Source organism: Engystomops pustulosus, chromosome 2 (assembly GCF_040894005.1).
Source record: "Engystomops pustulosus chromosome 2, aEngPut4.maternal, whole genome shotgun sequence".
In the NCBI taxonomy this organism is placed as follows: domain Eukaryota; kingdom Metazoa; phylum Chordata; class Amphibia; order Anura; family Leptodactylidae; genus Engystomops; species Engystomops pustulosus.
The window spans coordinates 226,557,873-226,629,961 of NC_092412.1; the positions used below are offsets into that span (position 1 = coordinate 226,557,873).

The 72,089-nt window shown below is 41.9% G+C and overlaps 2 protein-coding genes across 2 annotated transcripts; both read right to left on the reverse strand.

Annotated features, from left to right (window-relative positions):
- Positions 1 to 12,008: 12,008 nt before the first annotated feature.
- On the reverse strand, positions 12,009 to 13,489 carry BHLHA9 (basic helix-loop-helix family member a9). The gene has a single exon (XM_072133186.1). It carries the CDS (start codon positions 13,281 to 13,283, stop codon positions 12,525 to 12,527), a length of 759 nt encoding a protein of 252 aa, XP_071989287.1. The 5' UTR covers positions 13,284 to 13,489; the 3' UTR covers positions 12,009 to 12,524.
- Positions 13,490 to 47,266: 33,777 nt separating this feature from the next.
- LOC140119392 (uncharacterized) lies at positions 47,267 to 61,696 on the reverse strand. Its single transcript, XM_072138369.1, has 4 exons — positions 61,323 to 61,696; positions 58,714 to 58,818; positions 57,866 to 57,935; positions 47,267 to 50,624 (listed from the first exon to the last, which is right to left on the reverse strand). The coding sequence occupies exons 1-4, from the start codon at positions 61,623 to 61,625 to the stop codon at positions 50,338 to 50,340; spliced, it is 765 nt and encodes a 254-aa protein (XP_071994470.1). The 5' UTR covers positions 61,626 to 61,696; the 3' UTR covers positions 47,267 to 50,337.
- Between the last annotated feature and the right edge of the window lie 10,393 nt (positions 61,697 to 72,089).

The following is a 72,089-nucleotide window of genomic DNA, read 5'->3' on the forward strand; positions in this document are numbered from 1 at the left end:
ATGGGTGCACGCTGTGCGCCCTCCTACGCTAATCTCTTTTTGGGATGGTGGGAGGACGCACAGGTGTACCCATCGGACGCTTTCCAACAACACATACTGGGATGGTATAGATTCATAGACGACGTGCTACTATTCTGGAGAGGACCCATTGAATGTTGTCATGAATTTATAAAAGAACTAAACAATAATGGATTGAACATCTTTCTCACCTCCCATGTCTCACAGAACTCCGCTGAATTCTTGGACTTGAGGATCAACATTCGGAACAATCATATTCATACAGATCTGTTTAGGAAGGACACTGCCACAAATTCCCTCCTACACTACAACAGCTTCCATCCACAGCATTTAAGGAATGGCATACCCGTAGGCCAATTTATACGGGTAAGAAGGAATTGCACTATGGAAGAGGACTTCCGTAGAAACGCCTTGGAACTGACCGCACGGTTTAAAAACAGGGGTTACCCTAAAAGGATCATTTCCCGGGCCTACCTAAGGGCATCTCGGAGCAAAAGGGAGGACCATCTAAAACCACACATAAAATCTACGGAATTTAAAGGAGGGATAATCACCACATATAACAATCAATGGGGAGCCATCAAGAGCATTTTGGAGAACAATTGGAACATCTTAAAAGCAGAAACACGCTTGAAGACTCACATCACTGATAAGCCCCGGTTGATTGCAAAGAGAGCGATGAATTTGAAAGATAATTTGACGAGGAGCCACTTCCAGAAAAAAAGAAAACCATTGAATCGTGGAACCAAAATTATTGGCTCCTTTGCATGTGGAGAATGCACAGTTTGCCCCCTCCTGAGACCCATGAAACAAATAACCAACTTTAATAACAACAAAACTTTCACTCTACGCAATTTTATAAACTGTAAGAGTCAAAATGTGGTCTATGGCCTAATCTGTCCTTGTGAAAAAATATATGTGGGACAAACAACACAACAACTAAGAAAAAGAATACAACAGCACCTCTCAAGTATCAGAAATGCCACAAAACATTTTAGCCAAGGAAAAATCCTTTCCACAGTAGCCACCCATTTTAGACGATTCCACAAGGGACAGACAAATGGAATTCGAATTGTTGGCATAGACAAAGTCCAGCCGAATATTCGGGGAGGTGACGTTACACTGGAACTCTTACGCCGGGAGGCTCGTTGGATCTACAATCTGGGTTGCACCGCACCCATGGGCATTAATGAGGATCTCCTTTTTACAGGCTTTTACAAACAACGTTAGTACATGAAGTGGTGAGTAACTTTACTTCCATACTCTTCACACCCATATTAAGTACCTTTCTACCTTAACGGGTTTACTTCAATATTTCTCTTTTATTTATTTTATTTCTTCATTTCATTTTTATTCTACCCATTCACCTTTGTACTTCCTCTTTCTTTTTCTTTCTTGCACATTTTTTCGTTATCACAATTGGGGTATTATCATTGTCAGGTTTTATTGTATTTTACCCCCTTTTTAGGTACCGGACCCCTCAGGTCCCTTAACACTACTATCTCACACTGAGATGTTTGACACGTGATGTAAACACATCGCACTGGGATGTGCCTTATTCCTTTTTCACTATTATTTCTTCCAAATCTATCGACTACACTTTGACTGAACACGTAACTGGTAAGTATAAAGTAATCTGGATTATAAATATTGGTAATTTTGGAGATCAAGGTATTAATATTTGTTTTTTTACAGAGTACTGAATAGCACTGCATATATATGCTCGAATAATATATCAATCTACACCTATCATGAACCCATATCTTGTAACTTATGGGAGATCCACACGTTGCTCCACTTTCAGGATATTGTCCACCTCGGTTGAATGCAACAGAATGGGAATCCAACTTCAAACAGCCTTGGTGGAAAACTCCTAGCACTTTCAGGAACACCTCCAGATGACCCCCCTTCTTTCAATATTTTGCCCCCAAATGTATCTTGGCTCTCTCTCCACCCTTTGATGAACTTTTTTCATTGTTCCGCACTGGTCTGATTGACACTGGACTTTCTGTCTAGACCTGGACTATTATGAGCTCACGTGCCGCTATTTTCATATTATGGAATGATAATATTTGTATATGAACTAATTATTGTGATCAGTTGTATCCAACAACTAAGTTTTTTAAATTCTGGCCCCTCCTTACCCTCCGTGGTGTCCACCCCACTTAGCCTGCCTCATACCATCTTAGTACTTTAAGTAATTGCATATATATATAAAAAACAAATCTCTCACTAGCCCACAGTGACAGATTGGGAACATAATGATTATTGTACTTCTTTTAAGACGCTTACTTACCTTGGAGTCTTTGCAAAAACAATTTACTTATTTATCACTCATTGTATACTCATTATAAACTTTCTTGGCGGGCGCATGCGCATAACTGAGATGAATACTCTTACTTGGACTCATAGTTTGCAGGGTTAGCACTTACGCATGCGCCGAAATTAGAGGTGTGAATCGCCAACATTGTGGCGCTCTGCGCATGCGCATATCCGGCTTTGATATCTCGCGATGTTAGACTGAGGTCATGTGATCGCGATCATGTGACCGTGCGTCATTTTTCTTTTCTTTTCTCCCTGCGACTCACGCCGATTAGAAGATCCAGGTGTGTGCATCCGCCCTTAGGGCGGGTTGAGCGACTGATGATTGGTTAGGTGGACACCCGGTGAGGTATTTAGGAGCCAGACTCATATTGATTTGGTATTGGACCCCTGAGGAAGTCGCTGTTTGCGACGGAACGCGTGGGGATTGTTTCCTTACATTGCTGCACTTCTTACTAGCCCTTATATCCCATGGGACCTTCCCTTATATGTGGTAACTATACCCTGAGCATAGTGTCAGATTCTCATTGGTTGTGCCATCTTTTCCATGTGCTTATTCACGGATAGTATTTAGGACCTTCTCTTGCACTGTAGCTCATTTTTTGATAGGGATTGTGGCAATATTCATTATTATTTTTACTGCCATGCATGCAATGTTTTGTATCCACTTACCATAGTCTGATACAATGGTCGCTCTAATATGTACGGATGTACTTTTTAGATGTTTTTAAACTAGGTGTTGTTTGATACTTTGTCATAAGATTTAAGAAATAAAAATTTTTGTAACTTTTGGCCCCTATATACACTCTTTCTTCTTCTTTTCTTCGTTTAAAGTTTTTTAACTTGTCATTCTAGAACTAAAATTTATTTTAAACTTTTTTGCTTTTTTAAGTATAGCATTATACTTTTATGTTTTGTTTTATGTACTATGATAGCAGTTTGGCAGGTTAATGTTTAATATTTGTCATTTAATGTGGGGAAATGCAAGCAGTAAAACATTTTTATCTCATTCATTATTACTAGTATGTTAACCTAGGATAGTCACTGCTTTCAGCAGCTTTGTGTTGACAGTGAAGGTGTCATTTGAGATCATTTTTTATATTGTGTGAGGAGGGATGTGATGAATATTTTTGTAATATACTTCATTAACAAATTCTGCTCAAATGTAATCTCCCTCTGTTTGGTTCAACAGCTCTGGGAAGCGAGGATTAGCCCCTTAACTTTCAACTTGATCTTTAATAACACTACTCAGAGCAAACTGTAGTCAGAAAGAGTTACCACTCACAGCTGTGTAACATACAGGAGAGTAGAGAAACCCATCTTCAGATTTGCTATAACAACATAGAAGTAACATTATAACTAAGGCACACATTGCAGCCTGTTTCTTTATAAACCGAGCAGTATTTTTTAATTAAATATATTAGAGAAATGTAAACTACACTCCCCCTACCCCCAAACATTATAAAGAAATCATCTGAAATGATTGAATTGTGAAATGAATCACCAGATTACTGGTGATAGGGTGTTTGATTAAACTGCTTGTTCGGCAGTGACGGCAAACCTATGGCACAGTTCCAGAGGTGGCCCTCGGAGCCCTTTCTGTGGGCACCCAGGCTGTCACCCCAGTTCATCGGAAAGGACGTGAATCTTCCTGAAGTTCCAGACAATTTAAGATGAGAACAGCATTGAATCTTGTGGAAGAACAGAGAGTAGTAAGTTACTGTTTAAATTGTCATGTTGGCACTTGATGGTAAATAATTGGGTTTTGATTGTAGCTTGGGCACCCAGTCTATAAAAGTTTTGGCATCACTGGTCTAGGGGATAGGGGAACAGTTTTTAAGATATATTCTTGCCGCTTTATTAACAAAATATGAACGGTGCCTCCCTGGGCTTTAGTTTATGCACCCCACCCCCACCCCGCTGAAAGCCTCCTCCTGCAGCAGGCTGGGGAACTGGGAGACGGCCCGCTCTCTCCATGCCCCGGCTCTGACGTCACCGGCCGGATCCTAGCTCCCCAGGCGGCAGTAGGAGGAGGTTTGCAGCATAAATTAAAGTCTGGGGGAGCTGAGAGGCGCTTGGGTGCAGTCAGCCTGAGCGCCTCCAAAGCTTTTACAAGAAAACTTCTTAAAAACAGTCCCCTGTGGAGTAAACATAAAAACAGGTGCATAGGCAGGTGTGAAGTTGCAAATAGCGCCCTCTCCAGGTCAGGAGCTGTTGGGGAGATTGATCACCTCTCTAGGAAGGTTCTGAAACCTAGACATTGTGTAATTGCAGCTGTAGATTCTGCCTGTAAAGCCAACAGTAAACTGGTGTGTGTAATTAGCTAATAATCTGCCTGCTATGTTAGCTGGAGTGTTATTGGAGAGGCGCTACCACCTGATCAGGGGGAATATAAAAACCACTGCTGGGTGGAAGCACATGGTCTCAGGTCTTTCTAGGAGTGAGAGTGAAGAGAGAGACAGTGTAAGGAGCACACCTTCAGTGCTGCCACAGATACTAATCCCAGGAACTGATAGTTCCTCCACTTAGGGCGAGTCTGGAGACTCTAACCCAGAGCTGCAGCTTCCACAACTTGAACACAGCTCCACTTCAACTATCCCAGCCTGCATCTAATATCAGGCTGGTGCACCATTCCTGCGGATCACTCTCCATGAACACTCCAGTAACCAGAATCCGATGTTTGATAGTTTTGGGCCGTTGCCTGTTGTTCAATTAAGAACTGTAAGTTGATTTGCACAATGTTGCCTCCTTCTGATCCCTGGATACGGCTGCTTACCACCATGGGCTTCCCCATCCATTATCCAGGGACTCATCCTACAGACAACTCAGGGGTTGCCTCAGGGAGAACCAGTACATCAGCCTCTCCCTCCATATTTCTTGCACACACCACCTGCTGGAGACCTGCCAGGCTGTAGGACAGCCCTCCGGTCCTCCATACCAAGCACTGTGGCATAAACGTGCCTAGGCCGCAACCATCAGCCACTCCAGTATTCTGGGCCCCGGCTGCCTGCAGGCCCCAAGAAAAGGCAAGGCCCCAGTGGGGGATGTTGCAAAGACATGTTGGCAATAATCAAAAATAACAATTATAACCTATGCAATGCCTGCGTCAAATACATTGCCGCTTTAATGTTACAAAGTGTTTAAATTAAAGTTTGGTTCAGCAAATCTTACTTACTGACCTGTTCCTATACAACGGACCTTTCATACAGAAGTCACTGCCCCAAAGACCAATGGTTAGTGCCAGGTTGACGCAACTGAATGTCACAGTACAGGGATAATACACACTGTGATGTCAGGAATTAGGGATTATAGATACAGAGATATATACTTTTTTTTGGATTGTGCCTCTTCAGTCTTGGAACAATTTCTAGGGACGTCTTTATTAAACAACCCCTTTAATGCACATTCAAAAACGTAAGAACATTTATGTCACATTACAAATTATGTCATCAAGTTAAGTTTTTTTCCTAGAATCATCTTCAGCAGTTTTGCAGTTTTTCATAGTTCAGAGATTTAATGACTCAGCAGCGAAAAGAGAAAGCTACATATTCTGAAAATTCGATGTAAAGTGCATTTTCCCTGTGATTGAACGCATGCTTAATGCTTCTGACATTTGCATTGACAGAAAATATGTAGCGTAGTTGTTAAAGTGAAGGAGCAAAGAGATGGTCGGGAATAAAGATAAATACAATTTTCTAACAAAAACCTGTGTCAGGTAACTGCACGGTGATGACTGAACACTTTGTAAGTAATGCTGCTCTGCGCCGCTAAGAGGAATGAGCTGTCATGGCCGTCATAAGACTATCTGATAATGACTATCAGTTTTACATTCATGTTTTGTACATTTAGGAAATCTTAAAATGACTCCGTCTAAATCTTGGAGTTGTACAGGTGTCTATTTACCCTAAAAATCAGTCCCAAGAAAAGGGTGGTCAGTACTGCCCAGCTTAGCCTATCCTGCTCTATAACATGCTGTTTGTAGCTTGGACTGACCAAAGACATGAAAGCCTTACTGACAGCATTGGGGGTAAGCTTATGATCACTGGAGGTTCTACCACTTTAATAATAATAATTAATTATATAATAAATAATTATATCGCACACAGATTACGCAGCGCTGCACAGAGCTCACCAAGTCGCTCCCTGTCCCCAATGGGGCTCATAATCTAATCAACCTACCAGTATGTTTTGGAGTGTGGGAGGAGAAAAGAGGACCTGGAGGAAACCCACGCAAAAATGGAGAGAATGTACAAACTCTTTGCAGATGCTGACCCTTGGACTTGAACCCGGGACCCCAGCGCTGCAAGGCTGTAATGCTAACCACTGAGGCACCATGCTGCACTTCTTTTTGTCCATGAGTGATTAAAAGAATCAGGTGTTGGTACCCAAGAGCGCTTCATGGCCAGGAGAATGGAGGATCTCCGGTCACCTGCAATCCATCCTATGAAGGTGAAGTTTACTGGTGTGACTGCCACTAGAATCACTTCTATGGAGTTGATGGGACCATCATTTCTGGTAGTTCTATAGATGTGCCTGCCAGATTCAGATTCAGGGGAACTTTCCCTCCCCCTGTTCTCTTGATCAATGCCGGACCTAGCGGATGTGGAGAGAGGTTAACCCCTTATTGCATTATGATATACATGTACATCATAATGGTGTTAAGGATGCATAATGAGGGCTCACAGACTGAGCTCTCTGCATACATGGTGGTTGCTGGCTGAATTATCCTGGCAACGACCATTAGCCGGCAGGTAAATGCCGGCGAAACCATCGTGGATGGGATCAGCACTAACCTTGAGTTCATCGGGGAGCAAAGATCCACTCCCATGGCAGAAGGGGCATAACTTTAGGGGGTGCAGAGGTTGCAATTGCACCAGGGCCCAAGAGGTTTAGGGGGCCCTTATGGTGTCACTTTCCCATATGAGAAGACTATTATTATAAACCATACATTATAGTCGGGGGCCTTGCACAGACTTTGCACTGGGGCCCATTAGCTTCTAGTTACACCACTGCATGGCAGCCTGGAGTTTGTATGAGACTCCAGGACCTGCCATTCGGCAGGACCTATAACAGTGTGCCAGAGGCGCACTGCTATAGATCCATAGAATATTATTCATATACTGCAACTCTCTATTATTGCAGTATATGGTAGAAACCATATCAGACCCCTTAGGGTACTTAAAAGTAGTAAAAACAAATAAATAAAAAGGACCTAAAAGGTCCTTAAAAACCTAAATAAACAAATAAAATCATAAACATGTTTGGTTACGCCAATATTCACAATCTATCAAAATCCAAAAAACAAAACTGTTATTCCCGGCGGTGAACTCTGGAATGGAAAATAGCACCCAAATATCCGAAACACCACTTTTTCACCATTTTGCAACACAAGTAATCAAAAGGTCCCCTAAATTGTAGAAATTTAAACGTTATCACGTCCCTAATACAGCTGTGAACATGGAAAAATAAAAAATTAGATGGTCATTAAGGAGGTTGTACCAATTTTAATTGTTATCCACAAGATCTGCTGGGATCAGAAGAATGGGTGTCCTGTTCTCAGTTACTGATGCAATGGAAAGTGGAGCGAGCTTCATGCCACTCAATACTTTGGGAGTGTGATAAATTAACGACCACGGCGCTCACCACAGCTCAGCACAGCAATACATTGTCTATGAAAGAGATAGTTGAGCGTGGTCGACCTACCGCTTCTCCCATTAGTGGGAGTGTGACCTCTACTGATCAGACTGTTATCCAGCAGGACCCCCACTGGTCAGATTGTAATACCATATCCTGTAGATAGGGTAGTACAGCCGAACTTGATGAAACACTTTCAAGTGTATTGGGCGGCACAACCTCTTTTAAGTTTTTCTTAAAGGTGACAATAATAGTTTAAGACAGGATGTAGAATATGAATATCACAAGTTATATACAAACACCTTGAGCTGTTAGTATGGGAGACACTAGACGCATTCCTCTGATGTGCTACCTCTGGTCTGAGCTTGGCCCCATTCCTCTCATTCCAGAGCTGCTCAGGAATAGTGTCTCCACTGTCGGCTCTTAAGGGAGGGTCCGATGTTGTGTTTTTTGAATTTTTTTTTGCTTTAAGCCAATTATTGGTCGTTACTTCTTGGAATGAGACACCCTCTGGCCAGACACTGACTAGTCAGAAAGTCATTTCTAGCGGTGAAAGGGTTATCTGACATGTAGAGGACTTCTTCATAGCGATGCTGCCCTCCAGGTACACATGCTCACCTTCATATCCTAGCAGTGACTTATCTCCATAAGGTGTGAGCCAAAAAGGTTCTTCCTCATTGTCTGAGACTGATGACTAATGACCTGCACCAATGAGTGACAAATCCTGTCTCAGTTTCTGTATGTGTTAGCTACATGACCTTTCCATTTATGTTTTTCATTCTTACTTACCATCTACTAACAAGTCATTGTTTATCTACTGGAGCTCTAACGTGATAGTTTTTTGACTTTTTTATGTTTGGTGTATTGTATTACATATATACATGTAAATAAAAGTATTAGGCTCTCTAAACACAACGCCTGACTCATGTGTCCCCTGACATCTTACCAGGGCACAGGTATAGCAGCCGCTGTGAGGCATCAACCAAAGGAGCTTGTATCAGTTCGGGTATAGCAGCAGTTCACTCAAAAAATATATTTGTGTGATTTCTAACTAGTACTGTAACATTACTGAGTAGATTATCCCTGTACTGTGACATTTTGCGGTTTATGATCTTTGTGCTGTACCCTCGCTGTATGCAATATCCTTGTACAGTGACATACAGCTTATTGTGATACAAGTGAGTGTATTATTCCTTTATGAAATGTTGTTAATTATGGAATTACTATGTCTTTTATCCCTGTGTGTATTATCCCAGTACTGTGACATCACTGTGTGTATTATACCTGTACTGTGACATCACTGTGTGTATTATCCATGTACTGTGACATCACAGTGTGTATTATCCCTGTACTGTGACATCACTGTGTGTATTATCCCTGTGCTGTGACATCACTGTGTGTATTATCCCTGTGCTGTGACATCACTGTGTGCAATATCCCTGTACTGTGACATCACTATGTGTATTATCCCAGTACTGTGACATCACTGTGTGTATTATCCATGTACTGTGACATCACTGTGTGTATTATCCCTGCACTGTGACATCACTGTGTGTATTATCCCTGTGCTGTGACATCACTGTGTGTATTATCCCTGTACTGTGACATCACTGTGTATATTACCCCTGTACTATGACATCACTGTATGTATTATCCCTGGACTATGACATCACTGTATGTATATTACCCCTGTACTGTGACATCACTGTATGTATTATCCCTGTACTGTGACATCACTGTGTGTATTATCCTTGTACTGTGACATCACTGTGTGTATTATCCCTGTACTGTGACATCCCTGTGTGTATTATTCCTGTACTGTGACATCACTTTGTCTATTATCCCTGTACTGTGACATCACTGTGTGTATTATTCCTGTACTGTGACATCACTTTGTCTATTATCCCTGTACTGTGACATCACTGTGTGTATTATGCCTGTACTGTGACATCACTTTGTCTATTATCCCTGTACTGTGACATCACTGTGTGTATTATTCCTGTACTGTGACATCACTTTGTCTATTATCCCTGTACTGTGACATCACTGTGTGTATTATGCCTGTACTGTGACATCACTGTGTGTATTATCTCTGTACTGTGACATCACCGTGTGTATTATCCCTGTACTGTGACATCACTGTGTGTATTATCACTATGTACTATCCTTGTACTGTGACATTAATGTATGCCTTATCCATGTACTGTGACATTATTGTTTACTATCACTATACTGTGACATCCGTGTGTTCATTATTATTTATGTAGTGTATGACACGGTTCACCACCATTAGTGGTGTCCACTGTATTTGTAATTTATACACTTCTGAGGTTTTCATATCAGTATTAATGTGTCTGTTTTTTTCCATAACAGAAGAGAGTAATAGACACCACTAATAGGATGTGAACTTAGCCTTAGTCTTTGAACTTACAACTCTGCTTCAATTACCGTATATACTCGTGTATAAGCCAAGTTTTTCAGCACAAAAAAATTTGCTGAAAACCTTACCTTGGCTTGTACACAACCCCGATGTTAAGCACATTAAAAAAATAAACTTAATACTCACCTTCCGGCGATACTCACCCCAGATCCCCGGCGGCAGCTCCCAATCCCCGGCGGCGCCTTCTGTCTTCATTGTTCTCTAGCCAGCGGAGTCGCGTCCATGTGATCTCCCCACCAGCACACACAATGCTGCGGTGGTGTTGCCACTGATGACGTCATCAGCGGCGACACTGCCGCATCATAGTGTGTGTCGGCGGGGAGCCGCCGCCGAGAATCGGGGGTGAGTATTGCCGGAAGATGAGTATTAAGTTTATTTTTTTTAATGTGCTTAACATACAGGGGGGTGGCTGTATATTATATGGGTCTGGTTGGCTGTATACTATATGGGGCTGGCTATATACTACTTGGAACTGGCTGTATACTACTTGGAGCTGGCTGTATACTACATGGGGCTGGCTGTATACTACTTGGGGCTGGCTGTGTACTACTTGGGGCTGGTTGTATACTACTTGGGGCTGTCAGTATTTTACATAGGGCTGGCTGGCTGTATACTACATGGGGGCTGGCTGTATACTACATGGGGCTGGCTGTATACTACTTGGGGCTGGTTGTATACTACTTGGGGCTGGTTGTATACTACTTGGGGCTGTCAGTATTTTACATAGGGCTGGCTGGCTGTATACTACATGGGGGCTGGCTGGCTGTATACTGGCTGTTTTCGCCATTTTTCTGTCTGACTTTGCACTGAAAAGAACGTTTAAACTGCTTAAACATGTATATAATATGTCTGCGCTAGATTTGTGTCGTGGCTGCTCTGTGTCCAACAACACAGAAAAAATATACACGTAAAGGGGCTGTTACTGCTTAGTCGGACCATGTGCCAAATTTCTGTCTGACATGCGCCGCATTTCTGCAGCATGAACATAGTGCACCCAAAAAAAAATGGCGTACACTTCCGGGCAGTGCAGGGTGCGCCAGATTAATGAAGACTGCACACTCCACAGGCAAACTGATAAATGTGGGGCCAGTGTGTGTGTGTCATATTAGGGACATATTATTTGCAGCCACTTCCACCCTAATTACGCAAACCATGCAAACACTTAAAGAATATAAAACCTTTATTTCACATATCAAAATATATTCACATTTCGGTTTCCTGGTGTTGCACATGTCCCTGCACACAGAATATACATAAAAGCCGCTAGGAAATGTATTGCACATTGAACAGTGATACAATGTAGAATAGTGACAGCATATACTGTATTTGTGACTTCCACTAATAATTGAGGATAGACTTCATTAACCACAATGTATCATTAGTATTGTGTTATTGTGTGATTCAAAAAGTCAGAAATTATATATGAGGCAGTAATGTTTTTCAAGCTCTACTGGACAGCAATACATATGATGGACTGTATTAGACATTCAGAAAATTATACCTCCAGATGGCTGTAGGTAAACAATATTTAGTAAAAATGATTTTAATAGGAAACACAGAGATAGATGTAGATAATTCTGGACTGCTGGTAAACCTATAGCACTCTCTAATAAATGTATCTAAATATAGAACTAATATTGCCCTTAGAAGTGAACACATATGAAAATATGAGCTCAAAATTTCCATACATGGTTGATAAAGCCCCCCATGTTCCTGAGATTTTCTGCGTAAAATTGCAACAATTCTCTTCATATTCTGAAAGCATTGATTTTACTCAGTTCTGGTTTAGCATTTTTGTAAATCTATTAACGATTTGTCTAACATTATTTGCTATCTGATCTGATTGCAGTTCATTGTTGGTCAAACAAAGAAATTCTTCATGAATTCTTCCGAATCCCATTAGCAGCCATATAATAATCTCATTACAAATCAAATACATCATATGTTAACCAGTGTAATAGACAAGACAAAGGAATAATTGTACAAGTTCACGTTACCATTTGTCTTGCATAAATAATATATTGTATGTCAGTCTATTTCCCAGAGATCCTAGTGTTTGTGGAGGACAACATTTGCATGTGTCTCTAGAATAGTCCATGAGAACAGCAGTCTAGTGCATGGAGAGAGAATGCTGATAGCCTGATCCTTGTAAGTAACCAAATTGCCATGGAAATGGTCCAGAGGAATGTTCTGAAAGATTGTCCATCTGATGGGGGAAGCATGTGCCCCTTACTCCGATGCTGTAGCCACCATGGGCATAGTAAGAGTAGGGGGAGCTTGGCATAGAGTTCTCCTCCGCCGGGCTTCCATATTGGCACTGTAAATAAGTAGCCTCAGGTGATTGTCTAGTGTAGTAAGGAGAGTGGAGATGGGCAGCCTCCCCATAGCTGAGTTCAGAGTGTACATCTTGATGAGACGGAGGTGGTGTTACATAGGCCTGAGGACTTCCGCCATTGACCTCTGGCTGTCTGTGCCTTTCATGTTGAAGGTGGCACTCTGGGTGGTTGCAGGCCCATTTTTGCTCAGAACTTGAATGCAGGAGCATGGACAAAGTTGATATCCTATTGATTGCTCTCTTCAAGGTTGAGATCTTGGATAACCTTTTTCCGCTCAAGTCATGTTTAAGGGCCAGCCGTAATGCATTGAACGCCTGATTGTAGTCCAAGATCCTCTTTCTTTCTCTGACATTGGCTGCTACTCGCCTTGCCTTTGACCTTACCGGCCTGGTCCTCTTCTTTGGCTTGGCGTCTTCTACTTCACTTTCACTTTCTTGCCTTTGTAATTTCTGCAGAGTCTGATCATCTCCATCATTTGTTCCATCTTCTATCTCTTGCTCCTCATCGGAGAAGTCTGACTCAATAAGGCTCATTGCCGCTATCCTCACTTTCCAAGTCCAGCCCAGAGATGAGATTAGTTTATCTTAGATTTCTCTCGTCTTTGCTCTGCTTTTAAAGATTTGGTGTTAACTTCAGTCCTTCCACTCCCTCTCGAAGTCACTCCCTAGAAGGGCGGTCTGCTTTTTAAAAGTAACGTGCCTTCTTTTTTTATGATACCTCGTAAGTCTCTAAGAGGTAACTAGTATCTCAGTTTTATTACCTGCCTGCAGGTAGACAGGGCTTGGTTTGATAGCTTTGTCAAAAAAGATCATAGAAAACATGCAAATGCCTGTAGTAAGTACTCTGACATACTGATCTGCCAAATTACACAGCATACACGCTGTAGTTCTCCTTTTACAACAAATTACAGGTCTTTCCTCTAAATCTATTCTAGCTGATCACCTTCAAACTTGTACTGCCAGAGGGGCCAATAATACAGGGATATAGTGCAATTCACACCTTTTTGATAGAAAGAATATTTACAAGATATTAAGCGCAGAAATAATTTACATAAGAATCCATAATTTTATGGTCATACCAAATTTTATATAAAAAAGACTATAAAGGGATCACACTGCATTCTTTTTAGTGTACATGAAGTTAACCTCCAAATCTAGTTGACATCTCAAGAACAAATAGCCAAGGACACTGTGATGTATGGACCTTATTCCTTATTGTGAAAAGACAGTAGGGCAGATTTACTGTACTTGTCCTGTAGTCAGTGTATGAATACAGATAAGGATCACATTGATGCTGGAGTCTCCTCCTGATACTTCTCTCATATAATGGGAAAAAAATATCATGGTATAGATCATTATACATCAAAAGAACAGATACATTTAATACAATTAATCACAATGCTCTAATTGTTAAGAAATAGTTGATCTCCGTTTAACAAAAAATTCTCATTCGCATAAGCAACATAATTTCCATAATACAAATACTTAATTTGAATCTTGTACTAATGTATAATTCCCTTAATTGGAAAAGGAAACTAAAATTGGCCCTAAAAATATAGTATTCTTTTATTTTTCTTTTGTGTAAAATGTCTCAGCAAAACAATAAAAGTAAAAACAAAAAAGATGAGTAGAACATTTTCAGCAAATTGCTATAAAAAGTTATAATAAAGTACAGTACAATATCAATATGGGCTGGCGCCCAACAGTGTGATCCAGCGCACCACCAAGAGACTGGTTGTGCAAGGAAATCACGCTAAATAAAATAAAAAGGTAACAATACAAATTAAAAGATGAGCAAGATACATATACCTAGCACAGTTACACAGGGTTAACTCTTATACTGTTTTCACATCCCTACTTGTGAGAATAGAAGGTGGCAGTGAGTAAATAGTGGAAGGAAGTTCTTTAAAGTAATTGGGGCAGATTTACTTACCTGGTCCTGTCGCGATCCAGCGGCGCATTCTCCGTCAAGGATTCGGGTCTTCCGGCGATTCACTAAGGTAGTGCGCCCGATATCCAGCAGGTGTTGCTGCTGCGCTGAAGTCCATCGGAGTTCGCTGGAGTTCACCGTCCTATCTTGGGTGCAGGTAAGCGTGTGTCCAATTTTTTCCGAATCCGTCGGGTTTTCCCCCATTGTCTCACCAAGAAGACCATTGTAGGACATGAAGAGGGGCCTTTCATGCTTTCCCCGATTAAAGGGGTTTTCCCACGAAGACAAGTTAGATCTTATCCACGGAATAGGCCCTAACATGCTGATCAGTGGGGTCTCAGTGCTAAGATCCCCGCAGATCGTGAAAATGACTGGTCAGACGGCGCTTGGACCCCTCATTTTCGCGGTCTGTGGGGTCTCAGTTCTGAGACCCCCACTGATCAGCAAGATAGGCCCGATCCTGTGCATAGGGCCTAACTTGTCTTCATGGGAAAACCCCTTAAAGATGCAGTGATGCCATTGTAAAAGATAATTGAAGATCAGAACAGCTCTCTCCCTGGGGAACTCAAGAGAACTTTTAACCACCACATGGAGGGGTTCAACAATAGGCCCTCAACATAATCTCAGTAGTTCCCATCTCAACACAGAGGGAAAAGACCTATCCTATTTTATGATATTTGCCCCTAATTCTGCAGTCGAGATCACCTTCTCTCTATTGTCAACGAGTCAAGCTGAAGGAAATCAGAGGAGAATGAAGTCAAGCGCTGCATTGATTTATATAGTATTAGTATTTGCAAGTGGGTATCATTTAAGTTCCCACTCACACAACCATATTGGAGGCCATGATCTAGTCACACAAATTGCAGCCAGATCACTACCCCCTTAGAGGTCCATTACACCAGGTCACAGTGTGGTATGAACACCTTGGGGCTCATTTATTAAGGATCCTTTGGATGCATTTTTGTCAGGTTTCCCGATGATTTCCATTTTGCGGTGAATTGCCCGTGGATTTTGGTGCGCACAATCGGATTTTGGCACATTTCGGCGCCGGTTTGCACGCAACAGAAATCGGGATGCGGGCCGTCGGACAACCCGACGGATTCAGACAATGAGCGGGAATTAACATTTAGAAATGTGTTGCAAGACTCGCACTTACAAGCACCGGGAAGAAGCAGGTGAACTCCGGTGGACCTTGGCGCAGGATGCAGGAACTCAGGCGCACGATCTTAGTGAATCACGGCAGACCCAAATCCTCGTCGGACAACGCAGCGCAGGATCGCGACAGGACCGGGTAAGTAAATCTTCACCCTTGTCTCAACGCTTGAAGACCAAGGCGAGGGGCTGCTCCACAACAGGTCTTATTTTTGGCCAGATTTGAGGCGCAGCCACTCAGCTTCCTATGGAGAAAGGGGATGGGTGAGCAGCCATGTGCTTCACGGAAGTTCAAGCCCAGGTCATATACATGAGGCCTTAGTTTCATTACAATATAAGATTTTTGGTATTACTAGAAAAAAAAGTATTACCTATCTTAACTAATCAAATATTTAAAACACTTAATCCAATGAATCTATACTTTATTACGACATTAAAAAAGTTACAAAAAAAGAATGAACACAAGAAAAGAACATTGGAAATCTACCATCAAAATTCATCATCATAAACTGACTAACATAGATCCAGGCACTGTGACTGTGGTAACCATCTTATATTTGTTATTCATGGCCTCCTTCCTTCTAAAATCAACGTTTCAAATTATGCTAATGAGCGTAAGAGGCTACCCTGGCCCCTGTGGGATCTGACTTTAAAGAGGACCTGTCACCCAAATTTTCGGCACTAGGAGCTGCTTACTACAGTAAGCAGCTCCTAGTGCTTGAACAAACGCCGCAGTGTTAGAGTGATAGCGTTACTGGAAACCTCTGGTAATGCTATCTAACACTGCAGCGGGGTACAATGCAATCATCGCTGCCTCTTCCCCGGACCGCCGCGCTCACTCCATAGGCCGGCAGTGACTGCCGCACACCAGGCCGCCCCTAGCCACGCCCCAACCCCGCCCCCTCATGAATACGTCGGACAGCTTTGCGAGCTGTCTGACAATTACACTATACCCTGCCACAGAGGTTTCCGGTAACGCTATCATTGTAACACTGCGGCGTTTGTTCAAGCACTAGGAGCTGCTCCTAGTGGCGAAAATTTGGGTGACAAATTTGGGCTCTTTAAAGCCTTTTACGCTGATTCACCACCGCCCCCTGCTCCCTCGGCACTGAGAAAACAGCAGGAAGTGCTCACTGCACAAGTGCTGAGGAAAAGCCTTACTTTCTCTTGAAAATGTGTAAATTATGTGTCCTAAAAAATTCTATTCAAAGGAAAATTGAAATAATTCTGGTATTATTGCATCCATTATGATCCCATCTATTAAATTACAACACGATTTAACCAGTATGGTTAAAAAATAAGTTAAGTGAGAACTACTTGTCCACACAAATCTAGGCCTACATTCTAGTAATTCGGGAGAGTTCAGTAATAAAGGCTATAGTGGGACGAGCACTTAAAGGGGTTGTCCACTTTCAGTGAATAATTGATATGGTTTGTATAATGAAAAGTTCTACAATTTTCAAATACAATTTCTGTATCAAGTCCTTATGGTTTTCTAGATCTCTGCTTGCTGTCATTCTATAGAAAGCTTCATAGTTTACTTCCTGTGGATAGAAATCTACACAATATCAATTATTTAGTGAAAGTGGACAACCCCTGTGAATCTTCAAACAAGATGTAAAAAAAAAAACTCCTTGCTTTTCTACAAGAACGAGAACATCTCCTGTGGCAGTGTCTATGACTTGTTATTCCCATGTGGATTGGTGCATTGCCATCATTAATCTTCATTGGTGTCTTCCATTGACATATACAGGAAGAGACAGATGCAGACTGATAGACTGGTATTGATTAATGTAGCATCCATGCACAAAGAAAAGGAAGGAAAAATAGTGAATCTCATTTCTCAAAATCCTACAAACTAAACAAGCAATTGTACAATATCTTTTATAAAAGCTTCTTCATAATATCCCCTTACTACTTCCTCTACCATAAGCAAGAGCTCCAAAGACCGGACGTTAGTCTAGAAGACAGATCGACAGATAGATAGATAGATAGATAGATAGATAGATAGATAGATAGGAGATAGATAGATAGATAGATAGATAGATAGATAGATGGATAGATAGATAGATAGATAGATAGATAGATAGAAGAGGAAAGTCCAAGCAGCACAGACCATAGGATAGAGTGGGTGCAAGCGTCCCGGGACTGGGCGTGGGTCCCTCAGCAATATATTCGAGAAAATGGGGCAGCACTCCAAATTGTGATGAAAATTGTGTAGGTCCTTTATTCCATAATCAGCAACAAAACAGCGACGTTTCGGCTCCAAGGAGCCTTGGAGCCTTGAAAAAGACTCCTTGGAGCCGAAACGTCGCTGTTTTGTTGCTGATTATGGAATAAAGAACCTACACAATTTTCATCACAATTTGGAGTGCTGCCCCATTTTCACGAATAGATAGATAGATAGATAGATAGATAGATAGATAGATAGATAGATAGATATTAGAGACAGACAGATAGATTGATTGATAGATAGATGATGGATAGATAGATAGATAGATAGATAGATAGATAGATAGATAGATAGATAGATAGATAGATATTAGAGACAGACAGATAGATCGATTGATAGATAGATGATGGATAGACAGATGATAGATAGATAGATAAATATAAGATAGATGCATAGATAGATATGTAGATATATATATTTATATAGATAGAAAGAAGGATATATAGATATGCCGATCCCAGCGTGTTTATGCAGGATCTCTTTGGAACAACGTGGGTGATGTAAATATGATAAATATGTCACCTGTGGTATTTTAACTATTTATTGGCTGCACATATTCACTTTTGTATAAAATACGATTGTAAATGGAATTTGTCATCACTATATGGATCAGTAAATATGAGTTATGGAACTTCATACAGATAGTCACTGTTATTCACTGAAATATATGGAATTATGAGATATATTGATTTTTATAAAGGCACTTTCTACATATAAGATTGTATGTAACAAAGAGTAAATGCTTGACAAAGGCTTCAGTTGAAGCTGAAACGTTGCGGTGTGGTATGAATAAATCCACTTGATTTTTCACTTTTGAACCTGTGGTGCTGCTTTTTTCTTGAATATAGATATGCAGATAGATACAGATGGATGGATGAATGGATAGATAAATATGAGATAGACAGATATACAGATATGTAGGTATATATTTATATAGATAGATGGATAGATAGGCAGTTAGTTAGATACATGGATGGATGGATGAATGGATAGATGATAGATAGATAGATAGATAGATAGATAGATAGATATAGATATAAATAGATATAGATATAGATATAAATATGCAGTTAGTTAGATACATGGATGGATAAATATGAGATAGATGCATAGACAGATATGTAGATTTATATTTATATAGATAGATGGATTTTTTTAGATATAGAATGATAATAATCCCTCTATCACTTCACCAGTGCATATTTTATACCCAATTTTCATCATCCTTGTAGCAACTTTTTCATAAAATCCCCTTGCTTCTTCCATTACTATAAGCATGAGCTCCAAATACTTGCATTGTCACTAGAATTTAGTCTAGAAATACAGATCTATTAATACATATACCGTATTTTTCTCTGAAATCAATGGTGCATCTTATAGTCCAGTGCGCCTTATATCTGAACCGCACTTACAGACAACAGCTGCCTTGAACTGTGCACAGGTCTGCCACCTGCTGGTCATTCATCCTTATAATCTGGTGCTCCTTATTTCCTAGACATTTTACCATGCATTTATTATTGGTGCGCCTTAAGGTCCGAAAAATACGGTACATAGATAGACAAACAGATGGATAGATAGACAGATATATACATAGATGGATATCCATCACTATCACTTTACTAGATAAATTAAATCAGAGAAATATAGAAAGATGGATTAATATGTAAATTAGATAGATTTTTGGAGACTTTTTTTAGACCGATATTCCTCACTCTATCCCTTCACCGTTACATGTGATAAACCCAAAATTTGATGTATTGGCTTTCACTTACTTATAGGTGTTATTATGAAATAAGCGATTACTGATCTTGACAAATTGCCTTTCCATTCTCTCTATCCCAAAAGCAAAGAAATCAAAGCCACATTTAATTTATTAACACAATCAGATTATCTAAAATATAGTTTTATCAACAGGCACAATTAGTGATAGGACAATTGTCTATTACAGTCCCTTTTCTCCGGCCTTTGAAGAAGAAAATAATTTCAGCGTCTGAGCTGTAACAGCCCAATAAATCAGGGGACGGCTGCCTGAGGGATGAGAATGGGTTGAACTTCACATCAAAGCATCGAAAAAAAAGGGAGAAAGAGCTCTTTAAAGAATAACTCCCCATAATCACCTGTGATTGTTTCTGTTTTAGATCATTAAGCAGTGATCACTTCTCTTTTTTTTCGCTTGGTGCCCAGGGGGAGCAGTATATCTCCCAATAATACAGAACACGTGATGTCTGAGAGGACTCGGTAAGCACTGGTACCATAAGGTCTCCACAATAAGAATATAGCAATTCCCAATGAAGACTTTACTAATTAAGAAGACATACACTAATGATTTCTTCCCCTCATGGTCTCATACACTTGGTGGAGGAGGTCTCTAGTGTGCTATACCTCGCTGGGATCAATAGCAGGGTGCAATTACCGACTACTCTGCTCATTGCACAAAAAATCTGATTAAGCTCTGTTCACACCTGTACTGTGGCTTCCTTTTCATAACTGATCAGCCTCTATTCCTGATAGCTGAGGACCCCTGCCAGGGGCTGAAATCTACAACTGTCCACAGAAGGGGGAGGCAAATCTCCCAGTTGGCCTCTGAGCCAAATTAGGCCAACAGTGCCATTTTGCTGCCCGAGTGCTGTATAGCTAAGTGCACTCACTGCACTTAGGCAGCATATACAAGTGCTTCTAAATAAATTAGAATATCAGCAAAAAGTTTTTTTTTCCTTTCAGTAATTCAATCCAAAAAGTAAAACTCATACTATATAGATTCATTACATAGAGAACTTTTCAAGACTTTATTTATGTTCATGTGGAAGATTATGGCTTACAGCCAAGGAAAACCCAAAAGTCATCATCTCAAACAAGGAGAATATTATTATAATAAATAATATTATATTTATATGATTTTTTATTATATTATTATTATATTTTTTTATTATTATTATTTTTTTTTTAAAACAGAAATGTTGCCCAAATCTTTTTGCATGAATGACTGCACCAATGCTGCGATTGGCTGATGGCAATACAGAGGTGTTATGGATGCCCAGATTCTGTGATAGCAGTCTTCAGCTCATCTGCATTGTTGAGTTAGGTATCTCTCATCTTCCTAGTGTGTCTCACATAGAGAAGCCATCCTTTATGGCGTTAAGGTCAGGCGAGTGTGCTGGCTAATCAAACAAAGTGATACTGTGGTTATTAAACCAGGTATTAGTACTTTTGTTAGTGTGGACAGGTACCAAGTCCTTTTGGAAAATGAAAATTCCATCTCAAGTTGGTCGGCAAAGGGAAGCGGGAAATGCGCTATAATTTTTCCGCTATCCAGATGCGCTGTCTTTGGTCTTGATAAAACAGAGTGGACCTACATGAGCAGATAACATGGTTCCCATACAATCACTGATTGTGAAAACTTCACACTAGAGCTCAAGCAGCTTGGATTGTGCCTCTCCACTCTTCCTCCAGACTTTGGGAAATTGACTTCCAAATGAAAAGCAAAATTTACTTTCATCTGAAAACAACTTCTGGCCACTGAGCAACAGTCTAGTTCTTTCTCTCCTTGGCCCAGGTAAGTCTAAGGTAGGGCTTAACTTTCTGAGCGGTGGGGGTCTCAGTGATGAGACCCCTACAGATCACAAAAGCAAGGGGTCCCACGTACCTCTGTCAGACCCCACGTCGCTCCATGAGAGTAATGACCGTTCTGCTCCATACATCTCAATGGAGTTGACGGAAATTGCTGAGCGCCGCACTCACTGATCTCTGTCAGCTCCATAGAGATGAATGGAGCAGAACAGTCATACGTGGCTGCCTGCTCTATTACTATCACGGAGCGACAAGGGGTCCGGAGGTACTGGTCCGTGCCCAATGTGCACTGAAATCCTCAGTGGCAAAATAGTGTAGTTGAAGGTAGATTTAGAAGGAGATTGCTCAGTATTGCAGGCACCAATATTCAAAACAAAGGGCTGACATCACCAGATTCGGACTAAGTGAACAGGTGAATTCATGAGTTGCCCCCAAGCTCCTGTATGAGTGGTACGGATATTCCCAGCTGTTATTTCTTGCTCTCTGTCCATCACATAGTTTGTCAGAGTCACGGTCGGTGTGATGCTAAATTCAGAACAGGCGATGTATGATAACGCATCTCTTTGCATCTGGTCAAAGGTGCAGACAGGGCCGGCGCTATGGGTAGGCAAAGGTGGCAATTGCCCAGGGCCCCCTGAAAGAGGAGAATCTCTTCTTTCAAATGAATCTTGAATTTTGTTTCTAGGTGCCCTGGATCCAGAGATATTCAGGTTTAAAGTGAGAATGTCAGGTGCCATTTTTATATATAAAAATCACTCCCAACGGCAGTTCAACAGTTATTATCTCCATTTTCTTAAAACTTAGAAACACAAATTTTGATTCATATAAAAGAGGAGACTCTCTTCTTTCATAGGAAAAAAGAAGTGAGGTTCTATGTGTCACAGAGCCAGAGATACAGCCCTCTGAAGTGTCCCCCCCTCCAGATTCTTAGCCATCAGGCTGCAGGGAGCATTTGCTGCACACAGGAGCTGCTGCACCTCACAGATAATGGAAATATTCACTTTATATGTTACTACATTTTGAGAAGGGATAATATCAACTAATATTAATGTTTTTAACCCTTCTCTATGCAGAACTATCTAAGAACACACTTTCTCTCTTATTCCCTTTGATTTTGTGATAGTTTTTTGTTGTTCAGAAAATTGACTGATAAGATGAACATTCAAACCCAGAACACGTCCATAAAGTTATATGTAACACCAAAAACACTCATATGTTCTGGAATAAAGTTTTTATTTCACACCATCCTCCATTATTACACCTATGTTATGATGTTTTCACTCTCAGTCTTATGATCCGCGGAGGGTTCTGTTATTGTGCAGCTAATACAATGGCGCACATCTAAAAGTGACTTTATTATCTCATTAGCTTGGCTTATGGATACTGTATATAGTTATTTATTTGGGTGACCATTGTGTAAGGAACATACAATGATGGATTTGTGTGAATTTTCTAGCTGAAAAGAAGATATCTAGTTATTACAGTTTTAGTGATATTATGTGGATTTATTTTTGTGAACATATGAATATGGGACATTTGTGAACTCTACACATGTCTATCTATTACATTTAGGAGATGTGAAGGTAAATAGTTTCTGTTGGAGCACATTTTTTGCCATCGAAGTAAAATTTTAAGTATTTTTTTGTAAAATGTTTCATTTCGAATCAAAGTTGCATGAAGGCGCCTATGTCTATAAACTCTTTGATGCTATTTTGAAAATGGGGCACGTGTCTGCTTTCAGAAAATATCGGTCCCTCTTCCCAATGGGCCTCAAAAGTCTAATCAGCCTACCAGTAATTTTTTGGAGTGTGGGAGGAAACCGGAGGACCCAGAGGAAACCCACGCAGATGTTGACCAGCGCTGCAAGGCTGTAGTGCTAACCACTGAGCCACCGTGCTACCCATCAATCTCCTTATCATCTCTCTATCTCCTATAAAATTCTCCAAAATTACAGTTTGTTTTACCATACTAAAGGGAGCCTCTTGATGACTGTGACTGGTCATAAAATACTTTTATTTTGGGGCCCCACTTTTAGTTTTGCCCAGGGCCCCACTTTGTCTAGAACCGGCCCTGGGTGCAGAGGCCTGTGATACCCACTGGTTACTTGGGGCATCAATGCGACAGCTGGCTACTGGGGATACTACTGTGACTACTGGCTGCATCACTGTGACTACTGGGGAAAGCAATGTTCCTAATGACTACTGGGGATATTACTGTAACTACTGGGGCAAGCACTGGCTACTAGATGCAGACTCTGTCACTATTCGCTACTGGGGGCAGGCTCTGTGACTTCCCGGCTACCTGGAGCAGGCTCTGTCACTACCGGTTACTGGGGGAAGGTTCTGTGACTACTGGCTATTGGGGGCATCACTGCAACTACTGGGTACTGAGGGCAGGCACAGCAGCCGCTGGGGAAACCACTGTTACTACTGGCTACTAGCAACAGGCACTGTGAGTATTGACTACTGGATGGCAAACACTGTGACTACTGTCTACTGAGGGCAGGCACTGTGTGTACTGGCTATTGGGGATAGGCACTGTGACAATCGGCTACTGTGGGACAGGCACTGTTTCTATTGGTTAGTTTTTCTTTACAGTAAACTCTGGTGTTACATATGAGCTCACAATTCTGCACGTAATACTCAATATTTTTTTTATTCTGAGCTTGGGTCTATTTTTATGTACTTAGCTGGGACCATAACTTACATAACTGAAGAACTGCATTTACTTGTTGAACTGGGTTCTGGTGCTGTATATTTTGTCCTGATCACAGTTCTGGTTCTGTATTTATGTACAGAATTTGGTTATGAGGCAGTATTTATGGTATGATTTTTGCTTTGGTGCTGTATTTTACTTGGTTCTGTTGCTGTACGTGTCCCGCCTTCTGGATCTATGCAGTTAAAGGGGTATTACCACAAAGACAAGTTTCTTATATGTACTCAGCACATCAAAATAACACATTCTCTAATTCACTGTTATTAACAAAAATGCAGCATTTCACAGATTTAAGTCCAACCTGTCTCTATTAGTTCTACTGTACACAATTTTAGTTTCCCCTAGACACGATCCTTTAACCTCTGACTTTAGGGTCGGGCCACCATCTTGGATTTCTGTGTGAAGGCGGTGCTTGCTAAATTTCTGTGTCTTTCTCCTCTGTGCCTGTAGCTTCGCCCCCTGCAGCACGGAGCTCACAGACTCTCACTGATTCACTTCCTGCCAGCACATAGTGAGCAGAGAGGAGCTGCAAACTACAAACTACAAGGAGATAAGTGATCCGGGGGAAGCGGGGGCAGGCACATATCTGTGAGATGTAGCAGAGCTGGCAGTGTAAAAGTCTTTCGGCCTCTGACATGCCTCTGTGTATTAGTTATCTCATGCATCTGTGATCTATCTCATCTCTCTATGTGACAGTGTACAATGTCAGAAGCCAGATGAAAGTGTATATACACCTGTACCCTGAAAATGTAACCACATTGTCACCCCACATTACTAGATGAATCATAATGAGGACACATTTACTTAAACCGGTCCGCCAAGTTCACCAAAAGTGCATTGTCCAACGATTATGCACTGTGCTGCGATTCACTAAGATCGTGTGCCCCATATCCTGCATGTGTCGCTTCCCCGCTCAGGTCTGACTGAGTTCACCTTCTTCTTCCTGGTGCATGTAAGTGCATTGTCTTGCGACATAATTTGAAAGTTAAATCCCGCGCTCAGTCCTAATCAGTCGGATTGTCCGAGGGCACGTCCCCTGATTTGTCTGAAGCCAGCGTAGCTGCGCCAAAAAACGATTGCGTGTGACACAATCCCAGCGCAGACACCTGTTAAATACCTGTCAAAGCTGCGCAAATCCTGAAAGCAGTTCAAACTACGATGAAAGTGCGATTCACGACTCTTAGTAAATTAGCCCCTGCTGAGAGGGTCCACACCCTGGGATTTTGCACCGACCATCACTGAGTGATAGGAGCTAAAACTGCAATAACACTGTAAAATTGTAAAGTAAGAGGTTAAAATTATCCTAGGGGATACAAATATTTTTGTATTCATGGTTTGGTAAAGTGGCTGTATCTATAATAAAACCTATATATAACCTAATGTTAATAATTTTGGATACAAAATAGTTTATTTATATAATATATTAATATAAAGTGCATTTTAAACACTGTAGATGTTGATTTGAATAAGTATAATTTTTGTTAATCGCACGGCACTACATGACAGACTTCTCTCTCCCAAAGTAGGGAGTACTTTGTTAAAAATTAGAATTCCACCTCTGGATATTCTGAACGCAGCATTTCTACCATGCTATCCATTTGCGGCATAATATGGCTCACAGAACTAAGAGGGTCTATAATAAGGCGAGAGCCAGTGAGCAGGTGACTGACAGGCATTTTACAGATCAAGGCAAGGGCTACTACTAAAAGAGATTTGTGTCTGTTATGTTTGAGGGGTTTAGGAATTGGGGAGATTATATTTGCATCATGTAGTTGTACAGTTGTAGGCGCAAGTCATCACCACTGCTCGCTGAATCAACTCAATGATCAAAGAAAATATGATGGTTGTCAAGGCTCGGGGTCAGTAAACCCCTGGACCACCGCGGGAGATGGTACTAGCCGACATCTGGGACCAGTATCTAAGTGGCACCCGGTCTTCACCAGAGCCCGCCGCAAAGCGGGAAGGTCTTTCTGCGACAGGGTGCCAACAGGACGTTCCACAGGTGCAACTAGCCCGCAGTGGCAGCCAATGTCAAGGTACAGATACAGCGGTCAGTCTCAGAGTCAGGTACAAACAGGCGGTCAGGGCAGGCGGCAGAGATGCAGAGGTCATAAGTCAGGTCCGGGGTCACAACAGGAGATCAAGACAGAGAGGGAACGATACAGGAACAAGGAACAAAGAGCTTCCCCTATGGCTTTTGGCGCAAAGATATGGCGGGGAGTGATGGGACCCGGAAGGGGCCGGCGCCAATCAGCAGTGTGCTGGCCCTTTAAATCTTTGAGTGCTGGCGGAATAGGAACAGAAGCGTGGAGAGGTGAGTGCAGGCCAGGGGACGGGGCAGCAACATCACGGAGAGAGGCACAGGTGTGCCTGCGATCCGAGGCATGGATCGCAGGGACACCACTGACAATGGTGCTGATCTTAGAGAATCAGGATTTGAACCCATATTGATCTACCATCATTAGCTTATCTCATCTAATGAAAAATCTCTCTAAATAAAACCCTAATTCAGACCAGATATCCTGACTCAGATTTTCAGTTCTCCCATATATTAGACATACCAGTCATGATCCTAGAGGTGAAGGTGCAAGGTTTGTTACATGTTTAATTGCATAAAGAACTGGTAATTATATCTAAAAAAAATAGAAAATAAAATAAAAAATAACCAGGGGTGATTTAACACTGCCATGGGCTGTATGAATGTACAAGTCTGGAATCACTTCCTACATATGGTACTAGGACCAAGCTTCTTGGGGAATGGAGGATGTGTTCCTTCTTCCTGCTCTCAATCTGCAGTTTTAGGACTATTGGAGGACCTTCAAAGGTCCTGAAATGGCTCTTGTGTACATCTGTATTGAGAACGTGAACATATATAAGAGGATTTCATGGGTAAAGGTCCTTTTCAGTACAAAAGTTGGTGGGTGGTTGGGTCCAGAGCTACCACCCAAACCGCCTACCCTTATCACTTACCCATTCAGACATAAATGTTTGACATTTAATAATTCTTGTGTTTTCACACTTTGATTTATACAGTGTATATATGGGTTATGTGCTGTAGATGTAAGTGGAAGTGATTTTCAGATGAGCTAATTTCACAGGTGGAAAAGCATAAATGGTGTTCGATTTTTTCATGTTGTGCAGAAGGATTGGTCATTATGGACACAATTCAAGAGGTGGACATTTAGGAAATCTGTCTCATTGACGAACTAATCACATTCCTTTTGTCTGGTAATGTAAAAGCGAGTATCTTAGATTACACGCCAATCGCTCTGTGTTGTGGTGAGTTTTATGAGGCCAGGGCAATTTCCCTGGGGCGGAAGGAGGTATAACAGGGATTCCTCATCTCAGTCCGTGCTTCTTTAGCAATATGTTAAGACTTTCTGGACTCTGTAATTGTAACACTGACTGACAGGTTGTAATTAAGACCATCTCAATAGTAAAAATTGAAGTCATAAAGCTTAGAATTGTAGAAGACCATATTAAAGTACAGGGTAGAGTTCAGCAGGGGACTCTACTGTACAATTAACATGCATGGATTGCGCTTTTAACATGTTTATGGATTAAATATAACAACTCATATCCTGAGAATTCCCAGCATATATTAAGTATATATATATTTTAACACAAAAAAATGCTGCGGTGTCGTATAGAGCATCTTTAATTAAAATTAATACATTTACACCAAAATGTTCTATAGCTATAATAAAAGAGATATACTTGGGGCACTTCCAGTTAAGGCATTTGGGATATTAAAACTTCAATTTCAGTGTGATGGGTCAATATGCTACCGTTAAAATGTGACTTGATTCTGATGTTGCTTGACACCATCACATCCCTTATCATTCTCCCAGTATATAAGCACTAGGATAATCTGTCCACATTTTTGTGGGCTAACAGTAACACCTGGGGTCAAAGTTGACCAAAAACCTCCATTGGCCAATCAGGGCTGCTAGGGATACATCACTTTCACAAATACACAGGCAATCCCTGGGTTACATACAAGATAGGTTCCACAGGTTCTTAAGACCAAACATTTTTTCGTCCCAGTGACAATTGTAGTTTTAAAATTTCTTGCTGTAATGGGACCAAGTATTATCAATAAAGCTTCATTACAGACACCTTACAGCTGATCATTGCAGTCTGGGACTAAAGTAACATCCAGAGATCTTCACCAGAGGTCACAGGGGGCAGAGGGGTCTGTCTTTAACTAGGGGTCGTCTGTAAGTGGGGTGCCCTTAAGTAGGGGACCGCTTGTAATGTTAACACCCAGTTGTCCATTAAAACAAACTATACTTTTGAACAATAGATTAACAACACAATACAGTTATAAGATAGAATTCTGCAGAAATGTCATTTTATGGAAAGAGACTTTTTTTTACCAAAATATATGTCAAAAGAGATGTCGGGCTACCTTTAAAAATTGATATAATGGGGCTCATTTAGAAAGTTCAGGCAGACAGGTGGGTGCACACTAGTTACGACTAGTTAAGGCTGGCGCAAATGCTGGCGCAAACGCAAATGCAGACAAAGTCGCGCCCACCGGGGCGGGCCTCGGCCCGATCGCATCGGCGTTTCTACGGAAACGCCTGCGATCGGGAACGAGCCGCCGGTGTTTTGCGTTAATTTAGCGCGTTTGCAAGCGCAGACAAAGCGCTACGTGCGGCGCCAGCCTAAGGCTGATAAAGCTGGGACACTTAATCATGGATCCAGGCACTGTGACTGTGGTAATCCTCTTATAAAATCAACGTACAAAATTATGTCATTGAGCCTAAAGGGCTCTTGGGGGTTGTTTCCAGAGCCATTCTGAGCTGTATCTTCGTAGGCTATTACAATAAGAAGAGCAAGTCTCCCCTCCCCATGTACTTACACAGCCAGAAGGAGGAGGGAGAGAGCAGGAGGTTGGATGAGACATGTTCTGCTCATTGTTACAGCCTCTGAATCAGCAGCAGTGAGTGTCTCTGGTAACTCCCCCATAGCCCTTCAAGCTCATTAGCATAATATTCATAGATCCAGACACCGTGACTATGGTAATCTTCTTATATTTGATATTCAATGCCTCCTTTCTTCTAAACTTATCTTTTAAGAAGTGTCGCTGCTTTATTAGGCTTTTGATGGCAGATTTTCTTCAATCGTCTCATATAATTTTGGTATATTAACCTGAAAAGCCTATAAATTACCTATTACACACATGCCTCATTAGAGACGTTGTTTGCATAGGGTATTCTATATAACAATGTAGTAGTTTATCTGTCTCTCTTCCGGCCCTTAGAACACAGTTCTTTGTGATATTAGCTTTTAAAAAATGTTTATTACAGATTTTGGTCCTTTATTAAATTGTTGCAGCAAATGTGTTTTGGCTGCAATCTCCCCATCAAACATGATATATCAGACCATATAAAATAACAGTGAGGAAGCTGTTTGCTATGATAAACTAGGGAACAGGAAACTGTTATAGTTTCTGAATTTTTAATACAGCCATGTGAGTTTACTGCAAAGGGGCCCACTGGGGCTCTGACGCCCAGGGGCCTACTGAGAACTGTAGCTGACACTGCATGTGATCCTGCTACTAGAACAGTTGTTACCTACCACCATGAAATGAAATGATGCTTAGAGCCAGGTAGTTGGGGCATGAAAGCAATAATAAAGTCATTTTAAGGAGACCAATGTGTGCAAAGAAAATGTTCCTCACACCAAGAATCTCCTCTAATTGAATTTCACACAAGGAAAATCAGAATCAATACCCAAGTGTGCAGAACCTAAGGAAGACTTAGAATAAATGTTGCTAAAAGGGCAGTACTGGCGGGACCTGGTCATACAAAAAATTATCACCTATGGCAGTGGTGGCGAACCTATGGCACGGGTGCCAGAAGTGGCACTCAGAGCCCTGTCTGTGGGCACCCAGGCCTTCACCCCAGCACAGAATTTGCTAGATGTGACTAATGGCTTTCTCCTGTGGTCCAAGACAGCCATGGAAATGCCATGCTAAAGCGACACCTCCTTGGCTGTTAGGACTACACATGAAACAAGAAGGTGTGGACAGAGATGGATTATCATTGGAGCTCCTGCTCTGGGTCCCCTAATTGTTTCTCTTCAGGGGAACCTGGAAGGAAGCTATAATTTCTATATCTTCTTTCTGTTGCATTGGTGTCCTCAGGACGCCAGTACGATAGAAACTTGTGATACAGCTGGGATCAATAGGTTACTGCTTAAATTGTCATGTCGGCACTTTGCGACATAAAAGTAGGTTTTGGTTGTAAGTTGGGCACTCTGTCTCTAAAAGGTTCGCCATCACTGACCTATTGACCTAATGCCCAATACCCCCAAAACAAACTGCTTGAGCATTAAAATAGTAGTAGAAAATTTTTTTATAAACACTTTTTATGGGGAACTATATATATTATAATTCATGAAAGGGCATTAGATTCATTAATATGACTGCTAGCATATATATTTTTATTCTCGCGGGTTCTAAACAATGTATTAGGGGGGCATAATTATAATTATTACAAATTATCTTTGCCATTGAGCTTTGAGGAATATATATTATTTAGGAGCCAAGTGTGGTTATCTTGGGGACACTATACTATAAGTGACTGTATTAATATTAGGGGCATGGTGGGGATGTGTTCTTGAGGGGGGGGCATATATATGGGGATAAATTCAGCAGCAACCAGTCATGGCAAGGAGTGTTACATTTGTCCTGAAGTTCTGCACCTGAAAGAGAAGAATTGTTACCTGTAAGTTGTTATATGCCACTACGGTTTGTGATTGACTGTAATCACTAACTAACCTGTTAAAATATGAGACAAAGATATGTTTGTTTGGCATACGGCCCATACAATGGTAAACTGACTATACTCACCTCTAGTGTGTAATGGATTTTTAAAGTACTGTTACCAGAATCAGTTTTGGCAATTTATTTTATCCTTAAAAAAGTTTCTACCTCCAGTAGCCAACTGGCATTGGTTAATCTTTAAAGGAAATCAACCAGTTAAAAAACAACTGTGAGGACAAGATGCCCGGCACTCTTGGCTGCTAATAATGCAAGCCCTCACCACCTACCTCTACCATGTTTCCAGCATGGGAGAGGGAGGAGAAAAAGCTTGCATAATTAGCAGCCCAGAGCGCCGGACATCTTGTCCCCGCTTTTCTTGCTGCTAATTATAAGGCCTGTCACGCTTAGAGAAAGACAAAGCCTGAATCTAGATGAAGAGCAGCGGAGGTGAGTATTTCAAGATTTTTTGGAAACTGTTTGATTTCCACTAACTTTATGCATTGTTCTGGGTGGACTTTCACATCTAGTGTGCATGAAAAAGTGAGTATGAAATATACTGAAACTATCCCATCCAGCATTGTTTTATTTGTTTTGTACAATGATAATGATAACCTATTTAGTGAATTATGCCATTTTCAATGATGGGGTCTTTGACGGCTTCAGGCCTCGGCCACAAGTGGTGTTTGTATTGCATTTACCACAATGATAAAGCTTGGGGTTGGCGCACAGACGGATCTTCCACTGAAACGCTTCAATAGGCAGACAATGAGTCCTATGAGAAGGCATAATATACTGATGTACATGGGTATTATATAGGAAAAAAATCCAAATGTGAAGCTTTTAAGCACATTCACAATTATAAAAGAGACATCCAGTAAATATAATGAGTGATTCCTATCGTGCCATCGTAGGCAACTGTGTAATTTGTAACATCCTGTTTAATAATATTGGCTAAATGTCTTGCATCGCCCACAGCAGCTATATCTCTTAAATGATTTATAATATAATAGAAAACGCATTTATATTCAGGCAAATAGACATGGACTGTGAACGGATTCCGGCAAGCAGGCAAAATGTGGAACCCAGACAATAAATCAGCATCTATGCTATAATATAAGAGAGAAATATCCGAAATGTATGGCAGGAAATGCTGAAACAAGCAGGGGATGGTAAATTGGGACAGGTGCATTAAATGTAGCTGTAAGGACAATGAAGCAGGTGGGAGGTTCGTGTATCAATCATTCAGCCCCCGGATGGGAGAAGATTACACATCTTTTCGAAGGGAGGATTGAAATGGATAATAGGAAATAAAGTAATATAAGACAGGAAGATTGGGCAGGTGGCATGAAGGAATATAAATAATACATCAAGATAATCCTACACAAAGAGGACTTGCAGATCCAGAGTGGGTCAAGTCAATTATCAATGGAAATTAGAAGAGAAAGTTTCATTAAGAGGACTATGCCGGAAAGCAGCTCTTTTAAAGCTGACCATACACACAAGACATGTTCAGGTGACAGTCATCTCTCCAGACATATCCATACACATGCACACTCAGCTTAGCAATGTGGGAGTAAGCCACTGCCAAACTATTGTGGTGGTGGTCCATCTCCCTACATTTCAGTTACCTAGTATCCACCACAAGCACTGGATTTGGTCAAGATGAACTTAATGTGTATGTCCATATCAAGTTTGATTCTTTTCCCCCATCCACATGATGCGGGACAACAATTTGGGACACCGACTGTCCAATAATTGGACACCTATCACAATAATAGGGTCTGAACACCATTCAATACTTTGCAAATGCTAGAAATTGCAGTGTACAGTGAGTACAGTGCTTGACTATCTCTGCAACTCTGATATTGGGAGTGGCTGATATACCCAAGCGCTGTGCTCAGAAATTTCCAAAAGTAGCTTAATATTTAATTAAACAGCAGGATGCATGCTCAACCTGCCGATTCATAAATTAGCAAGAAATAGACCATTGGGGACCCCAAAAGTCCGCCCCCACTGTTAAATCAGATTGTTATCCCCTATCCACCAACCTGGTGCAACTGCTTTAAAGGAAATCTACAATCAAAATCAAGCATGATGATCATAGATCGAGGCACCGTGACTGTGTTAATCTTCTTATATTTGTTATCCATGGCCTCCATTATGCTAATGAGCCTGGAGGGCTCTGGGGGTGTTACCAAAGCCCCTTTGTGCTGTGGCTTCACAGGCCACCACTCCCTCAGCACTTCCCTCCGCCTTATGCATGATGTTATCTCACTGCAGCAGAGTAAATTTCAGCACACAGTGAGAGGGGGAAGTGCTCCTGCACAGTGAATCTGCAGAAAGGAGGGACTCTGGTAAGGCCCCCAGAGCCCTTCTGGCTCATTATCATTATTTTAGAAGTTGAATTTAGAAGGAAGGTGGGCATGGGAAAAAAACATGAAAAAATTACCACAGTTGTAGTACATGGATCTATGAGCAAGTGTCCCTGGTTTATCATACTTTATTTTGATGGTAAATTTCCTCTAAGCATTGGTGCCAGTCCAGGTAGCTGTAGTGTTGGAATGTTTTATTTAACTTTAAGAGTACTAAATGCTTGAAAACTTTAGCACATATGTAAAAGGACATCTACCAGGATGAAGTATTGTAAACCAAGCACACTGACATACTGGTGTGTTCCCCCTCTGGCAGGATCTGTTCTTCTCATATCTTTTCATGCCCTGGTTTAAAAAAAGGCTTTTACAATTATGCAAATGGTCCTCAGGGGCCCTGGGCTGCAAAGGTGTGCTCATTTGCATCATTGAAAGCCTTTTTTCCTTAAACAAGGGCATAAGAAGCTAAGAGAAGAGTGAAACCTACCAGAGGGGGCACACACCAGCTGGTCAATATGCTTGGTTTACAGTCCTGCATCCTGGTGGTAGATATCCTTTAAGTGAATTTGGTCATATCTTTCTATATATCGTTTAATAAAAGGCACAGTTGTTGCCCCATGTGGCTTTCCAGGTCATCAATCTTCTATAAATATGAAAGGGAGAGAAAGATGAATCTTTTGTGTGGAAGACACTGAGGTCTTCCAGTGACTGTGGCGTATCACTATGAGGGGAGCACTAGCGATGCCCCTATAGACCCCATATTACCCCTAAGCACAGTCTTATAGATATATGATTTATTGTGCCATGACAGATTGATGAGCTGATGCAGTGAGCATGAAATGTGTTGCAGGGGCACTCCCTGAGCCCTCTCCCTGACTGATGACAGTGAGCAGTAATTATCAGTCGCCAGCACTAAATCACCGCTCTGTCTACATAGCCCCGGGCACTGATATCCCTGTACACATTAACTCCACAATGAAGAGCTACCACTCGGCCACTACGTATATATTATACTCTATCCATAAACTGTAAGCTGTTACATTAAGATGATCTGCACCCCTCATATTAATTGTATGTCATTATTAAAGGGGACCTCCAGGTATGATGACTCTACATCTATGGTAACACCTTGTTTGTTCTATACTTTGGAGATTAATGTCAAGGATATTATGGGACACAGCAATGTAATATAGTAATATACATTGGCTAAATTTAAAAATACTAAAGAAATTAGGAAAGCCCTTTACTAAAATAAAATGAAGGGACTTTTCAACCCCAAACTAAACAGTTTATTTTGGGGATGGGACTCCTGTAAGGGTATTGCGGACAACTTGGTCCATAAAGTAGCAGCTGCCTAAAAATAATAATTCCTTTATTTATATAGCACACACAGATTACTCAGCGCTGCACAGAGCTTGCAAAATTAGTCCCTGTCCCCAATGGGGCTCACCATCTAATTAACCTACCAGTATGTTTTTGGAGTGTGGGTGGAAACCAGAAGACCTGCAGATGTTGACCTGGATGGGACTTGAACCCAGAACACCAGCGCTGCAAGTCTGTAGTGCTAAGCACTAAGCACAAGTTGGACAGATCTGTATATGCCTCTGACTAATATTCTATGCGTAAGTCATTAGATATTGGGACTATAAAACCCCTTAAGAGGAAATCTACCATGGGAAATCTGGGATTCCCGTCCAGGCAGCAGCTGCATCCCTGGATTAGGGAAGAACGGGATGCAGCTGCTGCCGAAATAAAGTTTAATTTGTGAATACTCAAATTAATTTATAAGGCCTGAGGCAGCTCCAAGGTGGGTCAAATGCTGCTTCACAACCCCAGTAGCCACTACTGACCCTCCTCTACCTGCCAGTATCCAGCATTGGCCCATCTTCGGCATCATTGGAGCTCTGCACAATTTCTTGCTGCCGACTGGGGGGGGCTCTGCATGAGCTGAAATCTCTGGTAGCTGTCTCAGGCTACTCCATGCCCCCAGTAGCCTAAGAAATGTATTTGCATATTGACAAATTAAACTCCAACAGCTGCCTCCCTGGATTAGAGAAAAATGTGAAGATGCAGCTCTGGGGGCGGGGGGCATATCTACCTTTGGGAATCTCTCACAAAGTAGATTCCCGATGGTAGATGTCCTATAATGGATTTCTCAGTACATATACACTAAACATGTATTTACAAACAAAACAAACATGGTGCAAAGAAGGCCTGGAATGGAATCACAGTCTTTGTGCTGGCCAGATGATATGGACTGACCACAGTGCAGAGGAGCGGACTCCGAGCATCAGAGTTATATATGATACAAATGACAATTTGCATCATTTGTCACTATGATGCCTGGAATCCCTTTGGTCGGTCAATGAAATTCAGCCAGAACGCGGTCTGACTTTAGGGGAGTTAGACTGTCCTATAACCCATGCTCTTTCCCTGTAGGGGATGATTCAACCTCTTTCTTCTCAGTAATCGGAGAGAAAACAACTTTATAAACTTACGTACATTATCTCACTAATTTATGCATGCCTCGCCGGTTAATTGATATGCGTGCTCCCATTGGCCGCATCTCTCCTGCCTCCCCTGACCTCAGCCGGCTTGTTCCAAAATCTCACACTGCGGGCTGCGCAAGTTCTCGGGCCTGTGTGACATTTTGAACAAGCCGGCTGACGTCAGGGGAGGCAGGTTTATAAAGTTGTTTTCTTGATGATTACTGAGCCAGGAATCTAGCTGAAAGAAGTGGAATCATCCGCTACAAGGAAAGAGCATGGGTTATAGGTAGAGATGAGCGAGCACTAAAATGCTCGAGTGCTCGTTATTCGAGACGAACTTTTCCAGATGCTCGAGTGCTCGTCTCGAATAACGAGCCCCATTGAAGTCAATGGGAGACTCGAGCATTTTTCAAAGGGACCATGGTTCGGGAATAAAATGTGTTAATTAATTGAAAAAGAATGTCTTCTGATAAGTTAGCAGATGTATGCAAACATCTGCAATCTATTCTTCACTGTTCCGCGCGTATATTATCTCCCGACAAGTTAACAGATGTGAAGAACAGTGAAGAATAGAATAAAAACAGTGACCACAGGATCATTTAAGTGAAAAACACAGTGAAGAATAGATTGCAGATGTTCTGCACATCTGCTTACTTGTCGGGAGATACGCTGTCCCGGGATCCGCTGCTCTTCTTCCACTGAAGTCTCCCCGATGTCTCCGTGCCCCTCGATGTCTCCGTGCCCCTCGATGTCTCCCCGTGCCCCTCGATGTCTCCGTGCCCCTCGATGTCTCCGTGCCCCTCGATGTCTCCGTGCCCCTCGATGTCTCCGTGCCCCTCGATGTCTCCCCGTGCCCCTCGATGTCTCCCCGTGCCCCTCGATGTCTCCGTGCCCCTCGATGTCTCCGTGCCCCTCGATGTCTCCGTGCCCCTCGATGTCTCCGTGCCCCTCGATGTCTCCGTGCCCCTCGATGTCTCCCCGTGCCCCTCGATGTCTCCCCGTGCCCCTCGATGTCTCCGTGCCCCTCGATGTCTCCGTGCCCCTCGATGTCTCCGTGCCCCTCGATGTCTCCCCGTGCCCCTCGATGTCTCCCCGTGCCCCTCGATGTCTCCGTGCCCCTCGATGTCTCCGTGTCCCTCGATGTCTCCGTGCCCCTCGATGTCTCCGTGCCCCTCGATGTCTCCGTGCCCCTCGATGTCTCCGTGCCCCTCGATGTCTCCCCGTGCCCCTCGATGTCTCCGTGCCCCTCGATGTCTCCGTGTCCCTCGATGTCTCCGTGCCCCTCGATGTCTCCGTGCCCCTCGATGTCTCCGTGCCCCTCGATGTCTCCGTGCCCCTCGATGTCTCCGTGCCCCTCGATGTCTCCGTGCCCCTCGATGTCTCCCCGTGCCCCTCGATGTCTCCGTGCCCCTCGATGTCTCCGTGTCCCTCGATGTCTCCGTGCCCCTCGATGTCTCCGTGCCCCTCGATGTCTCCGTGCCCCTCGATGTCTCCGTGCCCCTCGATGTCTCCGTGCCCCTCGATGTCTCCGTGCCCCTCGATGTCTCCGTGCCCCTCGATGTCTCCCCGTGCCCCTCGATGTCTCCGTGCTGCCGCTGCCCCATGTCTCTGTGCTGCTCACCGTGTTCTTCACACATATATATTGTTCTTCACATACTATTTTGTTCGCACCGTTCCGCGCGTATCTTCCGACAAGTAAGCAGATGTGCCGAACATCTGTAATCTATTCTGCACTGTGTTCTGCACTGTGTTTTTCACTTAAATGATCCTGTGTTCACTGTGTTCACTGTTTTTATTCTATTCTTCATTGTTCTTCACTGTGTTTTTTTAATTAAATGCTCGATCTCGAGCAGGGGAAATACTCGTCCGAGCAACGAGCCGTCTCGAGTACCTTAATACTCGAACGAGCATCAAGCTCGGACGAGTATACTCGCTCATCTCTAGTTATAGGACATTGTAACACCCCTTAAGTGGTGATATATGTCCTTTAAGAATAGGAAGCTTAAATGCATGTATGCCCTACACTCCATTACAACTAATTTTTTTTTTTTTTAAATTATTATTTAATTATAATATACACTCACCGGCCACTGAGAAGTAAAACTTGTTATGCAGAAAATAAGCCCTCACACATCTTTGTACACAGAAAAATTCAAAAGTGGAGAGCTGAAAAATTAACGACAAAACGCTGCGTCCTTAAGGGGTTAAAAGAAGCATCTGTGCTAAATCAAGTAGAGCTATTAACAATTGGGTTAAAAATACACTGATTACTTCTTACTCTGTTAATATTATTTTGTATTCATACTTTTATATTGAAAGTATTAATTTGTGAATGATATGAATGTGGTATTTCAGAGGATAAAGATTGAGCTGTGTGTCTCAGAATCTGATAACTTCTCAAATCCTAATAGAATGGATTTCGCTATAGATGCTCCTCAAATGTCCTATGGTATTTGTGAAGTATCTACACTCACCGGCCACTTTATTAGGTACACCATGCTAGTAACGGGTTGTACCCCCTTTTGCCTTCAGAACTGCCTCAATTCTTCGTGGCATAGATTCAACAAGGTGCTGGAAGCATTCCTCAGAGATTTTGGTCCATATTGACATGATGGCATCACACAGTTGCCGCAGATTTGTCAGCTGCACATCCATGATGCGAATCTCCCGTTCCACCACATCCCAAAGATGCTCTATTGGATTGAGATCTGGTGACTGTGGAGGCCATTTGAGTACAGTGAACTCATTGTCATGTTCAAGAAACCAGTCTGAGATGATTCCAGCTTTATGACATGGCGCATTATCCTGCTGAAAGTAGCCATCAGATGTTGGGTACATTGTGGTCATAAAGGGATGGACATGGTCAGCAACAATACTCAGGTAGGCTGTGGCGTTGCAACGATGCTCAATTGGTACCAAGGGGCCCAAAGAGTGCCAAGAAAATATTCCCCACACCATGACACCACCACCACCAGCCTGAACCGTTGATACAAGGCAGGATGGATGCATGCTTTCATGTTGTTGACGCCAAATTCTGACCCTACCATTCGAATGTCGCTGCAGAAATCGAGACTCATCAGACCAGGCAACGTTTTTCCAATCTTCTACTGTCCAATTTCGATGAGCTTGTGCAAATTGTAGCCTCAGTTTCCTGTTCTTAGCTGAAAGGAGTGGCACCCGGTGTGGTCTTCTGCTGCTGTAGCCCATCTGCCTCAAAGTTCGACGTACTGTGCGTTCAGAGATGCTCTTCTGCCTACCTTGGTTGTAACGGGTGGCGATTTGAGTCACTGTTGCCTTTCTATCAGCTCGAACCAGTCTGCCCATTCTCCTCTGACCTCTGGCATCAACAAGGCATTTCCGCCCACAGAACTGCCGCTCACTGGATGTTTTTTCTTTTTCGGACCATTCTCTGTAAACCCTAGAGATGGTTGTGCGTGAAAATCCCAGTAGATCAGCAGTTTCTGAAATACTCAGACCAGCCCTTCTGGCACCAACAACCATGCCACATTCAAAGGCACTCAAATCACCTTTCTTCCCCATACTGATGCTTGGTTTGAACTGCAGGAGATTGTCTTGACCATGTCTACATGCCTAAATGCACTGAGTTGCCGCCATGTGATTGGCTGATTAGAAATTAAGTGTTAACGAGCAGTTGGACAGGTCTACCTAATAAAGTGGCCGGTGAGTGTATATACTAACCATGTCAGATGATCCGAGAAAATAGGTATCCAGCTGGTAAATGAAAGGCTACAGCATCTAATGCAGGAGAACTGCAAGCAAGAACCATTGAAGTTACTCACAATTACATATTCTGACATTATGAGCTGACATTTTTAAAGAAGTAAAATAATCTCTCTTCTAATTCCTCATTATTACTAGATTGTGCTGATGGCCTCACTGACATCATTGGTGGGCGGCAGCCAGTTGACAACCAGGGACCTAACCTAGGGTTCCTTGCCTGCCATAGCAGGACCTCTAAAGGATCCTGCTGTCAGCGGGCTCTTTTACAGATCTAGTAGTTTAATGGGGTAAAATTGGTTGAGTCCCTTTAATTAAAAATTACAATCTCACTTGACACCAGCAATGTGTAATAGCAGCTTGTCCTATTTAACAAGCATCATGTGAAAAAGAAAATGCATATAAAAGGCAGCTCCACACTTAAAATTTATGTCAAACACTGAACTTGTGTTATGTCCGAGAGGATAGCACAAGCCTTTATCTCAGACCGAGCGTGATCTAATCTTTTGTAAGTGGCTTCATAGAATTTGTTGTATCTGTTGTATTTCAGATTAGTATTTACTCTGGCCAATTTTGGATGTGCTCATTACCCAGGGGTAAGTTTGAAATGTTCAGAAATGACATAACGCTGGTTAAATGCTAAAATTATAAACTGCGTGTAGGATTGATACCATAATCGTCCTTCCTCAGTATGAGAGACCCCTTAACTGCTGTTTCAAAGAAGAGTACTTTAGGACTTGTATTGAAGGTCCACAACTGGACCACAGTGGTGGCCACAACAAGGGGGTCCTTTACCCTAATGCAAAATCTGAACCAAGCCCCTAAACTATTACATAGAGTGGGAAAGAGACATCTTATTGAGTTACCCTATCCTGAACCCAGGGAAACCCTTTTAATGCTCTTCTGCAGTCTTGTGCGGCACTCCTTACTGAACAGTCCGTCTCTTTGTATCTCCATACATGTGAGACTTTGATGGGAAATATGCAAATACATTTTCCAGTATGGAATAAGGAGAGTATTACTTTGATGGGAGACACATAAAAGATTCTTGCTATAACATGTATGAATGTGCTATCCTGGAGTAGCTAGACTACCTGGGAAGCCTAAATAGCTTGCAGCTACAGCTACTTTATGTATTATTCGTTAGTAGGTATAGAATATTTTATTCAGGGGCATAGGATATTACATTATGAGGGGTCACTATGTATCTTATATATTCAGCCTGCACTCCATAGTTTTGATATTTGCAGGGACACATGTTTTTTTTTTTTATTTAGGGGCATAGTGTGGGACAGTTTTTATCCAGGTCACCAAGATGTGTTGTTGGATTGTGAGATTTGAAACTTCTCTTATCCCGAAGTCAAACTATAAAATCAGATGTTAGGTGCCACCAAAAAGTGTTGAATTAATTCTTAAATCAGGGAACCCCCTTCCCCTACCAATTACCAATACCAGTTTATTTTTACTGACATAAATGTATGACCAATATGTTATGTTTTCTTATGCTCAGACTGTGTGTACATTTATTTCCAGGGATAGTTAGTTTTATTGTAGTGTATTGTATTCTGTAAGAGACTACATTATTTTTAGGAGCACAGTGTGGGGCGTATAAAAGATGAAAACATGTGGGTAGCAAATTCTACGTCTATGAGTTATAACAAGGAGAAGGCAACATGAAGTTCTGTACTCAATTGAGCAGATTTTCACCTGTGAGTTACTAGATAGTATCATAGTATATAAGGCCAGAAAAAGATGCAAGTCCAACTTTAAAGAATTAAATAAATGTTTTATCTCCATAACCCGTGATATTTTTTCTCCACTGAAAGTCATCCAGGCCTCTCTTGAACATGTACATAGAGTCCGCCATAACAACCTCCTGCGGCAGAGAGTTCCATAGTCTCACTGCTCGTACAGTAAAGAACCTTTGTCTATGTTGATGGTAGAATGGCCTCTCCTCTAGGCGTAGAGGATGCCCCCTGTGTATGGTGATGGTAAAATCGCCTCTCCTCTAGGCGCAAAGGATGTCCCCTTGTCCTAGTCACAGGCCTAGGTATAAAAGATCTTTGCAGAGATCCTTGTACTGTCCGTTCAGGTATTTGTACATTGTAATGAGGTCTCCCCTCAGTCGTCTTTTTTTCTTAACTGCATAATACCACATTTTGAAATCTGTCAGTGTATTCTAATCCCCCCATTCCCCTAATAATCCTGGTTGCTCTCCACTGCATCTGTTCCAGTTCTATTATGTCCTTTTTATACACTGGTGCCCAAAACTGTACACAATATTCCATGTGTGGTCTGACCAGCGATTTGTATAAGGGCAGAACTATGTCTTTATCATGAGAATCTAATCCTCTCTTGATACATCCCATAATTTTATTTACTTTAGCAATAGCTGCCTGGCTCTGGTCATTAAAATTAAGTTTACCCTCCACCAATACCCCCAAGTCCTTTTCAGCTTCAGTTTTACTAAGTAATTGACAGTTTAGAACATAATTATACTTTTTGTTTCCATGGCCCAAGTGCATAACTTTACAGTTATCTACATTAAACCTCATCAACCATTTCTCTGCCCATTCCTCAAGCTTCCACAAATCCCTCTGTAATGCTAAACTATCAACCTCAGTATTTATTACTTTACACAGCTTAGTATCATCTGCAAATATTGAAACTTGACTATGTAACCCACTACACGGTCATTAATAAAAATATTAAAAAGAAGTGGCCCCAATACTGACCCCTGTGGCACTCCACTGGTAACGTCAACCCAATCTGAGAATGTGCCATTAATGACCACCCTCTGTTTTCTATCCCTAAGCCAATTACTTACCCAAATACACAGATTTTCTCCTATTCCTAGCAGTCTCATTTTATATACCAACCTTTTATGTGGCATGGGATCAAATGCCTTTGAAAAGTCCAGATATACAACATCTACAGCGTCCCCCAGGTCCAGTCTGGAACTTATTTCCTCGTAGAAACCAATCAGAGTAGTCTGGGAGGACCGATCTCTCATAAACCCAGATGAAAATTTACCCAGAATTGTAGCATTGTGTGACCTAATAATTTGCAAGGCAACTTGCAGCTTGTAATGTGTCATTTACAGAGTGTTAGTGAACCAGGTCTGTCTTCCAACTGTGAGGTCGGGTGCACATGGGAGTGGGGGCTTATCAGTAGTGTTATCAGCGTTTTTGATTTAGAAGTGGCTGCTTTTTTAAGATCCTAGGTAGAGGACTATCTCTATGTGTTTTTAATCAGAGGATGGCCCATACTGTTATACTTTCAGGGCTTACGGCAAAAATAATCTGCTACTTGGTTGAACTAGGTAATATACCATCACTTCACCAATTTCGGGAGAATGTTTTAATTCATGAGATGGGGATACCCCCCTTAGCAATTTAGGTCCTAAATTATAACAATCTACAAAAGATTGTTCCCAAGACCCACAAAACAAAGAAAGAAAATTGTAATCTTCTTCAGCATACACAAAAAAGTGAACCCCTTACACCACATTTAAGGAGATGTTCTTCTCACATTCCAGGTTTTACGAGGACCTCAAGTCAAGTAGAGGGAAGATGCCTTTTATTATTCATTATCGACTCGCCTTTAGCTACATGAAAATAAGCCCTTCATCCTAACTGCTTGTTAGCATACCAGGACGAGCACACTTATCTAGTTGAAGGTGAGCTGTTGGGTCAAGCTTTCCCTCCACCCCACCTGTGGGAATATATACCATATCTATGTTTAGACACCACTTCTATCATTTGTTGTGAACCCCTTGGGCAAGCGAGAAGTGTAATCTTTCCAATATCACTCTACACATAATGGCGTAGTGGTCCTTAAACGCTGGGTTAGTCCAAATGTAGAATACAACAAGTTAATGCTTGCCAGCCTCCAAAACACTCAGAGGATTTAATCATACACTATAAAGTGGTGCAATGCTGGCATCTACCTGCAGGAATATTATTAGACACATTCATTCTTTTTATAATCAGAATAGAATATGAAAAGACCAAAGAAAAATACATTCAAGCAAGAAAAACGCATATTTAGTCATGCATCTACAGGAATTGGCCCATACATAACAAAAGGGAAAGGCTTATGTTTCTGTTGCATGAATCAACTATTATTATACACAGTAATTTCTATGATTTGTTGAAAAGGGTATTTATATATATACTACTTATGGACACCCAACTTACAGACGACCCCTAGTTACAGACGGCCCCCTCTGCCCCCCGTTACCTCTGGTGAAGCTCTCTGGATGTTACTTTAGTCCCAGGCTGCAACACTCAGCTGTAAGGTGTCTGTAATGAAGCTTTATTGCTAATCCTTAGTCCCATTACAACTAAAAATGTAGAAAATCCAATTGTCACTGGGACCAAAAATTTTTGTCTGGAACTACTATTATAAAATATACAGTTCAACTTAAGTACAAACCCAAGGAAACTATCTTGTACGTACTAACCTAAGTGCTCTATGGGTCATGACCGGTGGGCACCTGCTCTGAAAGTCAGCATCTAACAGATACACGATTGGGACTGTCTAACCGTTAGAGCCTGTCAATGTAACCAACAAAAGAACAAGAGAGACCCCACGCGTATCGTCACCTACTCCGGTGACTTCCTCAGGGGTATAACGTTATACCTGTTATACCCCTGAGGAAGTCACCGGAGTAGGTGACGATACGCGTGGGGTTCGCTACTCTCTCCTCCTCCCCACTCTGACCTTGCCTTCCTGCCTCCTTTACCTTATTATATGGATCTACATTAGGTACCGTATACTTTAGGCATTTAGGCCACTACATACAGGACTGTTGGGTTTATTCTTTGCACTGGTCACTTTATGTATGTACATATTTCCTGCCGCAATTTGACGTTATCCAGCTGTATTTAGCACTTTCTTCATTGTCCTGCATCAGACATTTGTCGTTTTGACTTGGTCGGTCTTGGGCTGGGGAGCCCAGGACATACAGGTCCTGGGAGGTTAAGTACACCTTGCATGGTGCACTTTTTAAGTGTTTTTATTTTGTGGTCTTGTTGTTATTGTGTTTATGTATATGTACTAATAAAGCTTTTTTGATATTACCTCATTCCATTATACGTATCCTCTCTCTTGTTCTTTTGTTGGTTACATGCTCCCGTAGGATACGTGGACTCATTACTTCTCTTCATATATTGGTAGTGCCTGTCCTACTCTTTGTTTGGTCATAGAGCCTGTCAATGCTTACCGAGAGATCTAAGTGCATTATGAGGTAGGGGGCTCTCTTTTTGAATTAAAAAAGCAATAAAAAAGTCATATATAGAAAACAATGGAACCGATAAAAAGAACAATCCATTCCACAAAAAAACAAGCCCTCAAATAGCTCCGGAGTCAAAATAAAAAAGATCCAGACACGGTGACTGTGGTAATCTTTTTATATTTGCTATCCATAGCCTCCTGCCTTTTAAAATCAACTTTTATAATTATGCTAATGCAGGGCTGGATTAAGGGTGGTGGGGGCCCCTGGGCGCAAACTGGTGGGGGCCCTTCTACCAATGTTTTTGGAGGTATATAGCCTGCCAGCCCCCTGTAGCATATAGCCTGCCAGCCACCTGTAGTATGTAGCCTGCCAGCCCCCTGTAGTATGCAGCCACCAGCCCCCTGTAGTATACAGCCTAAAGCCCTCTGTAGACTTTAGCCGCCAGTCCCCTGTAGAAAATGGCGATCTTGGCAATCTCCCCCAGTGAAGGCAGCTGTGTCCCACTGACACAGCTGTCATCCCAGACCCCTATGTCCGTTGCGGGCGGCCACGGCCGCTGCGCATTGCACACAGAGACAGTCAGCAACAGGTGGGGGCCCCTTAAAAAGTGAAAGTGGTGGGGGCCCCGGGGCTCGAGCCCCATGAGCCCCTCCTTTAATCCGGCCCTGTGCTAATGAGTCTGAAGGGCTCTGTTGCTGCAAATTCACAGACTGTTACAGTGCTGAAACTTCCTGTGCTGCAGTGAGATTACATCAGGCAAAAGGCTTTCTGGGGAAACAGGGGGAGGAGAAGACAGTGTAACAGCCTATGAAGCTGCAACATAGAGGGACTCTGGTAAAAAAACAAACATATCCCTTCAGGTTTATTAGCAGAATTATAAAAGTTGATTTTAGAAGGAAGGAGTCAATTGATACAAATATAAGGAGATTACCACAGTCACGGCGCCTGGATCTATGAATAAATGCTTCTGGTTTATCCATGCTTGATTTTGTAGGTAGATTTCCCTTTACACTAAAAAATGTTATGGGTCTTGGAAGATGATGGTATCAAACAAATGAATGTTTTGTAGAGCTTGATTTTATTGTGCAAAGCTTGAAAAACTAAAAAAAAAAACAATATGGATCTATAGAAGGCTTTAGAAGCAATGAAACTTTTAGAAGCAGATGCAGTGAGAATATAAGAATTAAGAATATGTGCCCATAAATAAGTGAAATATAGTAAAACGTTATATAAACCACAAAGCAGGACCAATATACAAGTAAATGGTGTAGAACCAACATTCCAGCACAATGAGAAGATTTTTTTTCTTCTTTACATGAGTCAAATTTCTTCTGAGAATGTATAAATCTTGACATTGTACATGTCTCATAACGGCTTTGTGTGATTCACAGAGGGTTGCAAGACATCATAGACACTGGTAAATTGCTCAGCATGTAATACAAAGACGAGTGTATGTTCATGTCATGTCCATGTTGGTAACATAATGACTCATTAAAAGGATTTGCAAAATAATAAAGAACAGCTCTGAAAGGGGTTTTTCCACGAACAAAAGTTAGGCCCTATCTTGCTAATCAGTGTGGGTCTCAGTGATGAGACCCCCACAGATCACAAAAACGAGTGATCCCACATAACTCCGTTGGACCCCTCGTCGCTGATGGAGATCTTGGAGCACGGTGCTCAACAATTTCTGTCAGTTCCATAGAGTTTAATAGAGCAGATGGCAGCACATGACTATTAGTCTGACGGAGCAACGAGGGGTCCGACGGAGGAATGTGGGACCCCATCGAGCCCCATCACTTAGACCCCCACTGATCAGCAAGTTAGGCCCTATCCCGTGGATAGGGCTTAACATTTGTTCGTTGGAAAACCCCTTTAAGACAGAATAGTGATACTCTATGGCTGTACCTAAAACTTAACTAAAAACCAAAATGCAGATGATAATAGTAAACTTTGTAATATACTATAATAAAGAAATCTTCTCCTGTCTCCTCATTTTCTTTCTGCCTTTTTTTTCCTTATATAAGCAGTTTGTGTAAATCAGCTTTCTGTCCTGTATCCACTGACAGCTGAGAAATAAAGGGACCTGATAAAGTGTCTAATGGCTCATATGGTTTGCCCCCCAGGATTTGAGTAACCCTTTCTGCAAGCTGACCCCCCCCCCCCAGCTCTCCAGAGAATGGGGATCCCATTCTCATTAGTGGGTGGAGTGGCAGCAGTGGGGCATGGATCATTCCTCTCCATTCTATTGAATGGCAATGATAGAAGTAGCTGAGCACAGCGCTAAAACTTCTCCAGCTGCTCCCAGAGACAGTAAATAGAGTGGCAGAGTTGTGCGTTAGTCCGATTTCACAGTCTAGTGCAGTGCGTCTAGTCCGTGGGATCTGACCAACAACATTGTTTCGTGTACATCCAACCATGGAGTAAAAATAGCTCTATTCTGAACATTTTCTCTAGTAAAAAGTAGTATGTACCCTAGATGCAGACTGAATGTGGACCTTTAGTTAGAGTGGTGCGAAGGAGGAACATCCGGGCTCATTTTTAATAAGAAGGAATAAAATTTGTTGATTCACAATAATACAATCCTGGATGAAATAGAAAGAGGGGCAGTTATGATGAGAAACTGGTAGGAAAGCTCTAAATCCATAGACACACGCAATAGTTTTCTCAATAACGGGCCACCAGATGTATATAGATTGTCGAACCTTTGATGAGAAGGTGACAACAATATAAATAAAACCATCTTCAATGGAAAATTTCAGTGAATAACTGCATATATTACAGCTATCTCATCTGTATCTAGACAAGCTGAACTCCCTAGCGGCTAACTCTGTGAGTAACAATATCCGGCAGGTAAGTATGAGTCACATATGCACATACTTTCCATTCAATAGCAGTTTTAAGCCTAAAACCAATAAACAGAAGATAAACAATCATGTAGAAAGCTTTATCCAAATCCACAATTTACAAGATTTAAATGAAATATGGAAAGACATTCCAGAACTGCAGGAACACGTCACAGTGATAAGAACTGACTGAAGGCAGGCCAGTATCCTAGATTTTCTTTCATTTTCACACACATTTACAGAAAAAGCAAGATTATAAAAGACTTGTGATCTCCTGGTAGAGGCCAATAGGTCAGTGGTATGAGGTGGCATTTACATTAGGGCTACATTTGGCACAGAAGCTACTCCAAGCATATACACTATATTTTAAGACCCAACAAACGCCTACTGTACGCCATAGGGTCCTCTGATTGATATATATATATATATATATATATCAATCTACAATACAGACCAAAAGTTTGGATACACCTTCGCATCCAAAGAGTTTTCTGTATTTTCATGACTATAAAAATTGTAGATCCACACTGAAGGCATCAAACTATGAATTAACACATGTGGGATTATATACTTAACCAAAAAAGGGTGAAACAGTTGAAAATAAGTCTTATATTCTAGGTTCTTCAAAGCAGCCACCTTTTGCTTTGATTACTGCTTTGCACACTCTTGGCTTCTCTAGATGAGCTTCAAGAGGTAGTCACCAACAGTCTTGAAGGAATTCCCACAGATGCCTTGCACTTGTTGGCCCTTTTGCCTTGACTCTGTGGTCCAGATTACACCAAACCATCTCGATCTTGAGGTTTTATGACTGTGGAGGCCAGGTCATACTCTCTAATTCAATGTTACTAACAAAAATACAGCATTTCACAGATATAATTCCAACCTGTCTCTATCGGTCCTGGTGTATACAATTTCAGTTGCTCCGGCATCCTACAGTACATTTTCAGATTTTGGTCGCACAGGGCAGATTCTTCTCATAAATAGCTTCTCCTGTCTGCACACTGCCCTTCCCCCCGCCATTAATAGACAAGCTCAAACACTTCCTGCCAGCAAGCAGCGTGTACAGTTTAGATTCAGCTTAAACAGTGCTTGCCCACACTCTGGAATTTTACAATGACAATAACTGAGGGAATAAAACTATAAAATTGTAAAGTAAAGGGGTTAAAAATTACCTTTATTGTGTAAGCATCACAAGGGGATTTAAATTTGAGAACTTTCTTTCATGGGCAAACCCCTTTAATTTTCAGAGATTTATATATTCCAAAAAATTAACAAGATAAAAGGCATAAAATAACAAAATAAGCTATATCCCCTTTTGATGTCCCCTGTTCTGCTGCGACCACATCCTTGTAGTCAATGTGGGAGGGGTTTATCATTGCAGTTATGTCCGTTTTCTATCTCCAAAATAAAAAATGTTCCAATTTCCAACAGATTTTGCAACTTTTTGACAAACTAGTCCCACTTTGGGTTTATCAATTGAAGCCAAAAGTGGTAGACAGATTTATGAAATGTGATTTTACAGAAAGTCACAAATTCCGTCAAAAATCTACTCCAGTCCACTTAGTAGCACAGAAAAACTACCACTTTTATTTAGAATTTTTTTTACCTAAGCACACTTACTTTTGGATGATTCTCGGGAATTTGCAAACAGGCAGTCTCAGCTTTTCACAGACGACTGCTCCTCAGTGTCACTGCACAATGCTGAGACCGAATGGTAACGTAAGACCGAATGGTAAGGGTAAGATAATGGCAATGTCTGGCGATTCGCTAGTCATTGCAATTATTTCAGGGATTGGTGGACAAGCTCTGATATATGTCCCCCTCAGATCCTAAGACAGTTAAAAACTGGAGTAAGATCCGACTGAATGATAAACCTGCCCCCGTGAGGTGAGTAACTGGCTACAACGATAACCTAGGTCAGTGATGGCAAACCTTTTAGCCACCGAGTGCTCAAACTACAACCAAAACCTGCATATTTTTCGCAAAGTGCCAATGCTAAAATTTAAGCAGTAACGTATTACTCCCTGCTCTGTCACAGGTTTAAATTGTATAAAAGGAGAAGAAGTTTGGATTATCATTGTAGCTTCCGTCCAGGGTCCTGGGCTGCGTGGGACTGCAAGAGGCCTTGAGTCCTGTTTGGCAAACTCTTCCCTGGGGTGATGGCGCAGGTGCCCATAGAGAGGTCTCCGAGTGGCACGTCTGGCACCCGTGCCTTAGGTTCGCCACCACTGACCTAGGTAGATAGGAACGTTGCTGCTGCAGCCCAGATTCCTAGGATTGAACACTGGCCCAGTCGGTTGTGACAAGATATGTGTGTGGTGCTCCGATGCGCACAGATTTATCCTTCCTGCACTGCAGACACATCCCAGTCTATCATTTTATACAATCGCATTTGGTGATGGTGGAAGATGTACAGATCCATCTTCCATTGGAAATGTGCAAGAATAACACGTACACAAAGTCACATTCTTCTATCCCCTGGAAGGAGGGCTGTGTATCAGTTCTGTCTGTTTGCAAAATTATAATACACCTGTAACTTTATACTTCCAAATTAGTCTCTGCATACTGGAAATGAGCCCCATCACACAGCACAAACTGGGGATTCTTTCGCTTCCATACGCTAAAGGAGTCCACTTGTCCTGGCCAGCTGGGCAAACGTATCCTCTTCACACAGCAGAAGTCCTCAGCCAGAGAAAGCTGAAAGGCACGTGACGTGGACTGACCCCAAGGGTTAGAAGATAATGTCTCACCAAGCAGTTCCCCCACATGAAAAAGTGTGTGACCCCTGAAGTAAGCCAAGCAGTCCAGAGAGAAATGGGAAGTCTCTGCAAAACAGCACATATGTTGTAAAATAGCCAGAATCAGTGGCATACACAGATGTCATGGGGACCCCTGTATAATACGGCGGGCCACCAATGACTTTTAAAATAAAACATCAATAACCCAGATGATTTATTATTATTGTGCTCATTCTGAACGCCATATTTTTGTATTTTATTTATACGAGAATACAATCATATATCTCCAGAGTGCTAAAACTGGCTCCCTGCAGCCACCACTAGAGGGAGCTCTGTGCAAAGAAATGTATGCAGCTCTCACTTACATCAATGGGAGCTGTATAAATCTACTGGCATTGAGCTCCCCTAGAGGCGGCTACACGAAAAGCAGAAAATAATGTTGGAAAGCAGAAGATGAGGATCAGGCCTGGGCCCCATGATCTACCTACATAGTGAATACAGTGAACACAACTCCAGCATTGAGTAAAAGAAGAGTAAAGTAATATATTAAAGTATACAGGAAAGAGGCTTTTTATGATCACTGTAAAGTAAGGTCTTTTATAGAGTGTCTTTACTGAGTTGCAATAAGGAATGTAAATGTCTTTATTATGAACCATTAAAAACAATGTACATACAATGTTTGTCACAGGAGGTTCATGTGGCTAAGCCCAAATAACTCATCCTTGAACAAACCTAGATGCAAGAAAAGTGTATAATGATACATAACACAACCTGTCTTCACAGTCTATATTTTGAACCAGTGAAACATTATAGTAAATAAGTAGCCTGGCACAGTCATTGGATACATTTATTTTGTTTGTGATTCTGCTACTTATAGTGATAAAGTTACCCTTTTAAATTCCACAAGCAAATCTTAATACACATACTGACCCCTAGTGGTGAGAACAAAATATAGCAGCTGTACACTAGAACATCCCTAAATTAGCAGAAGTGAGAAAGATTCTTAAATGGTATCACAATGGATCCAGGATCATGGTACTTGATAAAGAAAATGGGTTTCACTAAGACTCTGTAAGAGACTCAATAAGAGACATTGTGAGTGCCCATTAAAATATGTAAAATATGTACAATAAAAATGAATCCTAGTGACTGCAAAGCCACAGGAAATTCTGCGTAAACTTTTTTTCTGCCTCTAGACAATCCCTTTAATTGCATGGGGGCCAGTCAGTAAATGTATGTGATAATACATGACCAATATATATATACTGACCTCTACTGGTCATATGCCAAAATATTCACACGTTCTCCTACATAGGATAACGATTTACATCTTCCTAAATTTTAGATAATTTGTCTTTGGACAACAAGAAAAAGTCCCATTTCTGGAAACTAAAAACTTAACGTTTATTTTAAAGGAAGCATCTCTGCTTAGTCAAGAGGTGCCATTAAAGAGTAAATTTAAATATACAGTAATTACTTCTGTATCTGTTAGTATTATTGTTATGGTTTACAATGCTTTTATATTGAAAGTTAGATTGAAAGTATTAACCCCTTTACAGCTGCCACAGGGCTATATACACTCACCGGCCACTTTATTAGGTACACCATGCTAGTAACGGGTTGGACCCCCTTTTGCCTTCAGAACTGACTCAATTCTTCGTGGCATAGATTCAACAAGGTGCTGGAAGCATTCCTCAGAGATTTTGGTCCATATTGACATGATGGCATCACACAGTTGCCGCAGATTTGTCGGCTGCACATCCATGATGCGAATCTCCCGTTCCACCACATCCCAAAGATGCTCTATTGGATTGAGATGTGGTGACTGTGGAGGCCATTTGAGTACAGTGAACTCATTGTCATGTTCAAGAAACCAGTCTGAGATGATTCCAGCTTTATGACATGGCGCATTATCCTGCTGAAAGTAGCCATCAGATGTTGGGTACATTGTGGTCATAGAGGGATGGACATGGTCAGCAACAATACTCAGGTAGGCTGTGGCGTTGCAGCGATGCTCAATTGGTACCAAGGGGCCCAAAGAGTGCCAAGAAAATATTCCCCACACCATGACACCACCACCACCAGCCTGAACCGTTGATACAAGACAGGATAGATCCATGCTTTCATGTTGTTCACGCCAAATTCTGACCCTACCATCCGAATGTCGCAGCAGAAATCGAGACTCATCAGACCAGGCAACGTTTTTCCAATCTTCTACTGTCCAATTTCGATGAGCTTGTGCAAATTGTAGCCTCAGTTTCCTGTTCTTAGCTGAAAGGAGTGGCACCCGGTGTGGTCTTCTGCTGCTGTAGCCCATCTGCCTCAAAGTTCGACGTACTGTGCGTTCAGAGATGCTCTTCTGCCTACCTTGGTTGTAACGGGGGGCGATTTGAGTCACTGTTGCCTTTCTATAAGCTCGAACCAGTCTGCCCATTCTCCTCTGACCTCTGGCATCAACAAGGCATTTCCGCCCACAGAACTGCCGCGCACTGGATGTTTTTTCTTTTTCGGACCATTTTCTGTAAACCCTAGAGATGGTTGTGCATGAAAATCCCAGTAGATCAGCAGTTTCTGAAATACTCAGACCAGCCCTTCTGGCACCAACTACCATGCCACGTTCAAAGGCACTCAAATCACCTTTCTTCCCCATACTGATGCTCGGTTTGAACTGCAGGAGATTGTCGTGACCATGTCTACATGCCTAAATGCACTGAGTTGCCGCCATGTGAATGGCTGATTAGAAATTAAGTGTTAATGAGCAGTTGGACAGGTGTTCCTAATATAGTGGCCGGTGAGTGTATATATATATATATATATATATATATATATATATATATATATATATATACATACATACATACATATACACACACACCTCCTAATTGCACACACCCCGTGCAGACGTTATGACAGGGTGTCAGATCTTTACAGGCTGTTACACTGTGCAAGAGTACCTCCCCTTGTGTGAGATTACAGCAGGCAGGGAAGACCGTGTGACAGCCTGTGAAGCTACAGCCCGGAGGGTCATTGGTAACACCCCCAGGGGCATAATTTTGAAACTTTGTTTTTAGAAGAAAAGGAGACCATGGATAACAAATATTAGAAGGTTACTATGATCATGCTCCCTGGTTTATCATTTTGATTAGATTGATGTAGATTTCCTTTAAACATAGCATCATTCAGATAGAATGGATTCAATATAAATACTTCACAAATGCCATAGGACATTTGAGGAGCATCTATAGCAAAATCCATTCTACTAGGATTTGAGAAGTTATCAGATTCTGAGACACACAGCTCAATCTTTATCCTCTGAAATACCACATTCATATCATTCACAAATTAATACTTTCAATATAAAAGTATTGTAAAGCAATGATACAAAATAATACTAACAGAGTAGAAAGTAATCAGTGTATTTTTAACCCAATTGTTAATAGCTTTACTTGATTTAGCACAGATGCTTCTTTAACCCCTTAAGGACGGAGGGTTTTTCGCCTCATTTCTCGCTCTCCAACTTCAAAAATCCATAACTTTTTCATTTTTCCGTGTACAGACCTGTGTGAGGGCTTATTTTGTGCGTAACAAATTTTACTTTCCCGTAATGTTATTTATTTTAACATGCCATGTACTGCAAAGCTGAAAAAAAATTCCAAATGTGGAAAAATTGAAAAAAAACCGCACGTGCGTCACGTTCTTGTGGGCTCAGTTTTTACGACTTTCACTCTTCGCTCCAAATAACACGCCTACTTTATTCTTTGGTTCGGTGCGATCGCGGTGATACCAAATTTATACAGGTTTTATTGTGTTTTAATACATTTTCAAAAATTAAACGAATGTGTACAAAAAAGAAAAAAAATTTTTTGCCATCTTCTGACGCTAATAACTTTTTCATACTTTGGCGCACGGAGATGTGTGAGGGGTAATTTTTTGCGAAATGAGGCGACGTTTTCATTGCTACCATTTTGAGGTCTGTGCGACATTTTGATCATTTTTTATGTGATGTAAAAAGGTGTAAAAGTCGCATTTCGGACATTTGGGCGCCATTTCCCGCCTCGGAGGTCACCGCCGGCCGTAACCGTTTTTATATTTTGATAGATCGGGCATTTTGGGACGCGGCGATACCTAATATGTCTGTGATTTTTACTGTTTGTTATGTTTTATATCCGTTCTAGGGAAAGGGGGGTGATTTGAACTTTTAATATTTTATTAATTTTTTTTATTTTTTAAACTTTTTTTTTTCTTCACTATCTTTTAGACCATCTAGGGTACATTAACCCTAGATAGTCAGATCGCTCCTACCATATACTGCAATACTTCTGTATTGCAATATATGGCATTTTTGCAGCACATTCATTACAATGAGCCACTGGCTCATTGTAACGAATATGCAGCTGCCAGATAGCCTCGTGTCAAAAGAAGACACGAGGCTACCATGGCAACTGATCGCCGCCCCCCGATGACGTTCGGGGGCGTGGCGATCGAAAAAAAGATGGCGGCGCCCACGCGCCGCCGTCTTTTAAACGCCGCCGGCGACTTTGCCGGCGGCGTTTAGGGGGTTAATAGCCGCGATCGGTGCAAGCACCGACCGCGGTTATTAGCGGTGGGGGTTTTGTGCAAAATGCAAAAACCCCCACCTTTGTATGAAGAGGACTCAGCCCGTGAGCCCTCTTCATACATCCCTTATACCTCTGCGCCGTAGAGCTACGGCGCAGAGCGTTAAGGGGTTAAACCCCTTAAGGACGCAGCGCTTTTTCGATAATTTTTCGTCTCTCCACCTTCAAAAATTCATAACTTTTTAATTTTTCTGTGTACAAAGATGTGTGAGGGCTTATTCTCTGCGTAACAAGTTTTACTTCTCAGTGACGTTATTTATTATTCCATGCCGTGTAAAAAAAAAATTCTAAATGTGGTGAAAAAACGCATTTTCGTCAATTACTTGTGAGCTGAGTTTTTACAACTTTCACTCTGTGCTCCAAATGATACATCTACTTTATTCTTTGATTTGGAACTATCACAGTGATACCAAATTTATACAGGTTTAATTAAATGAAAAAAAAAACAGATTTGAATTTAACATGGTCCTTTTTTTAATGTAAATTCTTATGACATGCAGGTATATAGCAGGAAAACTGTCGCTCATAAACATAAGGCATACAACAACAACATTACCATTACAGCACAGCCCCCAGTAGTATACAGCCTGCCCCCAGTAGTATACAGCACAGCCCCCAGTAGTATACAGCACAGCTCCCCAGTAGTATACAGCACAGCCCCCAGTAGTATACAGCACAGCCCCCAGTAGTATACAGCACAGCCCCCAGTAGTATACAGCACAGCCCAGCCCAGCCTTAGAAAAAAAAAATAAACTTATATACTCACCCTCTGGTGGCCCCGATGTGCTGCGCTGCTCCCCCGATGTCTGCGCGGCTCGTCTTCAGTGTTCCGCGCCGTCTTCTTTCTTCTGCTGGGCGCCGCCATTGATCTTCCCCGGCAGGCGCCTAGTATGACGCGCCGCTGTTGGGAAAAACATGGCGGCGCCTAGCAGAAGAAAGAAGACGGCGCGGAAGACTGAAGACGAGCCGCGCAGACATCGGGGCCAACGGAGGGTGAGTATGCGCACCGATAGCTTTTTGAGGCTGCCGGCAGCCATCGCTGTGAAAACACCCGCGATCGGTAATATGCAGCAAAGACTTAAGCCCCTTCCACACTGGCGTTTTTCACGCGCGAGTTCTGCGCATGCATTTGACGCGCAGAACTTGCATTGCACTCTGTCCCATTGTATTCAATGGGTCTTTCTTCATTAGCGTTGGTTTTCACGCGCGTCAAAATCGCAGCATGCTCTACTTTTGCGTGTCACGCGCGTTTTTCAAGCCCCATTCAAGTCTATGGAGATGCATCAAGAACGCATTGCACTCGCAATCATTGCAAGTGCAATGCGAGTGCAATGCGTTTTAAACGTAAGGGTTGCTAAGTGACCAGAATAACAGTATTTCCCCTGCTGGAGAACAATCATTTAATTAAAAAACCACAATGAAGAACAGTGAAGAATAGAATAAAAACAGTGAACACAGTGAACACAGGATCATTTAAGAGAAAAACACAGTGCAGAACACAGTGCAGAATAGATTACAGATGTTCGGCACATCTGCTTACTTGTCGGGAGATACGCGCGGAACGGTGCGCCCAAAATAGCATGTGAAGAACAATATATATGTGTGAAGAACACATTGCAGATGTATTTAAACATCTGCAATTTGTTCTTCACACACATATATATTGTTCTTCACATGCTATTTTGGGCGCACTGTTCCGCGCGTATCTCCCGACAATTAAGCAGATGTGCCGAACATCTGTAATCTATTCTGCACTGTGTTCTGCACTGTGTTTTTCTCTTAAACGATCCTGTGTTCACTGTTTTTATTCTATTCTTCACTGTTCTTCACATCTGCTAACTTGTCGGGAGATAATATACACGGGGAACAGTGAAGAATAGATCGCAGATGTTTGCAACTTATCAGAAGACATTATTTTTCAATTAAATAACACATTTTAATCCCAAACCATGGTCCCTTTGAAAAATGCTCGAGTCTCCCATTGACTCGCGCGTGAAAAATGCGCCGAAAACGCAAAAAAAACGCTAACAACACGCGCGTGAAAAACGCAAAAACGCTAATTACTCCAAGGAAAAATGGAACAAAAACGCAGCCAAAAACGTCAGTTTTTCACGCATTGCACCCTGACGTGAAATGCAACGCTAGTGTGGAAGGGGCCTTACCGGCTATGGAGAGGGCTCAGCCCGTGAGCCCTCTCCATGCACCGGGACCCAACCGCCGCCGTGAATACACGGCGGGCGGGCGGGATTACCGGCGTATAAGACGACCCCAGAGAAGACAGAAGATTTTTCTGTCTTCAAAAGTCGTCTTATACGCCGGAATATACGGTACTTTTCAAGGGTCCTTCCAGGCAGACAAAGGGAACCTCCCCTCCTTTCCCGAGTAGCTTAATTCTAGTACCATGTGAAGTAGTGGCATTAGAATTCTTAATCCGCCGCTGCTTAAGGCGACTTCCTGCGCGGTCGGACACCTCCATGTGCACTCTCGCTACAGCCCACAGCTGTGGTTGTAGTTGGTGTGCAGCCGTGGACCTGATGTCCACACTGAGCCTCTGCATACAGACAGGAGCCAGATGCGACAGGCTGCGCTGGCCCAGAGTCAGATAAGTATATAGTGTTTTTTTTGTTTTCATAAGCCCTGGGGCTCATAATATAAGGACAAAATTGTAAAACACAACCAACTTAGTATACTGAGTATAATAAAAAGTGTTACCGTCTGCATCAGGCCAGGAAAGAAACAAGGCTCTATCTGGGTAGTTCTCCAAGAGTTCAGGACCTCCAGTCTAGACAGAACATACGATGTATATTCAGAAGCTGCGACTGAAAACAATGTAAAATACTGCACACTGCGTACATTTATATACACACACACATACTGTGATGCTGCCATGTTTTCATCTTCTTATTCCTATGCAGGCGTTTTATAGTGTAGGTGGACATATTTTAATCTATCTTTTTCTTTGTGATTTAGTAGATTACTGTATAATGCAGATCTGTAGATGTATGTGGAATGGTAGATGTCCTTAAACGCTAACGACCACCGTATCGTTAATCTACGGCAGTTGTTGCGGGCACTCTTTCTGACGCGCTGATTTTAGAAGAAGATTGTAGGATATTACATCCTACTGCTGCTGCGGTACAACTGCTATCACAGCCCAGAATTTGTGCCGACACCGAAGAATGGAAAAGCGCAGATCACAATTGTTCAACTTCTTAGACACTGCAGTCAAACATAGGACACAATACCCAGGAGGGCTCCCCTGCAGCAGCAATTATGGGAGGCTGATAGCATTACAAAAAGTTATTTGTTGTGCAAATGTAGGACATTTAAAAAAAAATTATTAAGATTTATAAATTTCAAATAGCTTTATAGGTGTTACCAGAACCCCTCCATGCTGTAGCTTCATAGGCTGTTACACTGTGCACTGTTCCCCTTGCAAAGCAGCACCCTCTTCCACCTACCACTGGTGTCAGCTATGTGCTGGAACATGTAACTCCACAAATTCAACAGAAAAAATACATTCATAGTGCAATATTATCCCTCCACTATGCTGCTCTTACCATGACCTCTGTGTAACGCATCTCTGGAGGGAAAATGGTGTTCTGATCAAAAGCCACGATGTCCAGGCCACGAGACTGCAGCAGGAATTCCCAGTATCCCGTGCCCTGACAGACAGCAAAAACACCAGAAATAAGCAAAGCAATGCACACAGCACAACAATATACATGAAGGTGAAATTACTGAAATCTCCTCATTTATCTCAATGGAACAATCTGCATGCTCCCTCCCCAAAACAAACCTGTGCAAATGAATTACTGATTATTAGTGTTAGAAATTCCTACACATAATCAATCATTATATATACGGCCACCTCCATCGGTTCCACAGCCTGTTAATAATTCAGTCCTAATTCAAGTGAATGAGACTGAACAGCAATACCGCACACAGCCACTATACAATGTACGGCACTGTGCTTGGTTGACACTGTGCAGCATAAATCTGGTGACAAATTTCATTTAAAGAGGTAGGGGATATTGTCTGACCGCCTGGGATCTGACCGCTGGGATGTCCAGGGATCAAGAGAATGGGGACCTGTTATTTCCTTAAAGTGACCCTCAAAGACCTGCTCAACCTATACACCAATCACTTCTATGGGGCTGTAGACCTTAGGTGCCCTATAAGTTCGAAAAGGTGCATAAGCTCCTAATTGGGGAGCTGCTGGGGACTTGTGGGTCCTATTCACAATCACTGGTGGTCCTGATGGTGGAACCCCATAGATTAGACTGCTACTCCCAATCCTAAGCAATGTATTTAGTGTTAACCCCCTTAAGAGAAAATCTTCCATTATAATCCAGCAAAATAAACACTCACTCATTGATCAATGGCCTCCTTTACCTTCTTAAATTACAGTTTCAATTATGGTAATGAGCATGAAGGGCTCTGCCCTAGCACATCAGTTATGTCTGATGATGGCTTTACAGGCTGTTATACTGTCTCACTCAAAAAAAAACGCTCCCCCGCTTGTTCAGCACCTCTGTGGCGAACACTTCCTGCTGTGTACTGAGGGAGACAGTGTAACAGCTGGTAAAGCCATCATCAAACATCACAGAGAGGCTACGGTAGCATCATTTTAAAAGTTGATTTTAGGAAGACGGAGGCCATGGATAACAAGTATAAGTAGATAACCACAGTCCCGGTGCCTGGATCTATGAGTAAGTGTCCCTGGTTTATCATGCTGGATTTTGATGGTAGATTTCCTTTAACATCTAACACAATAATGAGACAAAGTTATAAATCCAAAATCATAATTGATCGTTTATTCCAGTAATCACTTGGGGTCTCAGCAATTTTATTAACTACAACTTCTATCACGTCATGAAATATTTGTGGTAAGTAGAAATAACAATGCCTGGCTATACACTTCTTGTTCAGGTGACAGCTATTCCCTATGACTCCACTATACACATGCATGCCTGGTTCAGCTGCACTTGTGTAGTAAATGGGAACACTGCGGTATCGGGTTATCCCTCAAAGAACATCTGGATCATACTCCAATCCAAATTTCTGATCCTTATGGCTGATATTGGGGGAGAGGCAGGGTGCCCCCATACACATAAGATGGGCAGAGGGACACATCCAAATAGTCAGACATTGTCCCAGTCATACAAGTGGATTTAGCAGAAATAAACATTTACATGTATAGAACAGATTATCAAAAACATAATCTGAATGAAGTCACTTTATGTGAACATGGCTTTATGCTGGGCACTAGATGGAGGTGGGCACTGGGCAGTAGATGGAGGTGGGCACTAGATGGAGGTGGGTACTCTGCACTAGATAGACATGGACACTAGATGGAGGTGGGCACTGGGCACTAGATGGAGGTGGGCACTAGATGGAGGTGGGCACTGGGCACCAAATGAAGGTGGGCACTGGGCACTAGATGGAGGTGGGCACTAGCTGGAGGTGGGCACTGGGCACTAGCTGGAGGTGGGCACTGGGCACTAGATGGAGGTGGGCAATGGGCACTAGATGGAGGTGGGCAATGGGCACTAGATGGAGGTGGGCACTAGCTGGGGGTGGGCACTGGGCACTAGATGGAGGTGGGCACTGGGCACTAGATGGAGGTGGGCACTGGGCACTAGATGGATGTGGGAACTGGGCACTAGATGGAGGTGGGCACTGGGCACTAGATGGATGTGGGAACTGGGCACTAGGTGGAGGTGGGCACTAGGTGGAGGTGGGCACTGGGCACTAGGTGGAGGTGGGCACTAAATGGAGGTGGGCACTGGGCACTAGGTGTAGGTGAACACTAGGTGGAGGTGGGCACTGGGCACTAGGTGGAGGTGGGCACTAGATGGAGGTGGGCACTAGGTGGAGGTGGGCACTGGGCACTAGATGGAGGTGGGCACTAGGTGGAGGTGGGCACTGGGCACTAGGTGGAGGTGGGCACTAGATGGAGGTGGGCACTAGATGGAGGTGGGCACTGGGCACTAGGTGTAGGTGGACACTAGGTGGAGGTGGGCACTGGGCACTAGATAGAGGTGGGCACTAGATAGAGGTGGGGAGTGGGCACTAGATGGAGGTGGGCACTGGGCACTAGATGGAGGTGGGCACTGGGCACTAGATGGAGGTGGGCACTAGATGGAGGTGGGCACTGGGCACTCACAGCTCCGGCAGATACCAGGGGCAGGTTGAGGGCACACAGCAGCTCCAGCACCCGGGGGCTGGGCACAGAGAAGGAGAAGAGGATCTGCAGGCGCTGGCAGCTGGCTCCCTCCTCCAGGTTCCGGAGCAGGTGTAGCAGCTCCTTCCTGCGGGGGGCGCTAGTCTCCGGGTCACAGAACCTGTGCACGTCTGCGGGGAGCTGCGCCATCTTCCAGCCGTACAGGCGGTGATACAGGTTGTCTCCCTGGTGCTTCCTCTGCTCCATGGTGTCCCACTGGAGCTCGGGAGGCGCTGGCGCAGCCATAGTGCTGCCTCTGCCAGGGAAAATTCAAAGCGGCGCCGCCACTGACAGCAGAGGAACAGGAAGACGCGCAGCCGCTGCCACCTGGTGGAGCTGACTGGTACTGCACGCAGAGATTGGTATAGGTCACGTGACCTGGGCTTGGCACAGAGAAGTAATAGGATATCTCCATGTGCACACTATAAATCAGCACATTTACAGGTGTATTCACATTGTGCAGTTTAAACTCACCTGGCAATACTATATGTTGCTGTTTTCTTTTAATGCTCTTAAAATAAGCATTATAAATGAATTCCATAGTGAAGGCCGGCGCCAGTGTTGGGGGCCCAGAGCTGCTGGGGGCCACATAAAGAATCTTTGGGGGCAAGAATTATTTGTCCCCATATAAGGCATCTTTACATTTGTTTTTAATTGCTTTTTTTTTCCTTACAAGTTACAATTACCGGGGAAAACAACCCCCTGATCCCAGAGATTAGCTGTACTCTGGATGGATTTTGATGGTAGATTTCCTTGAATGATGAGGCCCAAGAATACATTGAAGATAACCTGCCAGGGCGAATTGAGGCGCTAAAGCAGGTCTCCCGAATCTGGCGGGAAACAACAGCGAGTATAATCTACTTTGCTACCATATCCTGGGGAGGTGCATTGTAGTGATGGGAATTACGGCTCTTCTTAGTGAGCTGGCTCATTAGGCTCCGCTCATTAAGAAGAGTCGGCTCTTTTGGCTCCTGAACGGCTCCCTATTAAATATATAATAGGGAGCCGCAGGCCAATCAGTGCCCCCACACCTCTCCACTTTTAACCCTATTTTATCGGGTTAAAGGGGGCGTGGTAAGTCGCTTAGGGTTGTTCACATGAATGATCCGGATCTTTGTGCCGGCTCGTTCGCGAACAACCCATCACTAGTGTAGTGAACGGGAAGTAAAAGAATTGACAAGATCATTTGTAGAGCCTAGTGTACAGTAGGGGAACTGCTGCATACATTCGAGAAAGTGTGGCAGGACAGATGTCTGGCCAAATTTGAGACCATACTATGATGTGATTAATCCTAAATAATCCGTCCCTATAGGAAACCATAATCGACAATTAATTTCCAGACGCTAAGATTCCATGAGTCGTTTATCCCAAAAACAATTGTGGCTCAGTGGGTAGCACTTCTGCCTTGCAGCACCGGAGTCCTGGGTTCTAGTACCACCCAAGTCAACATCAAGAGTTTGTATGTTCTCTCTGTGTTTCCTCTGGGTACTCCAGTTTCCTCCGACACTCCAAAACATACAGGTAGGTTGATTAGATTGTGAACCCGATGGGGACAGAGACCAATTTGAAATGCTTTGCGCAGTGCTGCGTAATCTGTAGGTGCTATATAAATAAAGAATTATTATTATTATTATTATTGAACTCTGCAACCAAATTGTAGCCAGAAAGAAGTGCTGATCTAGGCCCCCGCCATTCCCAAACCCCAAAGTCCACATTTTGTTAATGTGTTGTTGTGTTTGTTAGTTTCTGTGTATTGTGATTTGATGCGATTCTTCCAAGAAAAAAGCTGCACTGTGCAAAATAATTTATAGTTCTACTTTATTCTCATTCTACCCTCACAAAAAAGGGCAGGCTAAAGGTCCTTGTGGAAAATTCTCCCAAATCACTTAGTTAGATTTGTTCCTTGCAGCAACATGTAGCTCGGTTTGGCATTAGTCAGATGTATTCTTGAGTTCAGGAACTCCATGGTCATTATAGAGAAGTATTATAAATAAAGTGATAAAATAAAGCACTACAAATTATATACAATCTTACTACTTATCTCCGGTAGCTTTTGTCAGTGCCGATGTTTCACTCAGCTCTGATTAACTCTTCTCATCCCTATTGACTTCCATGTAAAGCTGTAATATGACACGTCTTTGTGCTACAAGTTCCTCTGATATAAATCGTATGAATAAGTCATGGTGGTAGAAAGCTCTATAACTTTTAAAGAGGACCTGACAGGTTAATTTGGGACCCTAAACCAACAAAAGCTCCTTACTGAACTGTGGTTCAGGGTCCCAAATCGACAAGTATGAGAGTTGTCTTTGGCCGCAGTTCACCTAGATACGAATCCAATGAGCCACATCGGATGTATATCTGAAGATATTGGTGTCGGCACCTCCTCCCACGTTTCTTTGGCACTTGCGCAGTGAAGTTGTGATGCACTATACCTGCTTCACTTGCCCAACGTGTAGCTATGGATCAAAGTGACTATAAATGTATATAATTTTTTTTTATAATGCACCCACGGAAAGAACTCATACAGGGCGATTTGGGGCATTAATGGTTCATGAGGATCTGTGAGTGGTTTAGTGTCCCAAATCGCCCTGACAGGTTCCCTGTACGAGTTTGTTCCATCTGAAAAACTTGGTCCATGTGCTTGCGAGTTTTCCCACATTGAACCTTGAATCACTATACCGAGTGATACACTGAGTTCAATTCAGTGATTTTAGTGCTGGTCTGGAAAACCCTGCAAGTGCATAAAGCTAATTTTTAAGACCAAACTCCCTTGTGGGCAACCAGATTTTGTGTTTTCTTCTAAATTGTTCTGAGGAGTTTCCAAGTTGAAGGCAAACCTTCCTAAATCTGCCGTGCCAATGTACTTTGTGTAGACACTTTGTTGGCTACATAAACAAATCCAATAAAATATAATAGTAGAACAAAATTAGACAATAAAGCCATTCACATGAACCAGACTCATGGGGTTTTCCTACATATTAGGGAAACAATCTTGGCTTCCTCTTTATACAGGCAGTCCCCGGGTTACATACAAGATAGGGTCTGGAGGTTTTTTCTTAAGTTGAATTTGTATGTAAGTCGAAACTGTATATTTTATAATGGAAGTTCTAGACAATTTTTTTTCTTTTGCCCCAGTGACAATTGGAGTTTCAAAATTTTTGGTGTAATTGGTCCAAGAATTATCAATAAAGCTTCATTACAGACATCTTACAGCTGATCATTGCAGTCTGGGACTATAGTAAAGTATCCAGAGAGCTTCACCAGAGGTCACAGTGGGCAGAGGGGTCCGTCTGTAACTATGGGTTGTCTGTAAGTCGGGTGTCCTTAAGTAGGGGACCGCCTGTATAAGTAAATGAACCAATTTACCAAATGCTGTGGGTTTTACATTACAAGCCCCACAGTTTCCCTTGTAAATGTTGTGTCAGTGGTTGCGTCTTAATTCCTTTTTAATGGAGACACTTAAGACATGCTAGAAACTAGAAAAGACATATCATTTTCAGTACGCAAGTGTGAAACAATACTGTGATCTATGACTGCAGCAGGTCTGTACTGGTCATAGCAATATGTGTTGCTATATGTCTCATTGATCAGGAACAGGATAGTGATGCGTCCTATGTTTTACACTTATTGAATGCGGTGATGTGCTAGAGGGTCATGTGCAGTTCATACATGATATACTCTGCTTTCCTGTTTCTTTCCCGTGCAATGAAGATAATTACATTTATGGATATATCAGCAAATGCACAAACACATTATGGAGGCAGAAGTAATGATAATGTAATTTTTGTAGATCGTTTAGATCATAAAGATTCTTGCAGGAAATTGCTGTTGGCAAGCAAATTCCCCAAAAGGAAAAATAAAGGCCCAAAAACAGACAAATCCATCCTCTTACTACCATCAGTTCATGACCCAGAAATCAGTGGAGAGAGATCATGTACCTATTTCCTCAAGTATTCTATCCTACAGCATAACCTTTTTGTATCCGGAGACCACCTGCACCCAAGACTTTTTCCTAGGTAACCCCCTTACCATGGACCCTGGAAAAAAAATATATAGTATGCCCCGCAAATACTCCATATCAAACCATAACCCAAAAAATGTCCCGTTTCCTGAAGCCCCTGGTCTAAACTACCCCCTTCTTGAAACTGCCCACTTTTCTGTAGCCCCCCCTCTAAAGTGCACCTTATTCTGTAGCCGCCTTTTAATGTCTTGATAAGAAAGAGGCTACATAAAAGGGGAAATTATAATACCCCTTTTTTATAACAATCCTCACAAGCCCATAATGTCCCTTGTCTATGGTATTTTCACTGTGAGAAAACAAAAAAGGACATACCACATATATGAAAGTATAAGATGACCGATTATAAATCAAGATACCTAATTTTACCAGAAAAAAAGGAAAAACTTAGAATCTGGTATAAGCCTATGGTGGGAAATGCAACCAGTACTCTTTAATAAAATGTCCAGCAGCCACCCCTCACTAATGAAATGGCCAGCAGCAGCCTCCCTCATTAATGAAATTAACACAGCAGAACACTCCCTTTAATAATGAAATGAAATGTCCCCAGCAGTGCTCCCCAAATGCACTGCCCCCAGCAGAGCCCCCCCAATGCAATGTCCCCAACAGTGTCCACCCAGTGCAATGACCCCCGCAGAGCCCCCCTAATTAAATGTCTCCAGCAGTGCTCTCCCTGAATGAAATGTCCAAGCAGTGCTCCCCCCAATTCAATGTCCCCAACAGTGCCCCCCCCAATGCAGTGTCCCCAGCAGAGCCCCCCGAAATCAAATGTCAGCAGTGCAATAGCACATCAATTTAATGTGAATTATTATAAATAAAAATGTATGTTTACAGGCCTCTGTTCATCCTGTTTGTCCTGTTTTAGAATTTACCTAATACTTTATTTTTACAGTAAAAATAACTGTTTTTCGAAAATACTGAAACAGTTGAAGCAAAACCTTCAAAAACTGCCTACTGGGTGATGAGATCTTTGCACGTGATAGGTGTGACAAATGTGATATATTAGAACTGTTAGAATTAACACTATCACATAGGCCTGAAAATACTTTACACTTATTAACACTGTATGGGTATAAATAACTGGCACGTGGCATTCTTTGCTAGTATACGTAACATATTCCAAGATTTACTTGGACTCTTATAGGTTTCTGTTCTCAGGTATGGGAAGATTTATTTAAGATAATACAGTGTAATAGCTCCCAATGCTGCCAGTTTACAGAAATAAAAAGGACGCCTCTAATGCTGTCTTAGGGCTCATTCAGGTGTTTTTGACTTAATGCTATCAGTTTTTTTTGAAGATACTGACCCATTGATTTCTATGGGTCTGTTCACTGTGAGAACAATAATTGTCACATGAATATTCCAACTGGGCAGGGCAGAAAATACATAAGTTAACCATCCATTTTTTTAGTGGAGGTTTGCACAGATTGCACATGAATATCACACATCCACATTTTTTGCTAACATATCCCCCTGTCCCGGCACTTGATACAGCACTGGTATATGGGGACAGTTGGGCATGGCAGGTGCCCGGAAATGCTGGAGCGGAGCTTACATGCCCCTGTAAGCAAATAGGACTGTGGCACGGGACACTGGACTCACCAGAGGAGGCGAGTAAAGCTTTATTTTTTTAAAAAGTCCTCTCCAGCCCTTCTGCTAATTTTTTCTAATAGTTGGACAACCTATTTAATAATTTTGTTTTTATTAATTGAACTTTCTACATTGTAGAAACTTTATTTTTACTGCCATTCCATTATATGTATTGGGTTGTTGTCCTGCTGGAAGGTGAACCTACTGTATATCCCAGTTACAAGTCATTAGCAGACACTAACAGGTTTTCCTCCAGGATCTCCATCATCATCTTGGAGCAGATACCCAGTCCCTGCTGAAGCAGAGCAAACCATAAAGTGCTGCCACCACCATGCTTCATGGTGGGGATGATAAGCTAAGGGTGATGTGCAGTATTGACTTTCCATAACATTTAGGCCAAAAAGTTCATCCCTTCCATAGGCATTTTATGTCCCCATCATAGCTGTCTGCAGATGGGTTTTGGTTTTTCATCTTGCTAGCAATAACTCCTTTATTTATATAGCGCACACAGATTATGTAGTGCTACACTGAGTGTTTGCCAAATCAGTCCCTGTCCCCATATGGCTCACAATCTAATCAACCTACCAGTATGTTTTGGAGGAAACCAGAGGGCACCCATGTAAACACGGAGAGAACATACAAACTCTTTGCAGATGTTGACCTTGGGACTTGAACCCAGGGCCCCAGCGCGACAAGGCTGTATTTCTAACCACTAAGCCACCGTGCTGCCCTATACTCATCCATAAAGGAGAGATTTTACATGACAAATACTTGTCTTGTGGACAGATTCTCCAACCTAAGATGTGTATCTCTGCAGCTCCTCTATAGGACCCTTGGCCACTTCTTTTTGTCTGGGCTGTCAGTTTAGGTGTACTGTTATGTTGTGTTATACGTCAGGAAACTATAAGTTTAGGAAAAGTATCGGGATTTCAAAGCTGTACCCAAATTGTACGATCAAAAAAAGGGCTGAGTGTCGAAAAAGGACAAATACAGGCAAAAAAACCTGCTTTAAAAACAGTTTGAAAGTCAATAGTAAATGCCCCCCACTGTGTTTTATTTAGGGATTTCAGAGTACAGGGGGCAAGTACACAGGGTATAAGTGGTATAAATACTATTGCAACCCAGTGTAAATGAGGGGGGAATTTAAATTTTTTTAAATTGGTCTAATTGTTCCTATCATATATTGCAATACTATTTTTTTTACACTAGGGAGCGACAATCGTAACAAAGATGGCGCCGCCCATGTGCCACTGTCTTTGAAATAATGGCAACAGTATGGGAAGAGTTAATACTCGCAATTGGCAGTAGCACCGATCACGGGTATTGGCAATAGGTGTTTGCTGCAATATGCAGCAAACCCCACATTTGAATGAAGAGGGCTCACCCTATGAGCCCTCTTCATACAGCACTTGTCATAGTGCAAAGGGTGTGAACCCTCTATGTCATGAGACCCATCTCCTCATAGGGCAATGTCTAGAGAGAAAGAAAGGCAGGTAGATAGAAATGAGAAATGAAATATAAAAGCCAGAACAATATGTAGGTAGAAATGACATCTCTGGCGCAAACTGCACATTAATGAGACAAATTGTACTATGGCAGATTGCAACAGTTTTTTTTATATTTGGGCCATTGTGTTTTTATTTTCAGCTGTGGCCAAGTTTAAAATATTTTTTCTTAGTATATGAAGTATCTATTGACCAACAAAGCTGAAAGTTTCAGCTCCTGGATCCCAGTTAAGATCTATAACAGTCCCCTACCTATTACAGTACAATACTCTTCGGTTTGTTTGTGGCTAGAGCACTTATGGCTGTAACCAACAACCCTACATACGATGTAATGAATGCAACATACTCATTGGCATAGATATGAACTGAACAAGACACACAACTTTGTAAACTGCAGTCCCCGAAAAACATAGGGTAGTGTTAAAAAATCTAATGGTTTGATTTCCCAATTTTCTCCCCCCCCCACATTCCCAGGGCCGGCATTAGGGAGCAGCAAACTGGGCATTTGCCCAGGGCCCCCTGTCCTAAAGGAACCCCTGCATGTGGACCTTTTTGGGCAGAGGATGTATTTCTCCTTTAATACCCCTTGGTTGAATGCCCAGGTGAAGATGCTCATTATCTATCCCCTGTCTATATATCTATCTTCTATCCGTCTAGTTATCTGTCTCCTATAATTTGTCTATTTCCTATCTATATATCTATATAACCATTTATCTAGCTAGCTGTTTTATTATCTATTCATTTATATATCTCCTATGTATTATCTATCCATCTATCTATCCTTCTATCTCTCTTCATCTGTATCTATCTCTCACATGTATCTTCTATCATCCATCTAGCTATCTATATATAATCTACTTGATATTTATGCATCTATAAATCTATCATCTATCTACAAATCTATAATATTTATCTGCTATCATCAATCTAGCTATCATCTGTCCATCTCCTTTAAAATTGTCCTACTAAGTTTGGAACTGTCTCTTCATTCATGAAGTTGAAATAGAGCTCTGTAGACCAGTTTTTAGCTGCTCTAATTGTGCGCTAAAAACTGCACCACAAAACAAGTTGGAAAAATAGAAGCACTAGATTCATAAGTGGTGCCACAATTTTGTGTCCAAAACAGAACAAGAACAAATGAATGTCAGAAAACCACCAAAATTGTGGCACCGACACTTCATAAATAAAGTGCAAGGGGCACAGCAAGGGAAAAATTCCCCCCCACGATGTTCAGGGGTAAATCATTTGTATCTATAGAAACTGCTTTCACTCAAATTAATGAATGAAATTCTAAAATATAGAAAATAATAGAAAAGCAGAGCAGCGCAGGGCAGCACCGTTTGAGTACTGTATAAAAATACAAACCACAAAACACAGATGGTTTTTACATGGTAAAGGATCTTTGATAATGTCATGAGTAGGGAGAGGTTATTGTCCTACTCTTGTTTTTCTGAAAGCAGGAGAACAAGTTTGTTTTTTAAACAGAGGAGACCTACATGGTCCTGCCCTTCCTACACTCCTATGGATTGTGTTCTTTTTGCAATAACATAGAATATTCAGAAAATCTGCCTCAATTGTGGGTATGGCAGAAGAGGACTGGGATAGTACAGTACAGCGTAAAATCCAGTGAGAAAGTGCCCAAAATTATTGGTAATGAAGATCACCCACTACATGAGGTAATTCGGTCCCAGCAGAGAGGTTTAAGTACAAAGTTTTTATTAATGAGATGTCACAATTAGAGATATAGAAGATCATTTTTTCCCTCAGCTCTCGTTATGGCAAATGGAGTTTAATGAACATGAGCAGTTAGAGGAAGATGTGCAGCTCAATAACGCTACACTCAATATCTAAGATGAATGGATTGGATGTTTTTATGTCTTTTTTAATCGGTGTGTTATTTATTTTTCTGTGAATGTAAATGTCATTGTATTTAAATGTAGATGATGTGATACTTTATTATTAATAATGTTTTATTATTATTATTATTATTATTATTATTATTATAGATAACAGCTAAAGCTCCCTCTAGTGGCCAACAGTGATAAATAATAAAAATTATTCTTTATAATTTGTAAATCAACGCTCCCCACAAAATCAGTCAATAAATAAACAGCAATTCACATTAATAATAATTGCATTATTTTCTGACATCACATTTCCTTTAAAGTTAGGATGAGTTCAAATAGAAACATACACAGACAGAGGTCATTTACAGTCACCCTAAAAAAAGAAAGAAACGTCACATATGTCTAGGAGGGGAGAGGCAACATGGATACATTGCAAAACAGGAGATTAATAGAAGCTTTAGCTCGCTAAAAAAAAGACATAGCTACAACCAGCAGCAAAGACCCAGGAGCAGAATGGGTAGTAATGAAGTCATGAAACAATGTAATGTTTTTACATTTCCAACAAATTGTGGCTGTGAGGAGATGACGTCATGTCTATTTTGGACCATGTTTTTTATCTGTATTTGTCTCCTTTAACTAGCATGTTTTATTGGGTTCTGTGTGACCAACCTGTATGTGCCTACCTTTCTTGTTTCTCTGGACCAACCTGTATGTGCTTACTCTATGGCACAATTTGTCTCTCTGCGATCCCTTCAATAAAGTTTATTGTTGATTGAAAAAAACAATATAATATTTGTAGTCATGTCAATAACTAAAAACTATTTTATGCAACTTTTACTTGTCTGGCATCGAAGCTTATTTGATATAAATCTTGACTCCAATTTGAATACTTGGTTTAAAGTTTAATCGGCATTATGTATTGTTAATCTGATTGTTGCTGAAAGGAGACAAACAGAATGTATTTAATATTACAAATAAGCCTCAATATTCTATGCATTTTCCCACCATACCATATAATAATTGGTGTAGTGAGGAATGAACCTGGTGCCCATGGCGGTGCCCAAAACTCATAAGTTACAAAGTATTATTGTGTAACCTTGTTCCTTTTCTAAAGTTTTTTCTTTTTAAATAACAGATTGTTTGTACTGGCAAATGATTTTGTATTATGCAGAAGCATTAGGTAGCTAATTTGAATGTAGACAAGGGCTACTGTTATGTACTGAGGTAGATCCCAGAGTTCTGTACATTAATAATAATATGATTATTATATAATTTTGTTATGCTGTTGCATTCTAATTGAATTTTCTCTGAAGAGAACACATATGCCGTATAACTCCATTTCAATAAAATAGTTTCAATTACATTTTAAAATGTATTTCCTTATTTTATTACCTTACAATAACTGTACATATTAGAACATTTCCTGAAGACTTATCTCCCACATGGCACAGATTTGCCATCAGGTGGAAACGTAGAAAATGCAAATGAGGGATATTTATTGGCGCTTCTATGCTAGAAAACTGGCATAGAAGTCCTGAAATAATCACAACTACTTAAGCAATGTCAGTACGTGGCTGGTTATGGAGTGGTCCGGCACAGGGCGTTCCTGGCCAGTGTCTGAACACTACCTAGACCAGTGGTGGCGAACCTATGGCACTAGTGCCAGAGGCGGCACTCGGAGCCTTCTCTGTGGGCACCCAGGCCATCACCCCAGAATGAAGTTCACCAGAAAAGACTCAAAGAATCTTCC

Coding starts and splice junctions, on each gene's coding strand:
- BHLHA9 (XM_072133186.1), bottom strand. CDS start 13,283: ATGAGCCTTATTGAGTCAGACTTCTCCGATGAGGAGCAAGAGATAGAA.
- LOC140119392 (XM_072138369.1), bottom strand. CDS start 61,625: ATGGCTGCGCCAGCGCCTCCCGAGCTCCAGTGGGACACCATGGAGCAG. Junction 58,819..61,322: donor CCCTGGTATCTGCCGGAGCT/GTGAGTGCCCAG, acceptor GCTGTCTGTCAG/GGCACGGGATACTGGGAATT. Junction 57,936..58,713: donor TGCGTTACACAGAGGTCATG/GTAAGAGCAGCA, acceptor TGTTCTGTCTAG/ACTGGAGGTCCTGAACTCTT.